This window comes from Lithobates pipiens, unplaced genomic scaffold, assembly GCF_037356315.1.
Source record: "Lithobates pipiens isolate NorthernLeopardFrog02 unplaced genomic scaffold, aLitPip1_a1.2 Scaffold_27, whole genome shotgun sequence".
Classification (NCBI taxonomy): Eukaryota; Metazoa; Chordata; class Amphibia; order Anura; family Ranidae; genus Lithobates; species Lithobates pipiens.
In genome coordinates this window covers 31110728-31174271 of record NW_027507788.1, presented here as the reverse complement: position 1 = coordinate 31174271, position 63544 = coordinate 31110728, and the positions used below count along the sequence as shown (strand labels likewise).

At 43.8% G+C, this 63544-nt stretch overlaps 1 protein-coding gene across 1 annotated transcript; it reads right to left on the bottom strand.

Moving 5' to 3' along the window:
• Positions 1 to 13374: 13374 nt before the first annotated feature.
• Positions 13375 to 29285, bottom strand: LOC143932935 (uncharacterized). The gene is made up of 5 exons (XM_077455870.1): positions 29234 to 29285; positions 26479 to 26595; positions 19416 to 19562; positions 16026 to 16175; positions 13375 to 13526 (listed from the first exon to the last, which is right to left on the bottom strand). Exons 1-5 carry the CDS (start codon positions 29283 to 29285, stop codon positions 13375 to 13377), a joined length of 618 nt encoding a protein of 205 aa, XP_077311996.1.
• Positions 29286 to 63544: the final 34259 nt, after the last annotated feature.

The window sequence follows — 63544 nt, the reverse complement described above, 5'->3', positions numbered from 1 at the left end:
TTGGACATTCCCCCTAACCTATAAATACACCCGATCCGGTGGCCATTTTACATTCTTTCTTCTGTCACTGTAGGGAAAGGATCCTGTGTGGAGTAGGGACAGAGAAAACGCTAGCTATTTGGTACACAAAAGTTCTTTTCAGGACTGGTATAGGTGTTAGGTCAGCAGCCTGAGTTTCTTTTGTCAGTTTAGATAAAGGGACAGAGCGCTGTATGCTGCTATTTTAGGGACAGCTCAGCCAGATTAGTCTTTCTTCATCATCATCATCATCATCATCATTAGCTGTTACTATCAGGTCCACAAAAGAGCTGTTCCAGCTAATCGTTCCAGCCTACTCTTTTTTGCCAATTTGTATAGGGACAGGCAGGAAGCAGTGTGTCAGGCAGTGAGGATAATTTTAAAGACTTGCTGTTACTATTAGTTCCACAAAGGTTCTTTTCAGGACTGGTATCAGTGGTACGGTAATAGGCTTGTACACGTATAATATTCTTTCTTCCAAATATAGAAAGAATATTATACTTGACTGCTGCCCTTCTGCTGCAGTCTGCTAATCATTCACAACTCACTTGTTCCACAAAGCTCTTTATCAGGACTGGTAACTTGGTCTGTCTAGGGTGCTACGGTACATAGGCTTGGGTGCGGTACAGTCTGCTGTTCTGTAAGGACCGCTATCGGTCCACAATACATAGGGTTGCCGTGCACTACTGCTGACCGCTGCCCTATACTGCAGCAGTCCTTCAGCGGTATAGGGACTGACGCACAGTCTGCTAAACACTAATACACAACCTGCTTGGTCCACAAAAGTTCTTATAAGGACTGGTAACTTGGTATAGGGTGCTACGGTACATAGGCCTGAGTGCAGTACAGTCTGCTGTTCTGTAAGGACCGCTATCGGTCCACAATACATAGGGTTGCCGTGCACTACTGCTGACCGCTGCCCTATACTGCAGCAGTCCTTCATTGGTATAGGGACTGACGTACAGTCTGCTAATCACTAACACACAACCTGCTTGGTCCACAAAAGTTCTTATAAGGACTGGTAACTTGGTATAGGGTGCTACGGTACATAGGCCTGAGTGCGTTACAGTCTGCTGTTCTGTAAGGACCGCTATCGGTCCACAATACATAGGGTTGCCGTGCACTACTGCTGACCGCTGCCCTATACTGCAGCAGTCCTTCAGCGGTATAGGGACTGACGCACAGTCTGCTAAACACTAACACACAACCTGCTTGGTCCACAAAAGTTTTTATAAGGACTGGTAACTTGGTATAGGGTGCTACGGTACATAGGCCTGAGTGCAGTACAGTCTGCTGTTCTGTAAGGACCGCTATCGGTCCACAATACATAGGGTTGCCGTGCACTACTGCTGACCGCTGCCCTATACTGCAGCAGTCCTTCATTGGTATAGGGACTGACGTACAGTCTGCTAATCACTAACACACAACCTGCTTGGTCCACAAAAGTTCTTATAAGGACTGGTAACTTGGTATAGGGTGCTACGGTACATAGGCCTGAGTGCGTTACAGTCTGCTGTTCTGTAAGGACCGCTATCGGTCCACAATACATAGGGTTGCCGTGCACTACTGCTGACCGCTGCCCTATACTGCAGCAGTCCTTCATTGGTATAGGGACTGACGTACAGTCTGCTAATCACTAACACACAACCTGCTTGGTCCACAAAAGTTCTTATAAGGACTGGTAACTTGGTATAGGGTGCTACGGTACATAGGCCTGAGTGCGTTACAGTCTGCTGTTCTGTAAGGACCGCTATCGGTCCACAATACATAGGGTTGCCGTGCACTACTGCTGACCGCTGCCCTATACTGCAGCAGTCCTTCAGCGGTATAGGGACTGACGCACAGTCTGCTAAACACTAACACACAACCTGCTTGGTCCACAAAAGTTTTTATAAGGACTGGTAACTTGGTATAGGGTGCTACGGTACATAGGCCTGAGTGCAGTACAGTCTGCTGTTCTGTAAGGACCGCTATCGGTCCACAATACATAGGGTTGCCGTGCACTACTGCTGACCGCTGCCCTATACTGCAGCAGTCCTTCATTGGTATAGGGACTGACGTACAGTCTGCTAATCACTAACACACAACCTGCTTGGTCCACAAAAGTTCTTATAAGGACTGGTAACTTGGTATAGGGTGCTACGGTACATAGGCCTGAGTGCGTTACAGTCTGCTGTTCTGTAAGGACCGCTATCGGTCCACAATACATAGGGTTGCCGTGCACTACTGCTGACCGCTGCCCTATACTGCAGCAGTCCTTCATTGGTATAGGGACTGACGTACAGTCTGCTAATCACTAACACACAACCTGCTTGGTCCACAAAAGTTCTTATAAGGACTGGTAACTTGGTATAGGGTGCTACGGTACATAGGCCTGAGTGCGTTACAGTCTGCTGTTCTGTAAGGACCGCTATCGGTCCACAATACATAGGGTTGCCGTGCACTACTGCTGAACGCTGCCCTATACTGCAGCAGTCCTTCATTGGTATAGGGACTGACGTACAGTCTGCTAATCACTAACACACAACCTGCTTGGTCCACAAAAGTTCTTATAAGGACTGGTAACTTGGTATAGGGTGCTACGGTACATAGGCCTGAGTGCGTTACAGTCTGCTGTTCTGTAAGGACCGCTATCGGTCCACAATACATAGGGTTGCCGTGCACTACTGCTGACCGCTGCCCTATACTGCAGCAGTCCTTCAGCGGTATAGGGACTGACGCACAGTCTGCTAAACACTAACACACAACCTGCTTGGTCCACAAAAGTTTTTATAAGGACTGGTAACTTGGTATAGGGTGCTACGGTACATAGGCCTGAGTGCAGTACAGTCTGCTGTTCTGTAAGGACCGCTATCGGTCCACAATACATAGGGTTGCCGTGCACTACTGCTGACCGCTGCCCTATACTGCAGCAGTCCTTCATTGGTATAGGGACTGACGTACAGTCTGCTAATCACTAACACACAACCTGCTTGGTCCACAAAAGTTCTTATAAGGACTGGTAACTTGGTATAGGGTGCTACGGTACATAGGCCTGAGTGCGTTACAGTCTGCTGTTCTGTAAGGACCGCTATCGGTCCACAATACATAGGGTTGCCGTGCACTACTGCTGACCGCTGCCCTATACTGCAGCAGTCCTTCATTGGTATAGGGACTGACGTACAGTCTGCTAATCACTAACACACAACCTGCTTGGTCCACAAAAGTTCTTATAAGGACTGGTAACTTGGTATAGGGTGCTACGGTACATAGGCCTGAGTGCGTTACAGTCTGCTGTTCTGTAAGGACCGCTATCGGTCCACAATACATAGGGTTGCCGTGCACTACTGCTGACCGCTGCCCTATACTGCAGCAGTCCTTCAGCGGTATAGGGACTGACGCACAGTCTGCTAAACACTAACACACAACCTGCTTGGTCCACAAAAGTTTTTATAAGGACTGGTAACTTGGTATAGGGTGCTACGGTACATAGGCCTGAGTGCAGTACAGTCTGCTGTTCTGTAAGGACCGCTATCGGTCCACAATACATAGGGTTGCCGTGCACTACTGCTGACCGCTGCCCTATACTGCAGCAGTCCTTCATTGGTATAGGGACTGACGTACAGTCTGCTAATCACTAACACACAACCTGCTTGGTCCACAAAAGTTCTTATAAGGACTGGTAACTTGGTATAGGGTGCTACGGTACATAGGCCTGAGTGCGTTACAGTCTGCTGTTCTGTAAGGACCGCTATCGGTCCACAATACATAGGGTTGCCGTGCACTACTGCTGACCGCTGCCCTATACTGCAGCAGTCCTTCATTGGTATAGGGACTGACGTACAGTCTGCTAATCACTAACACACAACCTGCTTGGTCCACAAAAGTTCTTATAAGGACTGGTAACTTGGTATAGGGTGCTACGGTACATAGGCCTGAGTGCGTTACAGTCTGCTGTTCTGTAAGGACCGCTATCGGTCCACAATACATAGGGTTGCCGTGCACTACTGCTGACCGCTGCCCTATACTGCAGCAGTCCTTCAGCGGTATAGGGACTGACGCACAGTCTGCTAAACACTAACACACAACCTGCTTGGTCCACAAAAGTTTTTATAAGGACTGGTAACTTGGTATAGGGTGCTACGGTACATAGGCCTGAGTGCAGTACAGTCTGCTGTTCTGTAAGGACCGCTATCGGTCCACAATACATAGGGTTGCCGTGCACTACTGCTGACCGCTGCCCTATACTGCAGCAGTCCTTCATTGGTATAGGGACTGACGTACAGTCTGCTAATCACTAACACACAACCTGCTTGGTCCACAAAAGTTCTTATAAGGACTGGTAACTTGGTATAGGGTGCTACGGTACATAGGCCTGAGTGCGTTACAGTCTGCTGTTCTGTAAGGACCGCTATCGGTCCACAATACATAGGGTTGCCGTGCACTACTGCTGACCGCTGCCCTATACTGCAGCAGTCCTTCATTGGTATAGGGACTGACGTACAGTCTGCTAATCACTAACACACAACCTGCTTGGTCCACAAAAGTTCTTATAAGGACTGGTAACTTGGTATAGGGTGCTACGGTACATAGGCCTGAGTGCGTTACAGTCTGCTGTTCTGTAAGGACCGCTATCGGTCCACAATACATAGGGTTGCCGTGCACTACTGCTGACCGCTGCCCTATACTGCAGCAGTCCTTCATTGGTATAGGGACTGACGTACAGTCTGCTAATCACTAACACACAACCTGCTTGTTCCACAAAAGTTCTTATAAGGACTGGTAACTTGGTATAGGGTGCTACGGTACATAGGCCTGAGTGCGTTACAGTCTGCTGTTCTGTAAGGACCGCTATCGGTCCACAATACATAGGGTTGCCGTGCACTACTGCTGACCGCTGCCCTATACTGCAGCAGTCCTTCATTGGTATAGGGACTGACGTACAGTCTGCTAATCACTAACACACAACCTGCTTGTTCCACAAAAGTTCTTATAAGGACTGGTAACTTGGTATAGGGTGCTACGGTACATAGGCTTGAGTGCGGTACAGTCTGCTGTTCTGTAAGGACCGCTATCGGTCCACAATAGATAGGGTTGACGTGCACCACTGCTGACCGCTGCCCTATACTGCAGCAGTCCTTCAGCGGTATAGGGACTGACGTACAGTCTGCTAAACACTAATACACAACCTGCTTGGTCCACAAAAGTTCTTATAAGGACTGGTAACTTGGTATAGGGTGCTACGGTACATAGGCTTGAGTGCGGTACAGTCTGCTGTTCTGTAAGGACCGCTATAGGTCCACAATAGATAGGGTTGACGTGCACCACTGCTGACCGCTGCCCTATACTGCAGCAGTCCTTCAGCGGTATAGGGACTGACGTACAGTCTGCTAAACACTAATACACAACCTGCTTGGTCCACAAAAGTTCTTATAAGGACTGGTAACTTGGTATAGGGTGCTACGGTACATAGGCTTGAGTGCGGTACAGTCTGCTGTTCTGTAAGGACCGCTATAGGTCCACAATAGATAGGGTTGACGTGCACCACTGCTGACCGCTCACCTATACTGCAGCAGTCCTTCAGCGGTATAGGGACTAAGAGTTTTGTCACAGGGTCATTTAAAAAATGACATGCAGAGGAAGAGGCAGGCCCTTCCGCAGGGGTGGTAGGGGTAGGGCAGGAGCAACAGGCTTGAGCCAAAGTGGGAAGTTGCAGAAGGTGCGTTCAATTACTTTAAAGGATGCACCAGACTTGGTTGAGTGGCTCGCTCAGCCTTACTCTTCTGCACCCTCCTCATCCTCTCGATCTGCACCCTCTTCTTCACTCTCTGCTATGTGCACCCCCAAAGACACTACCACCAACAACACGACCACCACCACCACCACCACATACCTTCCGCTTGAGTCACTGGAATTATTTTCCGATCCATATCAAGAGGACATTTCTGATGCGCAGCCACTCTTGGTATTGGATCAGGAAGAGGAGGTAGCAACAAGCGCTACTCAGCAGTCTGACGCCAGTACCCAGATCAGCCCAAGGAGGAGGTTGGTCCCCGGTGTTGCTGCCTACTCTACTTATAGCGGTGGGGAAGGTGACGTTGATGATGACGTGTCTAGTGATGTCACGTGGGTGCCCACAAGAGAGGAAGAGGAGGGGAGTTCAGAGGGAGATATGGACCAGCAGATAGGGAGGAGAAGCAGCAATGACTTACATTGCACAGCAGGGACAAAGCAGACTGCAAATGTATCAGGAGCGAGTCATCGACCATGTACGGTCACATCTGGCGCTCCCAGGACACCGGCACATGGCTCCGCAGTGTGGGCTTTTTTTAACGTGTCCGCTGCTGACAATAGCGTTGCCATCTGCAATCTTTGCAGTCAACGCGTTAGTCGCGGTAAGCCCAATACTCACCTAGGGACGACGGCCTTAAGAAGGCACATGAGCAGCCATCACCGAGCCCAGTGGGAGCAACGGAACACACAAAGCCACACTGCAGGCTCTCACCGTCCAGCCTCGTCTTCTACTTCTCCTTCTCCTCTCTCCTCACAATTGTCCTCCACTCCACCTTCCATCACGCCAAGCTCACATTTTTCTGCAAAAAGGCAGGCTTCCGTGGGCCTAATGTTTGAGCGTAAAAAAATGATGACGCCGGATAACCCTCTTGCCCAACGGTTGGCGGCTGGCTTGTCAGAACTCATAGCCCGCCAACTACTGCCATATAAACTGGTGGACTCGGAGGCCTTTCGCAAATTTGTGGCCATTGGAACACCACAATGGAAGGTCCCAGGAAGGAAGTATTTCTCAGAGAAGGGCATCCCAGAGCTATATGGCCATGTTCAGCGGCAAGTGAATGTATCTCTGGCACACAGTGTCGGTGCCAAGATACATCTGACCACAGACACGTGGTCTAGCAAACACGGGCAGGGAAGGTATATCAGTTTTACTGCCCACTGGGTGAACCTTCTGACGGCCGTCAAGCATGTAACCCGTGGCACCCGTGTAGATTTGGTTTTACCGCCACGGATTGCATGCAGGCCTGACTCTTCTTCTCCTCCTCCTACTCCATCCTCCTCCCTCTCCTCCTCAGCTGCCTCCTCCTTTTCCGCTGCTAGCGTCTCTTCCACTGCACCGCCCAAGCTCCCCAGAACCTATTCCACATGCCAGGTGAGACGTTGCCATGCCATGCTGCGTCTGTTGTGCCTGGAAGCAAAGAGCCACACTGGCCCGGCACTCCTTTCAGCTTTGCGTTCACAGGCAGATGAGTGGCTAACACCGCTCAATTTGACAGTTGGTAAAGTGGTGTGTGACAACGGTGCCAATCTGCTTAGCGCATTGAAACAGGGCAAAATCACGCACGTGCCGTGCATGGCACACGTCTTAAACTTGGTCGTGCAGCGATTCCTTGTCAAATACCCTGGGGTCCAGGACATCTTGCGGCAGGCAAGGAAAATCTCGGCCCATTTCAGAAGATCTTACACGGCCATGGCTCGCCTTGCTGACATTCAGCGGCGACACCATCTGCCGGTCAGACGTCTTATTTGCGATTGCCCGACGCGATGGAACTCAACCTTCTATATGCTTGATAGGCTGCTCCAGCAGAAACGTGCAGTTAACGTCTACCTGTATGAACTCTGCGAAAGAAACGGTTCTGGGGAGCTGGGTTTTTTTTCACCGCGCCAGTGGCTGCTCATGCGCGACACATGCAGACTTCTGCGGCCATTTGAGGAGATCACCAAACTGGTCAGTCGCAGCCATGGCGCCATCAGTGACATGGTACCTTATGCCTTCTTTCTGGAGCGTGCATTGCGTCGTGTCATTGATCAGGCTGTGGAGGAGCAGGAGCGGGAAGATGAGGAAGTCGCAATGCTGGATGAATTCCCAGGGGGGGCTACTCTATCTGAGACAAGTCAACAACAGGAGTCTGATGAGGAGTCAGAGGAGGATGGTGCCGGGGCGGATGAGCAGGAGCAAGAAGAGCATGCTTTAAACCTTTCTGGGATCCCTGTTGTGCGAGGATGGGGAGAGGAGAATGAAGAGGACGACATTATCCTGGATGATGAGCAGGAGCCAGGCCACCACACCGCTTCCACTTTAGTGCAAATGGGGGCCTTCATGCTCCAGTGTTTTAATAGGGACCCCCGTATAAAAAGCATGAGGGTCAAGGACCAGTACTGGGTGGCAACGTACTTAGACCCCCGGTACAAACACAAAATGGCGGAAATGTTACCGCCGTCGCAGAGGGCTGTCAGAATGCAGCACTTCCAGGCCTTGCTTCGAGAAATGCTGCATTCTGCTTTTGCGTGCGCTGGCAGAGGAGCAATTCCCACTCCCAGAGAAGGATTTGCGGGTACCAATCCAACAGCGCCTGCAAGAAGAGGCCGGTTTGAAGATGTGTTGGTGACTTCGGATATGAGGTCATTCTTTCAGCCGACCCATCGACAGGTGTCATCCGGATCCAGCATCAGGGAACGCCTAGACCGTCAGGTGTCCGACTACATTGGGTTAACGGCCGATGTGGACGCTCTGAGGAGTGATGAACCCCTAGACTACTGGGTGGGCAGGCTTGACCTCTGGCCAGAGCTTGCCCAATTTGCAATCGAACTGTTGGCTTGCCCCTCATCCAGTGTCCTGTCCGAAAGGACGTTCAGCGCAGCAGGGGGGATTGTGACCGATAAGCGTACTCGCCTAGCTCACCACAGTGTTAACTACCTCACATTTCTAAAAATGAATGAGGCATGGATCTCGGAGGAATTCAACACATGTGATCAGTAGACCATGTATATGTCTATAAACAATTTTTGGAATCAAGCACACAGACCTTCTTAATTCATTTGGCTCACTTCCCTGACCCAAAAAAGCACACCGTACTATATGCCCCTACCCTCCTCTTTGAAGAGGTTGAGCGGTGTCATATTTCTACTGGGGCTGCTTATTATGAGGGGTTCCCACCATCCCTGTGCTGTGCTGACTTCCTCCTGGGTGTTCTTATTATGAGGGGCTCCCACCATCCCTGTGCTGTGCTGACTTCCTCCTGGGGGTTCTTATTATGAGGGGATCACACCATCCCTGTGCTGTGCTGACTTCCTCCTGGGGCTGCTTACGGTGCTGCTGTCAGCGCTGTATGTCACGGAGCTGCTGTCAGCGCTGTATGTCACGGAGCTGCTGTCAGCGCTGTATGTCACGGAGCTGCTGTCAGCGCTGTATGTCACGGAGCTGCTGTCAGCGCTGTATGTCACGGAGCTGCTGTCAGCGCTGTATGTCACGGAGCTGCTGTCAGCGCTGTATGTCACGGAGCTGCTGTCAGCGCTGTATGTCACGGAGCTGCTGTCAGCGCTGTATGTCACGGAGCTGCTGTCAGCGCTGTATGTCACGGAGCTGCTGTCAGCGCTGTATGTCACGGAGCTGCTGTCAGCGCTGTATGTCACGGAGCTGCTGTCAGCGCTGTATGTCACGGTGCTGCTGTCAGCGCTGTATGTCACGGAGCTGCTGTCAGCGCTGTATGTCACGGAGCTGCTGTCAGCGCTGTATGTCACGGAGCTGCTGTCAGCGCTGTATGTCACGGAGCTGCTGTCAGCGCTGTATGTCACGGAGCTGCTGTCAGCGCTGTATGTCACGGTGCTGCTGTCAGCGCTGTATGTCACGGAGCTGCTGTCAGCGCTGTATGTCACGGAGCTGCTGTCAGCGCTGTATGTCACGGAGCTGCTGTCAGCGCTGTATGTCACGGAGCTGCTGTCAGCGCTGTATGTCACGGAGCTGCTGTCAGCGCTGTATGTCACGGTGCTGATGTCAGTGCTCTGTATTACGGTGCTGCTGTCAGTGCTCTGTATCTCCTGCACCCTCTTGTTTGCCTACCCTGGTCCCTGACCTTCCCTCTCCTCCATTGCCTTCATTAGCTCCATAGTCCTGAATTGTCAGAACAATTTCCCAAATAAAAAAAAAATGCTTGTAGTTATCGATCCCAAATTCACCTCATACATGTATTATGCTATTGTCCAGGTGGTGGGACTACGTGCTACCCCCTAATAATTACCCCGTGGCCGCAAATTCGACCTAAAGGTTTGCGAAATTCGCCTCCCATTGAAGTCAATGGAGCCCGCGGCGAACGGTCGTTTTCGCGAACGTTTGTGCCCGTTCGCGTTTCGCGTTCGCGAAACGTCCCGTCGGAAGTTCGTCCATCACTATTGATACATATGCATTTATGTTTCAGTTAACATTATTAATAAATACTGGGAGATCTTTGGTGACACACACCTCCTTCCCGGTCATGTCTGCTCCCCGTTTGTGCTCTGTTGCGTTGGCTTGTCCTCTGCCTCCTCAGCTCCCGAGCCGGACGCTCATTACTGGATACTCACTCTGGATATTCAGCATTTGGTAGTCTATTCCAGCCCTTGGTGAGTATAGGGCCATGCGTTTTGGACCCCCTTGACTAACTGTCACAATACCATCTCTGTGTTGATACTTATTTGGCTCATTATACCCCCTACAGATGTACTACACACGCATCTACCCCTGATGAAGCAAGCATGGTCTTGCAAAACGTGTTGAGAAACTTTTCATGCCTGTGTACTTTGCAATTTACATTTTATACCATGATACATGTAATGACATTTTTTACTGTATGTATCATTTCAGTGGCTTGGCTATGATTTATGTTGTTTATGTTTGCATGAAAATTTTAATACATTTTGAGATTGCATTTTTTCTGTCAATTAGCAGCACAGTGGTGTAGTGGTTAGCGCTCTCACCTAGCAGTAAAAAGGGTTGCTGGTTCAAATCCCAACCACAACACTACCTGCCTGGAGTTTGCATGTTCTCCCTGTGCCTGCGTGGGTTTCCTCCGGGTGCTCCGGTTTCCTCCCACACTCCAAAGACATGCAGATAGGTTAATTGGCTTCTGTCCAAAATTGGCCCTAGTATATGAATGAGGACCTTGGATTGTGGGCTCCTTGAGGGCAGGGGCCAATGTGAGTGTGCAATGTTCAGGGATAGGGGTAGACACTCACTCAGGTTGAACTGGATGGACTAGTGTCTTTATTCAACCTTACTAACTATGAAACTATGAATTGTTGGCTAACCGCATTCATCTCGTTTAAAGTCCCGGGCAATTTCTTTTTTTATGTAGAACAGCAGTTATAGCACTGATGAAGAGGAGTCTCTTATACAGATAAGTCTTTAGACCATTTCTAAATTTCTAGGTAAAATATTTTACACGTCCATTAGCCTTTGGATGTTATTGTGCTTTATTGCCTATGATTTAAAGAAAGTCTCAAACTATTTTGAAAAAAAATTGTTGACCATTGTTGGTAATGAATTCCAGTAGTAATATCACCTGGAGAACCACCCCACGCTCATCGCCATTATTGTGTCTCAGCAGTACATTCTGACTGCTAACAGGTTACCATATTTTATAATCACACAAACTTCCTGCTTCAACACCTTCTACCATCTCTTAAAACTCCATAACATTTTCTTAAAAAGGCAATACACAAAACTTAACAGATACACAACACTGGCCAGGACAGAAAGCCTGTAGAGTGGGGATTCCTTTCAACTCTGAATGCTACCTGTGAACTCATCTTTGTGAGTGTGTTTTCTTTATGCAGTGCTACCCCGTAGGAACCGCTATTAGTAACCCAGTTCCTTCCCAGAATTAGTACAGATGCAGCCAGGTAGCATTTCACATATTCTGCTCAATGAACCGCCTAGGGGATGTCTTTAAGGATTTTTTATTGCTAGGATGGGACGTAGGGTAATATGGGATACTTCAGCTTCACCAAATATAAGTGTGAGAACACTTTACTTCCCTAGGTCTCTCTCTGAGCATTCTATATGTAGAAACACATACAGATGGCAGAGACTGAGCCCCTTCAAGCATATTACTGGCTTGTCATCCGGAGGATACAGAACACAGTCATTAGACTCAGAAGTTATGGTCAGTACAATGTCACAGGATCACCGGATGTCTCCTTCCCATATCCACCGAAGACTCCACAGTGAACTCTCCAGACTAGGATACCAAGTGGGGAGAAAAAAGGAATTCTAAAAGATAGGCCCCCAGTTCTTTCACAGCTGGGACCTCAATGAATGGTTGCTGCAATCAGGATAGCTCCTACAGGTAAGTGTAGCCACCCCCAACCAGAGGGTTTGATTCCCTCCAACAGAGAGAAGATAGAGTCCTGCTGCTTTAAATCTCACACTATTTATAGGCTTCTCCACCCACCTTCTGGGCACACTCCCCCAAGGATTGGATGGGGCATATTAAACATTCAGGCTGAGATTTGCTGCGCTCAACCCTTTATAGTCCAGAAGCCTCTGGAATACATGGAAGAGCATTCAAACCTGCAGTCTATGAGATCCAGAGCAGCCTAAAACCATTAAAAACTCCTACACTGATTACAGAGGAGCCCCCCCAAAAAAGAACGTAATCTGCCTACCTACCTAGCAACCTAACTAGAAGGGTACTACAACTATTTTACTATTAAGTTTTATTCCAACATACTACACTATCAGCCCTTTTGCACTCATGCTAGCCTGCAGAATTCTTGGAATCATTTATGGCTGCCCAGAATTGAGGGGTGCTACATTATTTTTTAATCATAGTGTATTTTTTTTTTATTGTCTTGACCTAATAAATTGAAGTTTTACTGTAATGAAATGAGACACTGGAGACAATTTGGTTGCAGAGTAAAGCATATTTATGCCAAAGCTTATAGCTCAGGATAGTGTCCGGGTACAAAGCCTTGGCAGTTACAAGAAGGTGCACTTTTTTAGCAGTTGCAAGCATATAGCAAAGCTTTTCCTGTATATATAATAAACACATCAAAGACCTAAAGTGCACCAGCAGCTAATTAAAATTGAAGGTTCAATTAGGCTTTCATTTTCCCTAATCCATTGTTTACCAAAAATGATCTTTAACTCTTCCAGCTGGCTGGTTTCTTACTTTCTGGTTGGAGAAGCAATATTTCCAGTCACGATTATTGTGATTGTCCAACAGTTATCACATGATCGGGAGCCCATCTCCAGCTTCTGTCCATAAACAATGACCAAAAGCTGTTGGTGACAGTGGTTGTGTTGCCACTTAAATGTTGTGTTTTGTTGCCACATAAATGTGCATGGCAGCCTGACTTTAAGGGGTTAAAAAAGGATGTGCCAACATTTTGAAAGATAATAGGATGTAATACATTGGAAAACAACTGTCATCAAAGCTGTGAGCTACTGTAGTGGAGTTTATACAAGGCCAACAAGTGAATAAAGGAAGAAGAAGAGCAGAAGGTGGTGTCTGGTAAAACACAACATGTACATATATTTGTAACTGTTCCCCTAGCTGATTGGGGTTTATTTGAATGTGAATTGATGTCAATTTCCTGTAACATTTCCTATTCATGATTGGGCTGATGCTTGAGGTTCAAAACTTTGCAGCCCTTTGTTTTAACTCCAGAAACTTTTAAGCCAACTATTTGGCTGAAGTCGTACAAACAACCCATTTCCGACATGCATCCCTGTACTGAAAATTTGGTTTTAACACCATCTAAAAAAAAAAAAACAGCATTAGCATTATAAATATCTAATTAAACATTAACATTTAGCCTTTAAAGCTAAACCCCAGGATCCTACTGACTTCACATTTCCAGATCCCTCTCCTCAATCTTCATTGACCACTTCCTATCCAGCGTATGAACATAAAAGGCTGGACGGGATGCGTTGCGATGCACTTTTCATAGAGCATGCACCCTTCAGCCTGTTGATCAGTGTGTCCCCTGGTCACAGCAGATCCCATCACAACTGTGTCCTGGGGATCACATGGTCTTGTACCATGTGATTGTGGTGTCCAATCACACATTGTCTGCATTTTCCAAAAATCTTGTGGTAAAAAAACAAAGTCTTCAAAAGACTCCACATGCTTCTTAAAATGACCTTGGAGTATTTACTCTACAATTGTGGTCATTTTGTGGGTGTTTCTACTGTTTTGGTGCTACAGGGTCAGGAAAATAGATGCGTCATTTATCACCCTAGAAAGCTCTTTGGATTTTGGGCCCCTCTGTGTGCCTAGGCTGTGAAAAAGTCTCTCTCATTTGGTGTTGACACACTCGGGAAAAGTAGCAGAATGTGTTTTGGGGTGTATTTCTAAGTATGTCCATGCTATTTGCTAGAAATATATTGTTGTTTGTTAACTTTGTGTATAAAAATATATTTGTATTTTCTTTCCTAAATTTACCAAAAACATTTTCAAAAGACTCATTATGTCTTTCAGAAAATACTTTGAAGTGTTGGCTTTCCAAAATGGGGTCATTTTGTGGGTGTTTCCACTGTGCTGGTGCTCCAAGTCCTCCAAAAATGTGATCGTAGTCAGAAAATTAGTTGCGTAATTTATGCAGAATTTATGCCCCTGTAATCCTAAAGGTGCTCCTTGGATTTCAGACCTATCTGTGCTATGATAAAGTCTGTGGTATTCCCATGCTCAGGAGGCCTAGCAGAATGTGTTTCGGGGTGTAATTGCAAGTATGAGAAATGCAAATAGATTGTAAAAATGACAACTTTGTGAATAAAAATATTATTTAATTTCTTCATTTTCCAAAAAACTGTGACAAAAAATTATAACTTCAAAAAATTCACCATGCCTCTTACTAAATACCTTGGACTGTCTACTTTCCAAAAAGGGGTCATTTGGTGGGTATTTATACTGTTCTGGCATTTTAGGGCCTCAAGAAATGAGATACAGTAGGTCGACAGTACAGCAGGACTGAACAATTTTCAGTTTTCAGCGCTGTAACATTTTGAATGACAATTGCGCAGTCATGCAACAATGTACCCAAATGAAAGTCCTTTACTACTACACTGTTAGTAATGAAGGACTCTAAATAGGCATTTATCAGGTTGATTATGTGTTATTACTGTCTGCATTCTGCACACTCTAAAGAGCACATGTCTGCATTCTGCACATTGTAAATGGCATGTGTCTGCATTCTGCACACTATAAATAGCACATGGCTGCATTCTGCACATTTTAAATTGCGCATGGCTGCATTCTGTACATTGTAAATTGCACATGTCTGCATTATGCCCCCTGTAAATCACACATGTCTGCATTCTGCCCCCTGTAAATCACACATGTCTTCATTCTGCCCCCTGTAAATCACACATGTTTGCATTCTGCACATTGTAAATAGCACATGTCTGCATTCTGCACCCTGTAAATCACACATGTCTGCATTCTGCCCCCTGTAAATCACACATGTTTGCATTCTGCACATTGTAAATAGCACATGTCTGCATTCTGCACCCTGTAAATAGCACATGTCTGCATTCTGCACCCTGTAAATAGCACATTTCTGCATTCTGCACACTATAAATCCTGGTCACCTCTGAGGGAGCTGGCATGTTGCCTCTGTGTCTCTTCCGTGTTCGCGATTCTGGAGCTGTGAGTGGCCGGAGCCATGATGACGTCACTCCCGCGCATGTGTGGGAGTCCTCCGTTCCAGCAAGGAGCTATGATTTTTTGGCAGCATCCACTGGACCTTCAGAGCGCATGCATTGCTGACGTCAGCAGCTGCATGCAAGGGAAATATCTCCTAAACGGTACAGGTTTAGGAGATATTCATTTTACCTATAATAAGGCTTACTTGTAGGTAAAAATATGCAAGAGGAGGATACAACTGCTTTAAGTAAGTGTCCCTCTTCCTCTTCTCCCTCCATTGCGAGAGGAAGGGGAGGGCTCTGAAATCTAAACACTAGGGTGTTTACATTTGTTATTGTTGTTAATGACAATTAAGGTGATCACAAGGTACAGAGCCACTCTGATCGGTTCTGTATATTATGCTTGTAATCCGAGCTGTCACATCTAACAAAGTGTTTAGATACTTCCTTACCTTACATGTAATTCTCCCTACATCATCCAATCAGAACCAAGGGATGTGATTGCCTACTCAGTTTAGTTTCATGTTCCTTCTCATTTCATTTTAGCAAACAAAGGAAGCAAATAGCTTGAATCATATGCAAAAGCCCGCCCCCACAATGGAAGAAAACCTACCTGGTTTTTCGAGATATCCAGCGAAAAAGTTACAATGGTCAGTCTTGCTTCTGCAGATTGTAGTGGTAACAGGCTCACACACCTCCAAGGTATCATATGAAACACAAGCTGGACATTCAGGCCCATTGTAGTCATAGGTTTTATTTTTAACTATATGATAAAGGTGTAAAATATAATAATAAAAAAAAAATATTTCATTATGATACATAGGTAATATATTGCAGACTGTAATTGTGCAGGTTGCATTCATTTTCCTTTTTTCAAGCCTTTTTCCTTTTATCTTCCCTTGGTAATCCTTATGCCGCGTACACATGACCGGACTTTCCGGCAAACTAGGTCTGAAGGGATTAGTCTGTCGGACAATACGATTGTGGGTGGGCTAGTCCGATCGTTTAAAAAAAAAAAAAAAATCAGACGGACCTAGAAATAGAACATGTTTCAAATCTATCTGACGGACTCAATTCCGACGGACTAAAATCGGGAAAACTTTTCATCTGTGTGCTGGTCCGACGGACCAAATACCATGCAAGGGAAGCTATTGGCTACTGGCTATTGAACTTTCTTGTTTAGTCCCGTTTATGCCATCACGTTCAAAACGAATGGACTTATGAACGGACTTAGTCTGTTCGTGTGTGGCCAAGTCCGTTCGGAAAAAAGTCAGTCGGAACTCCGCCGAAAGTCTGTCGGGAAGACCGTCGGACCTAATCTGCCGGAAAGTCCAGTCGTGTGTATGCGGCATTAGAATTACATACTCCATGTCCTAAAGTCACTACACTCAAACCTCCACTGTATTTATGAAGGAAACTATTGTTGCCACCTAGGCAGGACTACAGACATGTCTGCCTTTGCCCATCTCCATCACATAGTGGATGAGGCATTAGCAGTTTACAGAAGAATGATGTACACCCACCTAGAAGTTGAATGAGCTGCTAGGTAAATTTAGTTGAATCCACTGCAATCAGGAGAGCAGGGGTTGATTAATTAGGGCTGTTCATAATCTTGCAGGCTGCTGCTCTGTTACTTCCCTCTGTCTTCTAGAGGATTCTAGAAGCATAATGAGGGGAAGAACAGAACAAGCAGCCTGAATATTTTTTAGGGACTACAGCCAATCCCTTGGGAGGTGTGCCCAGAAGGTTGTGAGAGAGAGCTCATAAATGGTCTAAGGCCTGAACAGTAGTAGTAGAATTCCTGGGTCCAGACCTGCTGGAGGAGACCCAGTGACCCCTGGGGAAGAACCCTAGAAGAATCCAATAGGAAGACACAGAGGTCCCAGCTAGGCCTACCTGAGGGGGGGGGGGGGGGCTAATTGCAAGTTTCAGTGCAGGGATCAATTTGGGTCTACTGAAGCTCGCTGGCAAGAGTCAGGAATAAGTTGGTGGGAAAGAGTCCAACTGTCATATGGTGGTGTGTAGTGTTAGGTGAACAAGTGAGGTTCGGGCTGAACTTTTGCTCACCTGTTTGCCCATTCGGTGAACACCCGAATTTGCGGGACGCTCAGTGGGTTGTTCACCCGCTGAGTGCCCCACAATGCACTGTATACTTCACAGTGCATTATAGGGGCCTAAGCGGATGAAGCCTTGCACCTGTCCGCCAATTAGGACACAGATCACTGTCATAGCCCCGATTGGTTAAATTGATGATAACTTTCTCAAATCACAGCTCAAATTCCCACCCTACACTATAAAAGGTTCCTTCCCATAGGAAGCATTTGCAGTGTGTTGGAGTGGAGATAGATAGGATAGATAGAGCAGGCCTCAGTTTGCTACTAGCGAGTTAGTGTGTTCACTTATTGTGACTATGAGTGTAGAGTGAGTGTTAGTGTTATGCAGTGTTTAACACAGCATTACATAACATTTAGTGCTGTATACAGTGCTATATATTCTCTTTTTTTTTGGAGAGAGCCTCCCGCCCCAAAGCATTCACCCCCCCATAATGAGGGCATGTGGCCTGGTATGGTCTGGAGGGGGGGTCGCTCACTTGTCCCCCCCCCCCCGTCCTGACCTGCCGGGCTGTGTGCTCGGATAAGGGTCTGGTATGAATTTTGGGGGGATTTTGCCATTTTTTTTGGTGTGGGGGTGTTTCCCTTAAAAGCCATACCAGACCAAAGTGTCTGGTATGGTCTTGGGGGGGACTCTATGCCATTTAAAAAAAAAATGTTGTGGGGTTCCTCCTCAAGATTCATACCAGACTCAAAGAGCCTGTTATTTTCGGATCAAAGTCAGATCCCGTTCATTGAAGTGGGATGGGAGTCGGACATGAAGTCGCAGGGCAAAGCCAGGTCCACAGTTGTGTTATACCAGTGTGAACCTGGCCTAAATGTCATTTTTTTTCTTTATAAATGTCAGTTTTGTAAAGTACATATGTGCCACTTTACAGGCAGACTAAGGGGACCCCCAGGTACTATATTTAAAGGAATTTTTAATTTTTATTGTTTCACTTTAAGCACAAAGCAAAGTCCATAAACATAAACATATGGATGAGCGAGTTTGCGGTGGAGTAACTTCACTGGCCTGCACAAGTCCTCAATCCGATGGAACACCTTTAGGATAAAGTAGAGCGGAGAGTGCGAGCCAGACCTTCTCCTAAAACATCAGTACCTGACCTCACAAATGCGCTTCTGGAAGAATGCTCAAACATTCCCATAGACACACTCCTAAACCTTGAGGGCAGCCTTCCCAGAAGAGTTGAAGCTGTTAAAGCAGAAAAGGGTGGGCCAACACAATATTGCAAGACTGGCATGCCATTAAAGTTCATGTGCATGCAAAGGCAGATGTCCCAATACTTTTGGTAATGTGGTGTATGTGGAGTTGGACATTTTGGTAGAGGCAGTGCTTTGCTTCCTCATGTAAGAGCTATCCCCTTCCTTTCCTCCCTCAATGACTGGTGATCTGTGGACTGTTATAGGAATATTCAAGGAGCAACACCTATCCACAGAATGAATGAAGAAGAAGCGGGCAAATCTTAGCACTGTAGGTCCTCAGGTACAGCTTTCTCTCCAGCAAAGACAACAGTGAGCAACATAGTAGTGACATTAAATCACACTCCAAATATCCTAAAGCCAGCAGTCAGAGGCAGCAATGCCTTAGATCTCGCACTGCAGATGTATAGCTAATCGGATGAAGTCACAGGAGCGCCTTGGCACAGGAAGTGTACTGTTCATTTTTAGGATAAAACGAAAAGTTAAATGTGGTTAGCCACAATTAACATTTCAGGATGTTCCTTATAAAATAACAAATCTTCATTTTTTTTTTGTTTTTATCCACTTTTTTGGAACATGAAGCATGTATGAGTTAGACATTGATGAATGTAAAATAAATTTCATTGTTTCAAACTGTGACCACTTTGGGCAGAGGTATCAAACACGAAACACGCACAATAAATTATACTCACTCATATGACCACCATTGTTGCAAAGATCTCCATCACAGCAATCAATTGACAGTTCAAAGTAAACGTCTTCATTAACATAGGCATACATGCTATGATTGCATTTCATATTCAGAGAGCAGCGTTTCTGAATGGAGTAGTAGGTGTGATCTGTAAGCAAATATTATTTTAAATATCAATTTTTTTAACATTATACAATTCAAAGCCAAAATACAGGAAAATTTAAAAAAAAACACAAATAATGCAGTTCTGTATTCATTAAAAGATCATTAAATATGTATTATTTGTATAATGCAAGCAGTGTAAGTACCTGAGTTTGACTTGGTATTGGCCAGTTAGAGCTTCGAAAAATGGAAGAAAAGCAGCACAAGAAGCAAAATCACCAATGGGGTCATGTGCTGACAATGAGAATGCGACAATGAGCATAGGAGGGGAAATCAGAGTGACAGAAATGAGCCTATGAATAAAAAGTTTACCAACACTCCATCACAGGATGGTACCGTGGGGGTCTTAAAGGTATAGCAGTGCACGTCCTACATATCCGTTTTCTTTATGTGCTTTTTGATTTAGAAATGAGCCTATAACTGTTCTCCTTCTTCTTCACTGCCCAGTCACAGGCTAGGGGCCCATGATGGGGTTGAATGATGGCCAAAAAAACAAATACTGCTGGTGACAGCTCCAGATTGAAGGTGACAATCGCAGCAATAGCTGATTTTTAGTTTACCTTTAATGGGCTAAAGTCATTTTTATTGGCTTCAATTTCTGCTTTTAAAAACAGCAGGTTCGTGAAGGGAGCAGTACAGATTCTCTCTGGAGATGAGAAGTGTTTTAATTACAATTTATAACAAGGGTAGGCAACCTTAAAGACGGCATGAAGAAAAACCTGGAAAAGTCTACTAATGTCACTGTAAAAATACAGTATAAATGTACCTTAAACTTTGCATTCACTCTCACTTTCATCATGGAAGCACATCCAGTATTGCAAGTTGATTTTCTTGACTAGTTTCAGGCCTGGTTATCTGCTCTGATTTCTGGCCAGCACAAGTAGTATATAGGGCAGCATCTAGGACTCAGTAGTAGGTACAGTAGCATACAGAGGTATGTATGCAGGGCAGTGTACAGAGATCAGTAGGATGTAGGGCAGCGTACAGAGATCATTAGGATGTGGGGCAGTGTACAGAGGTCAGTAGGATGTAGGGCAGTGTACAGAGGTTAGTAGTAGGTACGGTAGTGTACAGAGCTCAATAGTAGGTAGGGCAGTGTACAGAGGTCATTAGGATGTAGAGCAGTATACAGAGGTCAGTAGGATGTAGGGCAGTGTACATAGGTCAGTAGTATCCAGGGCAGTGTACAGAGGTCAGTAGGATGTAGGGCAGTGTACAGAGGTCAGTAGGATGTAGGGTAGTGTACAGAGGTCAATAGGTTGTAGGGCAGTGTACAGAGCTCAGTAGTAGGTAGGGCAGTGTACAGAGGTCATTTGTAGGTAGGGCAGTGTACAGAGATCAGTAGGATGTAAGGCAGTGTACAGAGGTCAGTAGAATGTGGGGCAGTGTACAGAGGTCAGTAGGATGTAGGGCAGTGTACATAGCTCAGTAGTAGGTAGGGCAGTGTACAGAGCTCAGTAGTATGTAGGGCAGTGTACAGAGCTCAGTAGTAGGTAGGGCAGTGTACAGAGGTCAATAGTATGCATGGCAGTGTACGGAGGTCAGTAGTATGCGTGGCAGTGTACAGAGGTCAGTAGGATGTAGGGCAATGTACAGAGCTCAGTAGGATGTAGGGCAGTGTACAGAGGTCAATAGGATGTAGGGCAGGGTACATAGCTCAGTAGTAGGTAGGGCAGTGTGCAGAGCTCAGTAGTAGGTAGGGCAGTGTACAGAGGTCAATAGTATGCAGGGCAGTGTACAGAGGTCAGTAGTATGCGTGGCAGTGTACAGAGGTCAGTAAGATGTAGGGCAGTGTACAGAGGTCAGTAGGATGTAGGCCAATGTACAGAGCTCAGTAGGATGTAGGGCAGTGTACAGAGTGCAGTAGTAGGTAGGGCAGTGTACAGAGCTCAGTAGTGGGTAGGGCAGTGTACAGAGGTCAATAGTATGCAGGCAGTGTACAGAGGTCATTAGTATGCGGGGCAGTGTACAGAGGTCAGTAGGATGTAGGGCAGTGTACAGAGGTCAGGATGTAGGTAGGGCATTGAACGGAGCTCAGTAGTAGGTAGGGCAGTGTACAGAGGTCAGTACTATGTAGGGCAGTGTACAGAAATCAGTAGGATGTAGGGCAGTGTACAAAGATCAGTAGGATGTAGGGCAGTGTACAGAGATCAGTAGATGTAGGGCAATGTACAAAGATCAGTAGGATTTAGGACAGTGTACTAAGATCAGTAGGATGTGGGGCAGTGTACAGAGGTCAGTATGATGTAGAGCAGTGTACAGAGGTCAGTAGTATGCAGGGCAGTGTAAAGAGATCAGTAGGATGTAGGGTAGTGTCCCGAGATCAGTTGGATGTAGGGCAGTGTACAAAGATCAGTAGGATTTGGGGCAGTGTACAGAGGTCAGTAGGATGTAGGGCAGTGTACAGAGGTGAGTAGCAGGTAGGGCAGTGTATAGAGTTCAGTAGTATGCAGGGCAGTGTACAGAGGTCAGTAGTATGCAGGGCAGTGTACAGAGGTCAGTAGGATGTAGGGCAGTGTACAGAGCTCAGAAGTAGGTATGACAGTGTACAGAGGTCAGTAGGATGTAGGGCAGTGTACAGAGCTCAGGAGTATGTAGGGCAGTGTACAGAGGTCAGTAGAATGTAGGGCAGTGTACAGAGGTCAGTAGGATGTAGGGCAGTGTACAGAGCTCAGGAGTATGTAGGGCAGTGTACAGAGGTCAGTAGGATGTAGGGCAGTGTACAGAGCTCAGGAGTATGTAGGGCAGTGTTCAGAAGTCAGTAGCATGTAAGGAAGTGTACAGAGGTCAGGAGTATGTAGGGCAATGTACAGATGTCAGTAGTAGGTAGATTAGTGTACAGAGGTATATCCAACAGGGGTGTTGCGAAGTCAATAGATGGATTGACTTGGATACAATCAGACTGTCCATAAATGATTAGAATCTTGGCCGCCCCCCTGCAGAACAGGCCCAAATTCAAACCATCTATGACCATCCTAAATCTCTTTTCTTCACACCGATGTTCCTATAGCGCCTACCCAATATCATTAATATAAATAAATGATGACCAGGATGAGAAGAATCATTCTCTATCTTCTCTGCTCTACAAAGGCAATGGGACTTTTAGGTCTCAACCAGGAAGAGAAGTTTGACAAATCTCTGTGGTAATAATAACGGTTTGAAGAGCGGTCTTGTCAGCCATTGAGCAGTTGGTGCCACACTGAAGTACAATATGCTTCTACACTCTCAATTGATGAACAATAGATGTTTACCAATAATTTCTCTTCCAATCCACTTTTCTTGAGCAGTCTCAGGAAAAATAGATGTTGCTGAGATGTTTATTGACTACAATACATTTTCAGAGAAAAGGAACCTGAAGGCAAATACCCTCTCCACACATTCACCACCCATATATATTTGGGTTAGAGTGGTTGTAAACCCTTACATATACCCAGTGAAGTGACAAAAGAAAGCTATATTTGTGTGGGAAAAAAAAATGAAAAATATGGGTATACTGTTGCATGACTGCACAATTTTAATTCAAAATGTGACAGCACAGAAAGCTGAAAACTGGCCTGGGCAGGAAAGGGGTAAAAGTGCCGGTAGTTCAAGTGATTCTAAAGTTTCACTTTTTTTTACCTTAATGCAATCTATGCATTAAGGTAAAAAACCTTCTTAGCTGTAGGAGCCCCCCAGCCCCCCCCCCCTATTTTTATTTTACCTGAGCCCGATCTGATCCATTGATCCAGCTCCCGTGAATCAACTCCAGTGACATGGGAGTGGGGGAGGGACAGAGGCCCGCTATCTGTGTAACTGGATGCAGCAGCGGGGCTCTTGAGAGCCCACACGAGTGGCCTCATGGGAATTGGTTTCCTATTGGGGGACCAGAGAAGAGGAGGATCGCTCTCACTCTCTCATACTGGTCAATGGAAGTTCAACATGGCACCTCATGATAAAGAACTCTCTGAGGATCTGAAAAAAAGAATTGTTGCTCTACATAAAGATGGCCTAGGCTATAAGAAGATTTCCAAGATCCTGAAACTGAGCTGCATTACGGTGGTCAAGACCATACAGCAGTTTAACAGGACAGGTTCCAATCAGAACAGGCCTCACCATGGTCTACCAAAGGAGTTGAGTGCATGTGCTCAGCGTCATATCCAGAGGTTGTCTTTGGGAAATAGACATATGAGTGCTGCCAGCATTTCTGCAGAGGTTGAAGGGGTGGGGGGTCAGCCTGTCAGTGCCCAGACTGTACGCCGCACACTGCATTAAATTTGTCTGTATGGCTGTCATCCCAGAAGGAAGCCTCTTCTAAAGATGATGCACAAGGAAGCCCACAAACAGTTTGCTGAATTTAAGCAGACTAAGGATATGGATTACTGGAACCATGTCCTGTGGTCTGATGAGACCAAGAAAAACGTATTTGGTTCAGATGGTGTCAAGCATGTGTGGCGGCAACCAGGTGAGGAGTACAAAGACAAGTGTGTCTTGCCTACAGTCAAGCATGGTGGTGGGAGTGTCATGGTCTGGGGCTGCATGAGTGCTGCCGGCACTGGGGAAATACAGTTCATTGAGGGAACCATGAATGCCAACATGTACTGTGACATACTGAAGCAGAGCATGATCCCCTCCCTTCGGAGACTGGGTCGCAGGGCAGTATTCCAACATGATAACGACCCCAAACACACCTCCAAGATGAACACTGCCTTGCTAAAGAAGCTGAGGGTAAAGGTGATGGACTGGCCAAGCGTGTCTCCAGACCTAAACCCTATTGAGCATCTGTTGGGGAAGAGGACTCCTGTGAAGCTCTGGTGAACCCCATGCTCAAAAGGGTTAAGGCAGTGGTGGAAAATAATGGTGGCCACACAAAATATTGACACTTTGGGCCCAATTTGGACATTTTCACTTAGAGATGTACTCATTTTTGCTGCCAGCAGTTTAAACATTAATGGCTGTGTGTTGAGTTATTTTATGGGGACAGCAAATTTACACTGTTATACAAGCTGTACACTCACTACTTTACATTGTAGACAAGTGTCATTTCTTCAGTGTTGGCACATGAAACGATATAATAAAATATTTACAAAAATGTGAGGGTGTACTTACTTTTGTGAGATACTGTATATGGACCTAACTGTATACAGTATGAATAACTCAATCTTGAAAAGGTGATATAGATAGATAATATATGATAAACAAAATATATAGACACATGGTAGTAAATAATATCTCCAAACACATATAACTGCACAGTAGCTGACAAGTGTCCAAGTGCTATAATTCCAATAGAGTGCTCCGTTCGTCACCATTCATTAACAGACAAATTAATGCTTACATCAACTAAATTTAAAAGTATGTATTATGCATGTGATGGTTTTATTCTTTGTTCTCACATTTCATTAATATAGGAACTGCGCAACACTATGGAAGTATGGAAGAGCCCTGGGGCAAACAAAAAAAAAAAAAATACAGAATTACGTTTTTGAAAAAAAAAAATTTCTGAATTCTGAGTTTCAAAGTCAGAATTCTGACTGACTTTGAAACTCAGAATTCTGACTTTGAAACTCAGAATTCTGACTTTGAAACTCAGAATTCTGACTTTGAAACTCAGAATTCTGACGTTTGATCTCAAAATTCTGACTTTTAAAACTCAGAATAATGACTTTTAATCTCAAAATTCTGATTTTTAATCTCAGAATTCTGACTTTGAAACTCAGAATTCTGACTTTTAATCTCAAAAGTTTTTTACATTTACAATTCTGACTTTGAAAGTCAGAATTCTGAGATTCCAAGTCAGAATTCTGAGTTTCAAACTTAGAATTCTGAATTTTTTTTTTTTTTCAAAAACGTAATTCTGTATTCTAATTTTTTTTTTTTTTTTGATGGCCCCAGGGCTCTTCCATACTTCCATACATACAACACCACCCACATTTAACATTAAAAAAAAATCTTTGTGCCAGAAACATAATTCTAGAGCCAATTCAGAAAATAAAATTGTACTTTTGATGAGCTATAAACCAAATATTTCCCACAGAAAAGAAATTTCGATTACATCCGTGTTAGTGGAAGCCTGACTGTGTTTTAATTTGCTGATTGTGACTATTGCCACGTACACGTGATCGGAGTTTTAGTCGGAAATATGTTGAATGGTGTTTCTGACGGAATTACGCTCAAGCTTGGTTTGCATACACAGTTCTGTCACACAAAAGTTCTCTGAATTTTCGACCGTCAAGAATGCAGCAACATACAACACTACAATGACGTTTAATGTTTCCGAGCATGCGTTTTCCGTCTGCTCTCAATCTTTTGCTGGCGGATATTCCTCCAGCAAAAGTCTGATGGAGCGTACACAAGGTCGGAATTTTGACCAAAAGCTCTCATCGGACTTTTGCTGGCGGGATTTCCGATCGTGTGTATGGGGCTTAAATCAAACTGGTTTGAAAATGTTCCATCCAGTTTAGTTGACAGCGAGTGTCATTTCTGCACATTGTAAGCACAGCCACCAGTGGTAAATGGTTTGTCACAAAAAAACAAGGTCGGAATTTTGACCAAAAGCTCTCATCGGACTTTTGCTGGCGGGATTTCCGATCGTGTGTATGGGGCTTAAATCAAACTGGTTTGAAAATGTTCCATCCAGTTTAGTTGACAGCGAGTGTCATTTCTGCACATTGTAAGCACAGCCACCAGTGGTAAATGGTTTGTCACAAAAAAACAACAGACTAGCTCGATCACCAGGAAAAAAAGACTAGATAAGGAACATCAATGAGTATTTGAAGTTGGCTTTATGTTAGAATTTTTACAAAAACATTTTTTAGGAGGCTACATGGATTCTAAATGTTATTATTTGCAGGTGATTTAATACATTCATTACAATTATTTTTTTTTTTTACACATCTACAGAAGGATGGAAGATGGTCACTTACTGATTCCAGCATTTGAAGAGACAGTCATACAAGAGCTGCCATCTGGGCATTCAACTTCTTCACCCTTGCAAAATTTAGCATTAGCTTGACGGCACTCATAGCATTTTATGTTTTCAACTAAAAAAAAATAAAAACATGAAAAAATGTTTAATAAAAATAATCAGTTCTAATCAATCAGTTAAACCCATGTTTTGGCCTTTCTGTAGTACAGGGTACTGCTACATGTTATCCTGCCCATTGATGTAAACCAGGGGTCTCAAACTGGTGGCCCTCCAGCTGTTGCAGAACTACAATTCCCATGAGGCATTGCAAGCCTGACAGTTACAAGTGTGACTCCCATAGGCAGAGGCGTGATGAGACTTGAAGTTTCACAACAGCAGGAGGGCTGCCAGTTTGAGACCCCTGCTGTAAACCATCCAGTGGACAATCTGCTATATGGTAACACATCAATGCATGTAAACCCTAAATCTATCATTCAGTATCTTTAGCATCACACCTCAGTGTATACACACAATTTTTGTGAATCTGTTTTACCATGGGATCCTGTCAGTCACAACACTTTGGCTGAAGCCCTAAGCTACCATTCCCAACTAGAAGCAGCATTGGGAGTCTGCTGTGCTTTGGCTGTTGGGATGCCTATGTAATACATTTGATAGGTAGCCCAATGGCAAAATGACGTACCACCCATGGCAAGCTGAAAATGCTACTGCTAGCAATGCCACTTGTTAAGCTGCAACTGTAAGCCCTTGTACACATGGTCGGACATTCTGACAACCAAATCCGTTGGATTTTGTCCGACGGATTTTGTCCGAAACTGTTGCATACACACGGTCGGACAAAGTTGTCGGAAAATCCGATTGTACATAACGTGATGACGTTATTTCGTTACAATGGGACTACGTTCAGGCTAGTAGCCAATAGCTTTGGTCTAGGAATTTGATCTGAGCATGCATGGCACTTTGTGCGTCGGAGTAGGCTACACATGATCGGAGTATGTCTGATTGGAGCATTTTGTCGGCAAATTTTACCAGCAAGTTGGAAAAGTTGGTCCGTCGGACATTCCGACGGAAACAGTCCGATGGAGACCACACATAGTCGGAATATCCGTCAAAACAGTCCGATAGGACACATTCCATTAGAATCTCCGACCGTGTGTACAAGGGCTGAGGGCTGTTGCTGGCGGGATCTTCAGATAAGACTTTTTCAACAGAGTTACAAAAACAGCATTTGCTCAAGAAAACTGTATAAAGAAAGGCATAATGTCCAACTATTTAAAAAAAAAAAATGATCTGGGGTTTTCATACATATTTCTTTGTAGCTTTGTATAGGGCTGGGAAATGTTAAATCCTATACTAAATTAGTATTGTAATCTGTGTCTCCACTGGGGAGCTTTACCCCCTTGCTTGCCCTGGAGACCATTGTCACTGGCATGGAAAGCGAGGGAAAATCCAAAATTATGGAGTCAGGAGAGCAAGTGTTAAGGGGAAATCTTCCAATAGAGACAAATGTTCTATTGACAACCAGTGTTGCCAACCGCCAGTATTTTTACTGGCAGCCAGTAAGGAATGGGCACTTTTCTCCTGCCAGTAAATGCCAGTGAAAGAAAAAGGTTGCCAGTAAATAACATGGCTGTGAGGCTTGGCTAAAACCATCCAATTGCTTGCTACAGTGTGTTCAGACTGTGCCGGCAGTGTGTCACATGAAGTCATGATGCAAGGGACCGGAGAAGCCCGGAGCCTCATGTGCAGGTCTGCAGAACTTGAGGAAGGCAAGCCGGGAGTGGACTGAAGGGACCACCTTGCATGGAGAGAGATGGTCACTGTGACTCTCCATGCCAGGAGGGGAGGTGTCATGTTGGTGAGGTGCCATCATCATCTGTGCTGCTGCGCACTGCTGTCAGTATCACTGTGAGAGTCAATTTCATGTGTGTGTGCCGCCCATTCTAATTTCTTGCCCTCTCAATTCCTGCCCCTGATCTACTTATTTACTATATCCAAAATAAAATAAGAAATATATTTTTGCCTTAATGTCTACCTTAAATCACGTTTCTAATTGCATATTGTACTTGTTTGTAGCCTAAATAATGAAATGTGCACTTAAAACTGTAATTTTGTAACTTTTAGATATGCAAGTAAAAACTTGACAGTGCCAGTACATTTTGGGTGTTGTGTCAGTAAATTTTAATCTGGTAGATTGGCAACACTGTTGACAACTGTCCCCAGCAGGACACAGACAGCAAAAAATAACTTAATAGGGGTTTTAACCCTTCCCTAGTGTATCCAAAACTACAAAAAGTCTAATCATGGCAATAAATATATACATATATATGGTCCATGGGGGGTCTGAGATGGCTTAAAATACCACAGTCAATAGCTATCTCTGTCAGTTGTTTGGAATAAAGCCAGCCATATATGGATTGAAATGTGGCCAGTTCAGCAGGAACCAGTGGAGATGTATCAATCTATGTATGTTCAAGGTGGTAGTACAGAAGTTGAACGGGAGACCGCCCTGTTGGAAAATGTCCTCTATAGCCGCTGGTCAATGTATTCTGGCAGTGGGGAAGTATCCTCAGCTGTCAGAATTCGATTTAGTGGGTTGGATTCCCCCATCCACCTCAAATGTGTGGATGGGGGAATTGAGTAATTTTTTTTATTGTTCAACTTGCTGGTTGAATGAAAAAAAAAAAAAAGATTAATTTATGGGCTGCCTAAGCGTAATATAGGTTTGTATTATGTAAGTTCCATAGGCTACTTACCTGTAGAAAGACCAAAGCAGAAAATTAACACGATAACGGCAACCGTCTTCATTTTTATTGTTTCTAAATGTCTTGGATGTTGGTGATCTTCCGATGCTCCTCAAGATGACTTATGTTCTCCTCAAATGCTGGTATATATTTAATGTTCAAAAATTATTTTTTAAATACATTTTGTGGGGGTGTTTGTTTCATAAATTATTGCAGAACAGTAATTAATAAATGCAAATATTTAAAAATAATATTTGCATTGAATTTGGATCAAGCCCAACAATCTGGATCCAGGAATGGGTGAACGCCCAATAAAGTACACATGACGTTGCTTAGCCCTAAAGATGAAAACATTTTGTGGATTTCTATTTTTTTTTTTAAGTTACAGTACTCTTTATTATTTTTTCAAAGGCATTTTTTTTTACAAAATCTGTATATATATCCTTTACATTTCCTTATATACATACATCCTGTGCTCCAACTAGGACTTCCATTCAATCTCACAACTATTGATAACTAATCATTTACCAATCCTGATTACATTGGCTTGTTGCCATTCACCTTTTATCATCTTCACTTATAATATCCATAGTCACCCCCCATCCGGTTCTTTATTAACTATTTACTTTCCATTCTTATCCACAGTTACATACACATTACTCCATACATCCCATATCCATTGATAGTTTTGTATCCCTTCCTCTATGCTATTACATTATCTTTTCATAGGGTAACATTTGAATAACTGTTTTCATCCATTGATTTACTGAAGGTGGTGCCACCTGCATTCACATTACCGCAACTTGCTTCCGCGCCAAGATAAATGTTTCTTGCAGTAAGATTTTAGTGTATCTAGGCCAGTGATAGCTAACTTTGGCACCCCAGATGTTTTGAAAGTACTCCCATGATGCTCAATTACACTGCAAAAGGGCATGAGCATCATGGGAAATGTAGTTCTAAAAAGGTTTTATTTTTAATAAAGGAATTTTTCAAAAGTGTGTTTGTCTTATTTAACTATTTTTTACACTTTCTTTGTGAAATGGTAGGGGTAATTTGGACCCCCTTACCATTTCAAACAGGGTGGGGCCAGGATCTGGGGATCCCCTTGTTAAAGGGGGCTTCCAGATTCTGATAAGCCCCCCCACCCGCAGACCCCCACAACCACCGGCCAGGGTTGTGGGGATGAGGCCCTTGTCCCCATCAACATGGGGACATGGTGCTTTGAGGGGTCACAGACCCCCAAAGCATCCTCCCTATGTTGAGGGCATGTGGCCTGGTATGGTTCAGGAGGGGGGGGGCGCTCTCTCGTCCCCCCCTCTTTTCCTTCGGCCTGCCAGGTTGCGTGCTCGGATAAAGGGTCTGGTATGGATTTTTAGGGGGGCCCCCACATCAATTTTTTTTTAAATTTGACACAGGGTTCTCCTTAATATCCATACCAGACCTAAAGGGCCTGGTAATTGAATTTGGGGGAACCCCACATTTTTTTTTAATCAATGACATTCAATGACTGTTCTCTGTATTACGGGAGCCAACAATTCATTATAGCCGCAAGTGATTTTAAAGAACTTTTTTTTCTGCAGAAATGACACTTTGTGCAGGGACAGTTCTAAGCACATGAAACATACACCCCTTCACAGGCATACTATAGACACCCCCCATGTACGAAATTTAAAGGAATATTACACTTTTATTGTTTCACTTTAATCATTATTAAAATCACTGCTCCCGAAAAAACAGCCGTTTTTAAAACTTTTTTTTGCATTGATCCATGTCCCCTGGGGCAGGACCCGGGTCCCCAAACACTTTTTAGGACAGTAACTTGCATATTAGCCCTTAAAATTAGCACTTTAGATTTTGAACGTTCGAGTCCCATAGACTTTAATAGGGTTCTAAAGTTCACATGAAGTTTAGGTCTGTTCGCAGGTTCTGGTGCGAACCGAACAGGAGGGTGTTCGGCTCATCCTTACTTACATCTACCATTAGCGCAGATACATTTTGTAAACTGGGAATTCAATGTATTAAATATTGATTTAGGTTTTATTACTGATGCATGTGAAATCACTTACAGACATTTGGGTAGTATTATAATTTTAATCAGATTTATTCTCCTCAATATTGATAACGGCATTTTAGACCATATCCCCAATTTATCTTTAACATTATACTGCGGCAGGTTGGCACAATCCCGTGAGCCATCGTAGCTATACGTTGGCTCCTTTAAGAGGGACAGCAGGCGCACACTCGCCACCAGAGGTGTGCACACGCGCCCACTGCACTGCAGGGGTGCAATCGTGGGCACGAGCAGCAGAACAGGGACATGTGTGTGTAAACACACGAATTCCTGTTCTGCGCTGTGAGGAGAGACAAATTGTGAGTTCCTAATAGCTATTTTTATTGTATTTATTTTACTGCATTTATTTAATTTTATATTTACATATATTAGAGTGTTGGATCTATTTTTTGATTATGATATACAGTATCTCACAAAAGTGAGTACACCCCTCACATTTTTGTAACTATTTTATTATATCTTTCATGTGACAACACTGAAGAAATGCCACTGCTACAATGTAAAGTAGTGTGTATAGCTTGTATAAGCCCTTGTACACACGGTCGGACATTCCAACAGAAAATGTCAGATCGGACCGTGTTGTCAGATAATCCAACCGTGTGTGGGCTTCATTGGACTTTTTCCGTCGGAATGTCCGACCAACAAAGTTTGAGAGCTGGATATAAAAATTTTCCGACAACATGATCCGATCGGACTTTGTCTGATCGTTTGTAGAGAATTCCGTTTGGACAAAGTGCCACGCATGCTCAGATCAAATTCCTAGACCAAAGCTATTGGCTACTAGCTTGAACGTAGTCCCGTTGTAACTAAATAACAACATCACGTTACGAACGATCGGATTTTCCGACAACTTTGTCCGACCGTGTGTATGAAACACCAGTTTCGGACAAAATCCGACGGATTTTGTTGTCGGAATGTCCGACTGTGTGTACAAGGGCTAGCAGTGTAAATTTGCCCTCAAAATAACTCACACAGCCATTAATGTCTAAACTGCGGGCAACAAAAGTGAGTACACCCCTAAGTGAAAATGTCCAAATTGTGCCCAAAGTGTCAATATTTTGTGTGGCCACCACTATTTTCCAGCACTGCCTTAACCCTCATGGACATGGAGGTCACCAGAGCTTTACAGGTTGCAACTGCAGTCCTCTTCTGCTCCTCCATGACGACATCACAGAGCTGGTGGATGTTAGAGACCTTGTGCTCCTCCACCTTCCATTTGAGGATGCCTCACAGATGCTCAATAGGGTTTAGATCTGGAGACATGCTTGGCTAGTCCATCACCTTTACCCTCAGCTTCTTTAGGTGTGTTTGCTGTTTATCTTGTTACAGGGCAATTATTGCTGTTAGCCATTCCGAGAGGACCTGGTTATTGTAGGGATCAGGCTGTTTGGTTATGCAGGAGAAACTGAGGGTGGTAACTTTTAGAAGCCTGAGACAAGGTGAGTTTTGGGCAACATGGGTTAGTTTCAGCTGCTACTGGCCAAATGATAGCTGTGGCAACATTACTGGATGAATATTAAGCTTGGGTAAACCTTGGGTGTCACTTGTTCCACCTAAAGTTATTTTTTTACTCTGCCTCAGGAGGAACGTCACAATATTTGACTACTAACAATTATTTACACATGAAGATCCTCTGAAAGAACCAAAGAGTGCCAAAGAGATGCACAAGAACAACTTAAACAGGCAAGCCTCCTAAAACTCCTTGTTGATAGATGCTTAGAAGAATAATGGTCAAAAGTTAACCACTGCCCCCACCTATTTTCATATTCTGTTTAGCCTTATTTAGTAATATACAGTAAGTAAATTTTTTTGATAGTAAAGGGATGCGTGTAAAAGACTTTATATAATATATTGTCTAGATAGATGATAAACATAGCTGCTATAGAACATGCCTAGGTCTCATTTACAAGTACAGGGAAAGGGGTAGTAAAAACAGGCAGCTGATCAGTAGTTTTACCACCCTACATGATTGGCCACCTAAAACCCAACATGGTGGCCCCTTGGGTTTGTACATGTTGCAATATTACACAGAATGTTGTGTTTGGCAGATGATGATGCTTGCCAAATTCATCCAGTGAAGACAATGGGACTGTGCTGCCACAGTGTGCCAACTGCTTGGTGCACAATTGCAGCTTGGTATTGCAAAGAAAATGAATAGGCATTTAGGAGGTTGCAATAACACCTCTCAAATGTGCTCTGAAAAGCAGTGTCAGCCATACATGTTGTCTAGCATTGCCCCTAAAAGAGTCAGAATTTGTTTTGTCTTGATATGTATTAAACATTTTACTTATTATAAAGAGGTCTGCCATCACATGCTGTATGCTTACCAAATGTCACAGGGTGCATTGTGGTTGTTGTCTTCTAGATGCACTTGGGCTAAATACTGAGTTTTTGCCTGATTATTTGGCTTCTTTGTAATAACAAGTGCCTTCAGACAATGTGATATTTTATTGGGGTTGTGTATGTAGACAATTATTGGCTGCTTCATGTCCCCAGAAAGAGAAGATGGAGGGAAAAACTGTTATGGTGGACACACTCATGACATGTTCTGGTAACTTCGACTAGCTTTCAATCACAAAAACCATGGATGGATAAATGTAGACAAAAATCAACACCCTAGATCATTTAACAATATTGACAGAAACTTGATGCCAAAAGGAAACAAAAGGAAGGCCACGGTGGAAATCGGGCAGCTGATGGAAACCAGAATGGAACGCAGATGGCATCGGGCTGGAACTGACCTCAGTGGGGGAGCATGGTGCCGTGGATGATGGGTGCACATTTGTCCACTTATCATGTTCCTATATGGACTTGTATGAACTTATACAGAGACTTTGTTTTTAATAATCCTCCAGCACCATTTGACTGTTTGTTACAGAAATCTTGATGGCAGATTGTGGTCATATTTGTGATCAAAACCTGTACATTTCTCCATAATTTTGGTCGCGCAAACAACATTTTTGTGGTAATTTTGGAAGCTTTTCATTACCTATCCTGTTGTCAGGAGATGTCAGTCTTCATCAAGCCTTCCAGCCTTCATAACGGTTCCCCTTAACTGCTCAAGCCCTAAAGAAGGGGAAGAGTTTTTTTTTGTCCTTGAAACATTGGCTGTGTTTGATGCTCTTAACGATTTAATGTTTCAAAACGTCCTTCAAGTGAGATGCACACAGCCACTTGTTTAAAAATAGTGAATGATTGAAATAATGGGTAGCAGAATGCTGTGGTTTGAAAAAAAATGGAAAGATTTCAGAAGAGGCAAATAGTTGCCAAGAGTATGGTCCCAAAACCAGTTACAGTAGTTTATTTCTCTGTGACTTGTGCGTGCTTTCCAACACACAATTGACCCATACTAATTCCATAGAAGAAAGGCAACATCTATGCCGTTCTATATACTTAATATTGGAAAAAATGAGGAACAGTCAGCAAAAATAACAACCAAGGTGCTAACAGTTATAGACGAATCAATAAAAAGACAAAGTTAAAGGCACGTCCAGAAAGTGCATTCCATTCAGAGAAAGTCTAATCATAGTGCTCTTCCAACACAGTTGGATTGATAGAGGAGATGCAATAAGGCATAATCTTAGAAAATAAAAAAATTGGGGAAGAAATGGAGAGCTCAGAGCTGTTATAATATGTTATAATATGTTGTGGCAGAGTGTTTCCCTGCCAGGGTCTAGAAGGAGGTTGTGACCCAGAATTCTCCGTTTCAATATATTTTTATTTTGCATCAAGAACAAGAAACAAAGTCAATGTGGAGAAGTGCAGACAGTCTGAAACATAAAAATGCCAAGCCAGTTTACAATCAAACAGAGCAATATAAAGTGATCCAGGAGCCAATACAAAATACAGATGATATAGATTACACATTTATGCTCCTGTGGAGGTCATTTGCCCCTAATAGACCGGAGCTAACTGAATTATTTGAGCAAAATCCCAGTCCGAAAAAAAAAAGGGTAAAAAATGGCCAAGGAAGGAGGGAGGGATCTCCGCCACCCCATAAGGGCTCTTTGCTGTGGCCGAGGACCCCTATCCCCCTGCCAAGAATAAAGACAGAGAGGACCAGGAGCATGCTCACCAGAGGTGTTGAACTATGTAAATGAACCAAAATATGTAACCACAATATGTTGCATAACTAAAACGCAAAAATTAACCAGGGATGAATGGAACAACATCCCGAACGGGCTCAGAAGCCCAGTGCATCTAGTTGAAAACATGTAACCCAGGTTCCCGTGAACCGAGAATAATATACTGGGACCTACATTGCAATGCAGGGACAGATCCTGAGACCAGCATGCTTGGCCCTGCTCTGCACTGAAGCATCCACTACAGACCGTCTCTCACTAGGCTACATTGAAGAAGGCGAATAATGAAAATAAAAAGAGAGAAGAAGAAGAGAGAGGAAGGAAGAGAAAAGGAAGGCAAAAGGGAGTGGCATCTTCTAGCAGGAGTCGCTTGGGGGGTAACAAAGCTGAAATCAGGGTCTAAATCCGGGATCATTTATGTGGACAGAGAAACTCCCACGAAGCGTGCCCATGGGTCCCAAGTGGCCCTGAATTTGTCCGAGCGGTCCAGGAGTACGCTTGCCGTCTTTTCCTGTAACATGATCCAGGAAATTTTTCTTTTGGCCAGTACAGTGGAAACAGATGGCTGCTTCCAGGCTTTGGCAAGAGTAAGCTTGGCTCCTAATAAAATAAAAGTGATGAGGCGTTGCGTATTCCTGGAGGCTCCCTCTGTAGGGAAATTAAGGAGTGCCACCAGAGGAGACATCTGAACCGGTATGGCGGAGAATTTGGAGATCCAGGTAAAGATTCTATACCAGAACTGCCGTATTCTAGGGCATGTCCACCAAGTGTGGATCATGTCACCTCATAGGCCGCATCCCCTGAAGCACAGTGGGGAAGAGGAAGGGAACATCTTTGCCAATTTAGAAGGGACTAGGTACCATCTCGTTAGCACCTTGACACCAGCTTCCATCAGACTTGGGTTAAGGATACCTCTGAAGGATTTAAGAAACAGCCCATGCCATAGATCGAGGTTCCAGGATTGGTTGAGGTCCTCTTCCCAAGCCAACATGTAAGAAGTCTTGGATTGTGTGGAAGATAGTGCTTTATAGGTGACTGAAATCCCCCCCCCCTCTGCTCACTTGACTGACCGCACCATGTTTCATAAGACGTCACCTGGGGACCACTGGGAAGGGACTTGCATTTTTTATGTAAGAAATTTGAAATCTGAGTGAATCGGAATATTTCAGTGGGGGGCATATCAAGTTTGCTGATGCAATAGGCTTTAGAGATAGGGCCCACTGGTCTGAGGAAATGTCCTATTCTATATAGCCCCTTGTCTAGCCACCATTGAAAGGCTTTAATGTCCTGGCCCGGGGGGAAGTCTGGGTTATGGAAAATGTGAGATAAAGGTTTTAATTGGGAAATTAGGGAGCAATTATGTTTAAGTCCATCCCATACTGCAAAGGAGTGTGAGAGAGTTGGGGAGAGGATAGGAGGTCTCTTTTTTTTATGGCTCCACATAAGGAAGTCCAGCGTGTGCCTAGGTACCGCCTGTCTCTCTATCTGTATCCAATCTGGCTGTTCCCATCTAGAATAGATAGCTGACACTTGTGCCAACTGTGCTGCTTGATAGTATAGGCGTAAGTTTGGGAGGCCCATACCGCCTTCCGATTTGGATCTGAACAATATGGATTTAGAGAACCTATGTCCTCCCTTACCCCAGACAAATTTGATAACTTTAGCTTGAAAGCGTTGCAAGCGCACCCTATCTACCGGGATGGGAAGAGCTCTGAAATAGTACAGGATGCGAGGGAGCAGCGTCATCTTTATGGCATTGATTCTACCTAGCCAGGATAGGGACAGCCCAGTCCACCCGTGTAGGTCTTCCTCCAACTTGTGGAATAACGGAGGGTAATTGGCTTGATAGAGGAGATCGATCCTGGGGGTTAATTTAATCCCCAGGTACGATATCGAAGAGTCACTCCAGGTGAACTTGAAGCTGTCCCTGAGCCTTTCTATGAGTGAGTCAGAGATAACATTGAGAGCTTGAGATTTATGATAATTAACCCTGAGGCCTGAAATTGATCCAAAATCATCGAGGAGTTTACAAATATTGGGTAACGAGGTCAGGGGGGAAGAGACGAACATCAGGATGTCGTCCGCAAATAAAGCACATTTGTGCTGACTAGGACCGCAATGAATACCCTGAATATTTGTGTTATGCCTAATGGCTATGGCCAAAGATTCTATTGCTATTGCAAAAATTAAAGGGGATAGCGGACATCCCTGTCTGGTACCTCTGGATATGGGGAAAGATTCCGAATAAAATCCCTGCAGACGTACCTGGGCCGTTGGGGATGAGTACAGGGCGCGCAAGACATTGAGAAAAGAATCTCCAAATCCCCAACGTTGTAAGGTGGTGAAAATATATGACCAGTGCACAGAGTCAAACGCTTTTTGGAGATCTAAAGACAAGAGGCATCCCTGTCTGGTAGATTTCCCGTCCCAATTGGAATTAAGAAGCGATATGATGTCTATGGCCCTGCGAGTTTGATCCGGGCCTTGTCTTCCCGGAATGAAACCCACTTGGTCCTTGTGTATGTATAAGCTAATGAAGGAAGCCAGACGATCTGCAAGGATCTTGGTCAGAATCTTCAAGTCATTGTTGATAAGAGAGATTGGTCTATAATTTCCGACCGAACTAGCGTCTTTGTTGGGCTTAGGAAAAACCGTGATGTAAGCCTCATTGAGAGAGGGATCTAAACTCCCCCCCCTTCGGAGAGTGTTGAAAAAACGGGCCATGTACGGGGCAAGCGTAGTGGCAAACACTTTATAGTAGGGTGTTGAAAACCCATCCGGGCCAGGGGCCGAATGTATTTTCAAATTTTTAATCACCGCGCACACCTCATCTGCCGATATGGGCGATTCCATCCTAGATTTGTGTCTGTCTTCTAATGAGGGGATCGGGAGGGTATCAAGAAATTTGTTAATCTCTGCAGGGGATGGGCTATGAGTACTACTGTACAATGATGTGTAAAAGTCATGGAATTCGTGCATAATGCGCTGGGGGTTCTGGGACATGGAGCCGCCTTGGACTCTGATTTTGGGGAGTGCCGGGGATCGGAATTTAGGTGTCAATCTCTTGGCCAACATAGAACCAATATTATCACCCTGATAGTAGAATCTGGCACTATTCCAGCGCAGCCATTTTTCGGCTTTGGTGGTTAGGGCCAAGTTCAAAGCCACTCTAGCAGCATCTAGTTTGGGAATAGGGACAGAACTTGGGTTCTTTTTATGTTGTTTGGCTAATTTGGTGTACTCCTTGTCCAGATTTTCAATATTAGCTTTGTTGGTTTTGTTGATTTGAGAAGAGAGTTGTATAAGTTGACCCCTAATTACCGCCTTATGGGCAGCCCATAGGCAACTAGCATCAATGTCAGGTGTATCATTCGTGGCAAAGTATTGAAGGATATTTCGTTCAATTTCCTGAGCTCTAGCGGGATCACTCAAAATAGACTCATTAAGTCTCCAGCGTCTACACGGCCTGTGGCTAGCAGGACGAGAGAGGGACAAAACTACCATTGAGTGATCCGACCAGACCACCTCTTTAATACTAGCCCTAGTAGCCAGAGGAATAGATGCGGATTCAACAAGAATGTGGTCTATCCGGGAGAAGGAGCCGTGAGGGTTAGAATAGTGTGTGAAGTCTCTTAGAGTCGGATTCACTTCTCTCCAGATGTCAACCAAACCTCACTGAAAAAGCAGCTTGGCTATACGTAGGCTCTGATTAGTGGGTCTGGTCAGGCGTTTGCCAGGAGGGCGCGATTTGTCTAAACCCTGGTCAAATGCGGTATTGGAGTCCCCACCGAAAACTACAGTACCCTCCAGTAATGGTGATAAAGTGGAAAGCATACAGTTAAAAAAGGCTAGCTGGCCCTTGTTGGGAGCATAGTATGATACTAACGAGTACAATTTTCCATCAAGATCACCCACTAACAACAAGAACCTACCCTCCGCATCCTTGAATTCAGATTTCAGTGTAAATTTGCAGCGTTTAGAAATAAAGATGCCCACTCCCCTAGTTTTATCCTCTGCATTGGCCAGGTAAAATAGGGGAAATTTAGAATGTATAAAGGAGGGGTTAATTTTTTTAGGGAAGTGTGTTTCCTGAAGCAGAGCTACATCTACCCCATGTTTGGATAGATACTGAAATACTTTGCGACGTTTAAGGGGAGAGTTCAGTCCCTGGGAACTGTGGGAAATTATTTTGAGTTGAGGTAGTGGAGGCAAGGGCGAATCAGCCATTGAGCAGAGAGGGAGGACCACCAGAGAAATCAAAAGCACTTACCCCAAAGAATCCACTGAACCCAATCCACTCTACATACCATGGAAGTAGCCCCTGAGGGGGGTAAGTGTTCAGACGAAATGACCCTCCAGCGACTCCTGCAACGATAATGGAAGAATAAATACAGAAGGAAAGAAGAAAAGAGAGAAGGAAAAATAGAAAGGCGGGTGACAAGAGAGCCAACCGTAGAGTGGAGGGGACAGAGCCCTCCACATGCGACAACAAAACATACACACAAACCGTCCCGTCAAAAAACAGGGACATGGTTTGTCTAGTTACTAGGACCAATACGCCCCAGTAAGCCAGACAAATGGGGGGTACATGAGCACCGCCGCAGCAGGCAGGCCCCGACAATTATGGAAAACCATAAAACATACAAAAATAAGCTTATAATTGGCACCCACATAACCAAGGCTCCCGTGCCTCCACTATTGTCAATAAGATGGGATGAGCTAAAATGGAGGGGGGAGGACCGAGAGCCCGTCATGTAGCAAGAAATGTGAAAAAAACCTACAGATGAAAAACGTAAGTAATATGCATGAACAGAATTACATATAACACCTGAAACTAAGAGTAGTTGAAAGTCCCGGACATGTGGCAGGTGGAAGGGTAAAAATAAACAAAAATAAAAATCACCGGCCGCAAGGGGGGGCAAGGAGAGGGTCAACTAATGAGACCCCAGGTGACAGCAAGGGAGAGAAATACAAGGACCAAACTCAATCCCTCACCCCCCCCCCCCAAAAAAAAACATGAGAAGGAAATGAGACGTGGGGAGTAACAATGGGAAGTCCCAAGGGGGGTCACACAGCCCGGTTACTCTCCAATGTTCGCCACCTAACCACTGTGGATGAGAGTAGCATTAGTGGACAGAGGAAAGGGTCAGGACCCAAGGCACAAGTGGGGTTGCAGTCACTCCCAGGGAGCATCTGAGAGGTTACAAAGTACAAGAGTATCTTGTGGATGGAGCTCTCAGGGGGGACCAGTTTCCTTGGATTTCTTGGATCGTACAGTCTCCCACACTGGGGGCAGGGGGCTGGTGGGTAGTTGTCTCTTGGCAGACTGTAGTGTGTTTCCTTGAGGAGTGGGATTTGGAGTCTGGCTGATGAGGCCTAGCTGCAGCAGGAGTTTTTCCCCTTCATGCAGGGAACCAAAGGTGTAAGCTTTGCCTCTCCACACAAATTTGAGCTGGAATGGAAAGAGCCACCAATACTTGATTTCTTTTTCCATCAGGACTTGAAGCAGAGGTTTCAAGGTTCTCCTCTTTTGGATAGTAGACGGGGATAAGTCAGCGAAGATCTGCAGATGATGTCCTTGAAAAATGATCTTCGGTAAGGATCTCGATTTGCGCATTATTTCCTCTTTGACCGAATAGAAGTGGGGTTTGACCACGATGTCTCGGGGGAGCCCATCTGCTCTGGGAGGTCTAAGGGCTCTGTGAGCCCTGTCCAATTCCAGTCGGTGGTTCGGGATATCCAGAATTAGGGTTTTGATGAGGGAAGAAACCGCTTCTGGAACATCTTTGAAGGATTCAGGGAGTCCCCTGACCCGAAAATTGTACCTTCGATTTCTATTTTCGAGATCGTCTATTTTAGCTTGTGCAGTCTCCAATTGCTCTTGTAGAGTCTGTATGCAGGCCGTATTCTGATTGGTCCTGGTAATAGTGGTTTCCAGGTTAGACTCGACTATTTCAATGCGGGAGCCTATATGTTGAAGGTCAGCCTTGATATCGCTGGTAATCTTGTGTGCCGTTATATTCAGGAGATCAGCAAACTTAGCAAAAAGTTCAGACACATTCATGTTGTGAGATAGGCCGAGGCCTCAGACTGTAGTGAGGGATGAGACTGAGGTGGGCCAGCCTCCATAGGTGAGAGACCCATGTCTGCCAGGGTATGCTCCAGGAGGGATGCTGTAGAAGCAGGAGAGGTAGCTCCCAGGGGAGGGAAGTCAGCTAAGGGGTCCGGTGCCAGTAAGGACGGGGAAGCCGCTGAATGTAGGCTAGGCGAGCGCACGGGGCCTGGGCAGCGCGGATCCGCCGCCATCTTGGCCGATTCTGACAGGGACACAGCGGCTTCAAATGCGGGCTTCAGATTCCTCCTTACCGCTCCCGCGTACATCGGGGGTGTCCCCGGGGCTTCCGCTTGCCTTGTGGATGCTTTCCAGGCGATTATCGCTGCAGAGGGTGCCGGATAAGAGGCCGGAGCTGCTGCGGTGGGACGGAGCTCTCAGACTAAACGTCCATCTTAGGAGCCTCCGCGCATGCGCCCCCGTGACTCAGAATTCTCAACCACACGGGTTGAGGGGCTCCAGGGAGCTTGTAACATGAACAGGAAACTGACCTTTCAGTTTCCTCAGTGTTTTGTAAAGTCCACTTTGGGAAATTTAGGGGGACTCTTCAGAAACCTGGTAAGTATCTGTGAGTGTGTGGTGAGGAGCTCTTGGTACTGATGGACATTGGTGGGTTATAAAAATTAGTTTATAAATTATAATTGTGTAGGTATCTAGCCAACACATTGTGTGTGATTAAAGATCCCCCATCTTCATGGCTAACATATAGAGAAAAGTACCAAAAATAAATAAATACCGGTACATACATAAATAAAATAAATAGTAAATAGTAGATAATACAAATAATGGTCACATGTAAATTGCAGTGGTAGCACTTACATACGAATACGATTGACAGAAATAAGTTCTTATGAAGTAGACAATTATTACCTAAAGGTAATATTAAATCTCATTACTGTAAATCCATAGTATGATTGTTTCAAAATAGTGAATAGTGAATGTCAAGTGCATGGGGAAGGATGGTGTTAATATCAAAATGGAGGAGAACTTGTAGAACAGAGCTGTGCATTGGTGAAATCAAGGTGGTCTTCATAGTATGTTGTACAATACTGTAATGTATATGTCACTGTAAAAAAATAATTTTAAAACCGATGCAGAACTGGCATGGTGGCTACTGGGTTTTAGGTTTTTGTGCCTCAAGTATTTCACTGCCAAAGACATGTCCTGCAGCCATGGCATTGAAATTTTAAATCAAGCTTGCAGCTGCTTTATTATAGAAGCGATTTGGGGTGGTGGTGGGTACTTCTAAACTCAAGTTTGAAAATGACTTATTGAGCTATTGCTAGACTTGCCAGACTTGCCAGACACAAGTTTGTTGCACAATTGCAGCAAGTCCACATTGCATGACTCCAGTTCAACATTCTTTGCAAATATTCTGCAAGTCTGCTGCAAGTTCTGGTTCAGTTATGTTGTGCATTAGTCATCCCACCACAGAGGTCGCTGTGGTTGAATTTTCATGCTGTAGACATGCAGAGCTCTTGTTGTAGACCCACCACTGCAACGTTGCTCTTGCTAGAGACTTGCCAGGCAAATTTGCTACAGATTGGAAAATTGTCAACTAGAACTTGTGCTTTAAGTGCTCTGCAAGTGTACAAATTGCCAATAAAAATGTGCAGCACGTTAAAAGCCTTACAATTCAACAATGCCACAAAGTTATCCTTGCTAGCTGGGTATATAATTAATCCAGAAGCACCAGTGGACCCTAGTCAATTCTGTCACAGCCAGTTTGTGAACATAATAAGGTTAAGTTCAAAATCTACTCAAGGTGGTACAGGACCCCAGATAAACTTCACAAATACCATCCCAATGTTTCTCCACTTTGTTGGAGATGTAATATAGCTGATAGCTCACTATTCCACATCTGGTGGGATTGCCCTCTGATACAACACTTCTGGAAAAAAGTACACCACTTCACCAACAAAATAACAACTTGCTCTCCAGACTACAACCTGGAACAATTTCTCCTTCACCACAAATCCCTACTCCAGTCGGCCTATAAAAGGTCCTTAACTCTTTACCTTATTAACACAGCTAAAATGTGCATATCCCTACACTGGAAGGACAACATCCCCCCCCAGTATTTCTCCATCACAGTAACTAACAAACTAACCTAGTTTACCAGGCCAGAAAGACATCAACAAAATTCTGCAGCACCTGGGCATGTTAGCTACATTTTGCAGATTTATCAATACAGCTAAAATGTGCATACCCCAACACTGGAAGAACAACACCCCCCTAGTATTTCAGAATGGCTCCAACGCATAGAGAGGATTGCTGAAATGGAGAACCAAGTTCACCAGGCCAGAAAGACATCTACAAAATTCTGCAAAACCTGGGTACATTTTGCAGACTCAGCAGAATTCCACAGATTGTTAAAACGCACAATAGAACTTGACCTAAGGGCAAAAAGGCATCAATGGGAGGAGCCCCCCCTTCTCTCTTCTTCGTATTCTCTTAGTTTCTCTGGATTGGCTTTTCCAAAGGTACCCTTGTACACTCCCTACATGCAGCCTTCATCTGAGGAAATTTCATATGACTCCAGATATAACCACAAATATACCCATCCAATAACACGTCAACAAAATCAGCAGCACACCAAAACATACTTTAGTACATTGTCACAATCTGCACTGTGCTGCAATACAATTGTGTTGAGAAGATGCATTTGGTGCTATGTCCAATGAATTTCACTGCAGTGTACCAATGCAGATTCTGAACATGTTACCAAAGTGCATAGGTGGCAATGGACCATTTTGGTTTTTGTTTTCAATGCTAGATGCTCACAGTAATGAAAAGTAACACACCAATATTTATTTTTAAACCTTTTACATAAGGTGACTCATATTTCAAATGTATTGCTCCTTTCTCTTCTGTATGCACTGTGTGTCTAGTAAAATATCATAGCAGATCAAAATACGTGAACTTTTTTATTTTCCACAGATGGGGTTCAATACAACGTCTCAGCACAAGGATGCAGTAGCCCTTTGGCTTGTACCTATGACTACACTGAAGTGGCCAGTCTGAAAGACATTAATGCCATAGAGAACGTGTGCTATATGCCAAAGGATGTTCCTCCATCGTAGGGAATAAAACCACAATACAGAACCACAGAATTGTTCACACTATTCAAATCTAGTTCACTTTAAAATTAGCAATGATTGTGCATTGATTATTGAAATTATAGTAATTAAGACACACTTAACAAATCTTAAAAATATCCCTAAATGATCATTAGATATAAATCAAGATGTGATTCAAAAGGAGTTCCAAGACTTAACGTGCAGTACTGGGTTCAATTCTTGCCAGAGATTCTATTTAGCTTAAGGCATCATGGACAGTGGATGTTTAGCCCCGATATGTGAGGCTTCAGGCTTTATCTGTGGGTGGAAAATACAGGAGCATCATCCAGTCGGCATGTCGGGCATTTGTCCCTGAGTGCCTACTGACCTAAATATAAGTACCACTCGAAGCATGATGCAACCCTGTCAATTGGTAATGACTAAGTGCAGGTGAAGTGTGTGAAACATGTCTAACCAGCATTCTGATGCCTGTAATTTTTGGGATGTCCAAATAAAGAGGATTTTGATCTATAGTGGTGTGCGGTCATCTATTCTAAATTCATTGTGTGAGGAGGCGAGCTGAGGTGAGCACCTGCTGGATAATTAGGCTTCCTTATCTCACCTGGTGCGGCGGGTTTTCTTTTTTCCACAGCCCTGTCCAGCTACAGCAGCAGTCAGCCTTAATTCTGTAAACTACTAATACCATCAGCCTTAATGTAATGAGGAATACCAAATGTAGACATGTATGAAGTCCAGTCTGAGTGCCAACGATGGCTGCCTCTATAGACACAGTGGGGGAAAAGATTGTTGCTTAAGACAGAAAGTCTATTTTTGCAGGTTTACCAAGAGAATGTTTTTTTTTTCAAAAGAAAACAAGTGCAGTCACCACATCTAAGGACTGGCACACTGCACTATATTATGTTTTTGTTTTTGAGTTTAGATGTACTTCAAGTTTGATATATTCATATGAGTTCCATGCATTAATTCATAGTGCAATTCATAAATACTATATAACTTAATATAATATAAGTTACATTGTATATATAGCCTTAACTTGTATGTTTTTGATTTGAATAGAGTGGGTAAGGGTAAAAACATCTATCAGGTTATTATTTTCTGTCTGTGGCCCACAAGGATGATTTCCCTTTCTTTCCTGTCCTAGAGATGCAACAGTAAATTTGATTAAATCTTACCAAATTGAGAGTTGTCACCAACATTTGCCCCCCATTGGATGATTTGCCCTCACCTCTTGCTCTGGTAACAGGTCTAACATTTTGGATGTTCCATCATGTTCTGCACTTGGACAAAGAGAGAAGAAAATCTCCCCAGCAGATGTGCAGTTGAGGGGGAAAAAAAACGGACAGGGTCGAACTGTTTTCCAATCTATAAAAAAGTACAAAAGAACAAATTTGCCTTTACATACACTTTAAATGAATAATATGTGATATTAGTGCCCCATGTAAAGCTTAGCTGGCAATAAGTTTCAAACATTCTGAAACTGAAAGAAAAAAATGAAATAAGTAAAATGCTGATATACATTATCATCAATTCATATTAAGCCCCAAAGGCTTCTACTGTATGAATTTACTGTATGATTGCTACCTAAGACAATGATGATTTTCAAATGACGTTCAATAAATATAGCTCATGCAAAAAAGTGTTGTTGTTTTCCTAGTGCTTATATATTTATGGAATTATGATATCTGTGATTGTGCATAATTCCTATAAAAAGGAAGAACTCTAAAGTGGGAAATGGAAATCTCCACTCTCTCCGTCCCTACAAGACCTGACCATGATTCTAAACAACCATTTTAAAATAGAATACCTGTTTTCCAAAGACAGACTCTCTACCAAATTTTTTTGCAGAAACTGGGAACCTTGTATTAAAGACCTTAGAAGCATAACTCTGGAATGATACAATAAACCCTAAGTACTGTAGGACTGCCCACCTCTATATGCATCCATATTTATGTAGGTCTTCTATACTCCACCAGCAACAATGTATCTAAAGAACTACTAATTGATAGAATTGAACAAAGAGTGACATTAGTCCGCTAGTGCTGGTTTAAGTTTCGTCTAAAGCCTTGTACACACGATCGGATTGTTGGCCAACAAAACTGTGCAGTTTTGTCTGAAGGGTGTTGGCCCAAACTTGTCTTGCATACACACGGCCACACGATTGTTGGCCAACAATTATGAATGTAGTGGCATACTATGTTGTTTTTCAGCTCTTTAGCACCACCCTTTGGGCTCCTTCTGCTAATTTTGTGTTAGTAGAAGTTTAGTGAGTGTTGATTCGCACTTTTCATTGCGCACTTTTAATTTCACGCTATCCAGTTCATTTCTGAATGGCCATTCGTTAACCAGCCATGTTGCTGAATCGGAGGAGATAACGTGTTATGTATTATTGGCCTTGGAGTTATTGCTTTGACATTATTTTTTTAGTTTAATAATGATTTGATTTGGTATATTTTCTATATTTTTGGATGCATACAATGCATTTTTTGGTTAAGTTATATTGGCAGATAGCATGTCTAATTTTATTTGCTTTCTTTTTTTAATGAACAATAAAAAAAAATTGTGTAGAATAATACTTGGCTATGTGTTTTACTTCAAATGACAGTTTGGGAGTCGGCAGTTACATTTAAAAAAAATACGCTGTAAAATTGACAAGGGACACCAACATAGTTGTATCTTTGATCTTAAAAACTACGCGATAATGGTGCTGTGGTAACTTGCTACAAAGAAAAAAAGCATAATAATATTCTTGATATCACTAGCAAAAAAAGCCTTGGAAAATATGTTTGCAATAACTCCATCAGTATCACCAGCAAAGCAGCTTCATTATTATCCCATTAAAGAAGAAGAGAATTTTGCGCTGCATTTTGAGATTTCATAATTTGCCATTTCCGTTACGAACGCTAGCTTACAAGACGACCGCTTCTGCTTCGTCTCTGCTTCTGAGCAGGCGTGTTTGTACTTTGGACTTTTGTTCGACGGACTTGTGTAAACACGACTGGAAAATCCAACAACACACATCTGGTGGCGGAAAATTTGAAAACCTGCTAGCGAACATTTGTTGATGGAAAGTCCGACAACAATTGTCCGACGGTCGGATTTTCTGCCAATGGCCTGATATCGAACATTTCCTGTTGGAAAATCAGATCGTGTGTAGGAGGCATAAGTCTTACATATAGGAACTATTTTGATACCCATAAGTTTGTAACCCATTAATAGCTGTAGAGACATATGCTTGTTGGTTTTCTCAGTAATATGCTTTATATTCTTCGATCTGTTTTGAGAATGTAACTTCTCTTCTTTTTTTTTATCTCTTCGAAAATGAATAAAGAAACACTCTATATTCACATGCCCTTTTCACAATTACGTATGAAGCAAATTCTATTCAAACATAAAAATGGTATGAGAAAGGGCGTCAATTGATGTCAATTTCAAAAACATTAGTCAACAATTTTATTAAACAATGAGTTATTAAATGATGAATAATTCATTTGTTCAATTAAAAAAACTCTTTAATTTTATATAAAAACTATATAGATTACATTTTAAAAATAAATTCTGCAATATAACTTTTCTTTCCAGCACAATGGGCCAGAGAACAATCCATTTTAACACCCCTCAATGACTTCCAGGCCACTTGGGTGGAGAACAGAGGAAGAAAAGGGGCACATTTTTGATTTAAATCTAAAATGATCCTCTGCCACCATAAAGTTAAAAAATGTATCAAATGGAACATGAATTCCTGTCGTTAAGTCAACTAAAATGAATATGAACAACTAAGCCTTATAAGCCTATATATATATATATATATATATATATATATATATATATATATATATATATATATATATATATCCTGGCCCACCTCAAGTCAGCACATACTGGGTTAACACCTCCTTTGGAGCCTCAAATGACCACATGTTCCAAGCTGAATACAAGATAGCCCCTCCCCCAACTAACACAAGTAAAGGCGCAACTCACTGGTAATAAATAATACATTTCATCAAAAACCTTTTTATAGGCACAAACACGGTTTATATTAAAATAAAATGGGAGGGGGAAGGAGGAGGGGAAAAAGGGAGGGAAAATAACTAAAAATATATCTAACTCGATATATACACTGTGTCAAAAGTCCATACAAGAGTCCACAGTCGGTAACTGCAGGGAAGGAGAGATGACCATAAGTAAACCACATGCAGGGCTGCCTCCGATGGGGAACTGAAACCAGGTTCCCAAAGGTTCTAAGAAAAAGCAAGGAGAGGGGCGCCTCTGGGTGTAGATTTATCACACAATTTTATTTTATAAATTATAAATGCACAGGCAACTCACATTTTGTGTAATCATCATAAGCATGTAAGTTTAAGAATCATCCATCAAGGGGAGATCTTCAGTTTTTTCGTCAGGAAAGAGGAAGAGTTAAACTAAGGGCAAAGACATTGCATATATAACATTTACAAAATATCCAAAACTCTGTACACGCATATAGAGTTTTGAATAGAATATTCTATTCAACAAGAGAAAAAAAAAATAAGGTAAAAAAACACTTCCCCTCTTAACATACATATTATAAAAGCTGAATTTGCTCCGACCCCCAGTTGAGGGCCCCAACCTCCTTAGCTATTCATGTTCCTAATATCTCTCAGAGCTCCAATCAATCATTATACCCCTAATTAAAAAAAGAATGGGGTGGGAATGAGAAGAACCAAAATTTTATTGTGCGTTTCTTTCCCCTCTCCTCTCCTTTGAAAAAGACCTCTATGGGCCTAATTACCATCACATGCAAAAATAAATGATGAATTGATCCACAAATTCATTGTGCATTTGTTAGTGTTAGGAAAAAAAAACTATGCAAAAAGGCCTCTAGGGGCCACTTTGCTACCACGTGCCTGTTTGCATTGACTAATACCAAAAAAATGGATGTGATTATTTATTAATAAAAGTTATTACTTCTCTTCTCTCTCTCTTCCCCCATCCGCTTACACGGATTACATTGTCTCACCATATTTAATAGGTAATTATTATACCCACTTATTATACCCATATTATACTACTATTGTACCCACTCTCTTTAACACATTTAAATATATAACAACATCATCTCTCTTACTTCAAACCACTCATCCCATTACCCTATGACTTTTTCTTTTCTTTTTCCCTCTTTTTAAGGTAATGTCGGAGCATGCATGTACCCATACGCACATACTACCCATATGCACACACCTACATCTATACCAAAAAAAAAAGGGGGAAAGCAAAAAAAAAAGAACAACAACATCATCTAACTATATAACAAATTCAGGAAGCATTTATGCAGAGAACATTGGGAGCAAGTGGCCCTTTATACATACCTAAATCATATGGCTTGTTCAATCTCAATCTCTGGAGAGTGTAATTCCCATCCTACCCATGTATTTTTAAACTTGTCCTGTTGGTCTTTGACCGCATATAACCATCATCCGGCTTCCATTATTGAATTATTCTCCCTTTTCCATTCCAACGGAGTAGAGCATAAAGAATGTTTCCAGGACCTTGGTATTAATAATTTGGCTGCATTCAATAAATGCGTGGTAATATTTTTTATAGGACTTAACGGATAATGGCGCCTCATGAGATAAAAAATATATGGGAGTAAATTCAATGGGACTAGGGGACAGCCTTTTGACCCATGGAGCAATCGTCTTCCAGAATGGTTTAATCTTAGGGCATGTCCACCATAGGTGGAGAAATGTGTCCTTCTGTCCACACCCCCTCCAGCAGCGGGCATCAGATGTTGGGTATCTAGTGAAAATGGCAAGCACTGAAGCTGCGCCCCTGTCAAAACATTTGAAACCCATAGATAACCTTAACAAAAAAAACAGCTAACAAAACGACAAGTCAAGTTCTATTTACTTAATCTTTCAATTAACAAATTATGGATTGACACTACATAAAAATTACAACTGCACCTTCCTTACTTTCACTGATGCAAACTGGTCTATGATGTGCTCAAAGTCATTTTTGTTTCTTCTCTTTCTACACTCAGTATACACACACACACACACACAGATACAAAAATGACTGATGATGCCAACACACTGGCACACTCATTAAAATACATTGGTGCACACAGTAACTCATACAAAAACAATGACATACATAATCGTTAGCATACTGCAGACATGATACAGGAGATGGTCAGAGACTGCAGACATGATACAGGAGATGGTCAGATTTTGGACATACTACAGGAGCTCAAAGACTGCAGTTTCTGGCTTACTAACAGTCTTTTTTCCAAGCACAATTAGTAAGACAATAAATGGTTAAAAAGTCTGTGAAGATCCAAGCCTGACCAGCCTAAATCCTGAAAGGCAATATAAAAAACAAACAAATCAGGCAGAGCACACAGGACTCTGGCATTAAGAGCTCTCTGGAAACAGCTGCAAATCATTAAGAATAGTGTCACACTCTTGCAGTGTCTTCCAAAATCATTGGTGTGCTCACCCGTCCTGTGTGCAGGGCCGTCTTTAAGGCAGGGCAAAAGGGGCAGCTGCCCTGGCCCTGTCATTGTTGTGGGGCCCAAAACAGATGCCTCATACTTACTAACTATCCAGGTTTAAATTCCCTTGTCCCTTGAAGTTTTAGTCCCTTGCTGTGTCCCAATATCTCAGTGTGAAGTGCTGGTCCTAATGCTGCCCAGCTCTGCCCTGTTGTTGTGTACAGATGACTCACCTGCAGACCCTGTGTTTACAGGTAAATAACCGGCATTCATGTGTAAATAGCGGCTGCAATACTCAGTAAATAGCTGTGGCATTGATATGTAAATAAAGGCGTATCATGCTTCCCTGCAGTGAGGAGATGATGTGCTGTAACCTCTAGCAACTAATCAGTGAGTCGCAATTCGTGCTGTAACCTCTAGCAACCAGTCAGTAAGCAGGAATGATATGTTGTAACTGCTGGCAACCAATCACAATTTCTGCCTGATCTAATAAAATCAGTTTACTGTAAGTTCAGCTGCCATTTATTGTATGTCTCAGAGCAGGTGGAGAGTAAAATTGCCTGGGGGGGGCCAAGAAAATGTTTGCCCAGGGCCCAATCAATATTAAAGATGGCCCTGCCTGTGTGCAGTGTAAATAGAGAAAGAGAAGTGGTATCACCTTATCTATGACCTCCCTCCCTCCCCCAGTCAGCCTGTATCACTCACCCATTCTGCTTGATGGTGTCCTTCAGTGCAGCCCAGGCCGCTGCATCCCTCCTCCTCCTGGGCATGGTGCCGAGGCTCCCGGAGAGCGGATGACAGACACCTCCGAGCTCTGCGCCCTCAGGACTGAGGGAATCAACATCATCGGCAGCATGCAGCAGTCGGCGACCATCTCTCTTGTCATGTGACGGCAGTCAGCAGTCAGGCAGAGCCTTCTGTACCCCGGGCACTCATTGGCTAGGACACCCCTGCTATCTCCTTAGCTAGTAGCTTGCTGCTACATCCCTTCCAGCATTATGTGTGGGAGTGGTGCTGAGCGACAGCAGAGCAGCTAAAGTTTTTTTAGGGGGGGATCAGACACCTTAGCCCAGTTTGTCCCTGCCCAAAAACGATTTTTCAGGAAACTACCCGGGATGGCCACAGATCCAAAACCCAGGAATGTCCAAATAAAATTGTGACTGTTGCTGGCAAGTATATGGTAAGGGCCTTGCTGCCTGGCCACTCACGAGCGCCCTCTTCCCATGGCGCCCATGGCACTTTCCATAACTGTCATACCCTGGATATGCCACTGCTTCCACTACACGTTCATCATCTAACAGTGACTCGTTCAACCGCCAGGACAAGTTATGGGAGCATGGTCTGAGATAGTTATAGATTCGATGGTACATAAGCAAACATTCTTCAAATAAAATTGGTCTACAAAAAATAGATCAAGACGAGAATATGTACCATGCGTTTTAGAATAGTAGATGTAGTCCTTTACCCCCATGTGCGTTACCTGTCAGCTGTCCACCAAGTGGAGAGAACGCAACAGTTACTTTACATGTTTTAATGCTCTAAAAGATAGTGGGGTTTTACCCATTGAGGTATCCATACTCGGGTCTAATGTGAGGTTAAAATTTCCTCCCAGAATCAGGAAACCCTCCCTAAATTTTTCCAACATCCTCAGGGTTCTAGCAAGGAAATTAAACGTACCTGTATTAGGTGTGTAAATCGAGGTGAACGTATAACACTGACCGTGCAACATGCCTTTAACGAAAATAAAGTGTCTTCTCAAGGTCAAATTGCGAGGACATAAGGAGCAGTGAGCAAGACTTTCTAAAGGCTATTGTCACCCCCTTGCCCTTGCGATATGAGATTCTGTGTGGAACCACTGATTAAAAGGGTATGGTGGAAACTAGGGGCCGACCCTGTCACGAAGTGCGTCTCCTGCAAAAAGACCACATCTACGCAATTCGTAAAAGAGATGACCCCTCTTATGGGGTGAACACAAACCCCTCACGTTTTAGGATACAATCTTTAATAAGGCAGCCATTACTTAATTTCCAACTGATTATTCATGTGCCGCTGTTTCCGATTTGTTCTCTGCTATGCAGGAAAATGCAATAAACACAAATCATTCGTAACCTCTACTTTAGCATATATTAATTCTTTTGAAAAGCATGGCATGTGTTATTCCAACTGCGTTTCCAAAAAAAAAAAAAGAAAGAATTGCAAAAATGTAGGTAGTTCCTGTATGGGTCAGTCTTTGCCTGCCCGGATGGTTCCTTCACTGATCTTTAGTAGGGGCTTGCTGCCAGCGTTCAGGAGCTGTAAGGAAAATCTGGACTTAGCCATTCTCCAATCCAAAAAATCAGTTGGGGAAGATCCAATGATTCCACAAACAACTGTAAGTCATCCCTAGTCCTGAGGGTTGCCATTTTGCCATTCCTGGAAGCCTTTAAGCGTGAAGCTTCCAGTAGAGGTCGTACAGCTCGATGCTGCAAGAGAGTCCAGCGTGATAGCTCAGCATATAAGGACAGGTATGATCCATCAAAGACAATATCGGGTTTGTTACGTGCAATTTTCATAATATTTTCTTTTACTGAAAAAATTTACATATAATGTCTCTTGGCCTTTCTGTATTTTGAGTGACATAAGATGGAATTCAGTGGACCCGATCTATTTCGATAAAATCAGGTGAAGAGTCCCCCATAATCTGACAAAATAACTCCTGAACTGTTCAGCGCAACTCAGACGTCAGGGTCGTTTCAGGTAGGCCCCTTATGCGGATATTTTTACCTTCCCAAGGACGGCCAATCTGATAGGCCGAAATACTTAGAGGTTGAGTCACTTTATCGTGACACACTTCCCCCCACACATTCAATCCAGAAATCAAGCCAGCAGCTGTATGAACTAACAAGGCGGATTTCACAGATTTATTTATACCTGCTGTTCACTCCGGGTGCTAGGACATTAGGCTCTCATACATGTGAGTTTAATACCTTTATAGTTTTTGGAATAAAAAGCTCTTTATCAACGGTACTGTGCAATGAGGCTTTTTCTATTATATCTATTTATTTGAGGAACATTCACCGCTGCCAATCATTGGTCCAGAGGATATCCATAGGGGTCGCCCCACGCGCGCATTTGATCTAACTAGTGATAGTTGGTCCACTCCCAGGGGTGAGTTCACATCTATTAGGGGGGCACCCTATTTAAAGCACTTAAGAAGCACTTCACTAGCACGAGCACCTTTTTTTCACTGGGGACTGTTTGATTCATTTTATAAATTTTTACCAGTATATCATTTATTACCTGTATGTCATTTTTTTGGCATTTAGCGCAGTATACTTTTTATCATTTATCAATTGTTCACACCAATTTCACACTGCAGCTACTTTAATTATGTGGTAAAGCAATTCATTCTATTTATCCATATTAACACATACATGAGGTTTTTTTCACTTACTTTCATCCTTTGGCGCTGTGGTTCATTTTCATATTTTTTAACAAAAGTAGAATGTTGCATTGTTTCTGTAGGGAACACATCTGGAAAGTGGAAAAACATTGAGAATGCATCAAAAACACTCATGCAGAAACACATCTGGAACACAGAAATTTGTGGTAATTTGGCCATTAGGTTTGTACAGAATCTATGCAGAAGTGCAAAACCAAGCTCACTTCTGCATAGAAGCCACTGAGCTTCCAGGTTTTATTACCAAAGCTTAATTGAACAAGCTGGGGTTAGAAGCTCATTGGTTTCTATGCAGAAGTGAACCTGATTTTGCACTTTCCAGCTTTAGTATATAAACCCAATTGTGTACTTAAAAGTGAAGTATGCCTGTACAGTGACAGATTTTGCCCGCCAACCAGCAATAACTTCACTATATAAACTTAGTCTGCCTGTAAAGTGGTGCATCTGTACCATGTATAGAACCTGTTGCAGCAAAACTGAAATTTCTAAAGGAAAAAACAAGTCAAATCACATTTAAAATGACTCGCGGTTGCAATTGCCGTCACCTGGCAAAGGAGCGTGGAGTCCCCCCCAAAATCCTGAACTGTACCAGGTCGCATGACCTCAACATGGGGGGAGGTGGGTGCTTTGGGGCTCCCCACCCCAAAGCACCTTATTCTCATGTTGATGGGGGCAAGGGCCACATCCCCACACCCGTGGCCGGTGGTTTTGGGGGTCTGCGGGAACAGGGCTTATCAGAATCTGGAAGCCCCTTTACATTGGGGACCCCATATCCCTGCCCCTCACATGTGAATGAGTATATAGTACCCCTACCCATTCACCAACAAAGTGTCAAAAAGTAATAAAAACACAGAGACAGTTTTTGACAATTCCTTTATTAAAAAATAAAAAAACTGTGTCCACCAATGTAAACCCATTGTCAATCATGTTGCCCGCTGCACCCGTAAATAAATAAAAACGCTCCTGCCTGCATGAACATGTGGCTCCTGTCCCCTAGACAGACCAGCTGAAGCACTGATTGGCAAATTTTAGCATGACTATTTGAATAGCCCCTTGGACACTTTACTTAGAGGGCACTGGTGGTTCATAGGACAATTCAGCAGAAGAGGGCATGGAGGAGGAAGAGAGGGTGGAGCTGACAGATCTCACATTATCACCACCAGCTATATAGGGGCATGGTGACAAAATCAGCTGCAGCACCAAGCCCTATCCTGCATTCCTCCTAGTTGCAAGCAGTTACCCAGTGTGCTGTGAACAAAATATATCGTACCTGACCATGTTTACCTTGCCCAACTTTGCCAAAACATTGCCTTCCACATGATGCTATAGAGCTGGAATGGCCTTATGTGCAAAGAAATATTGACTGGGAACCTGCCATTGTGGTACAGCACATTTTGAAAATTTACAGAAGGGGGAAGAATCCACCAGATGGAAAGACAGGAATTGTAAAGCCAGCAATTTGGACAACCTAGAAGTTAGATGCTGAGGATGTGGGTGTCAGGGAGGGTATTTTTTATTCGCTGCAGCAGCTGGGGCAATTTGCCTGCTATGATCTATAGCCGGTGGTGTGCTACTGGCAAATGTGTTGCAAGGACCTGTGACACCCTCTATGTCTAAGCCTCTTGGGTGGGGTGAAACCTGTCAGAGGACATGGCCTGTGGAGTGGTGCAAGGCTGAGGTCAGTTTATACATGTTAACCACATAGACTGGATAGGGTTGAGTGGCAATTTTTTTCAAGTACTACTGGATGGTGATATTTTTTGTCAGCACCCCATTCCTGAGTACCAGCAGGACTATTTATACTTCCTTATTTGCTTAGAGCAACTCTACATGTATTAGCACATCACCTGTGATACCCTTTGATATACCATCATCCCTGTCAGTGGAGACTGCTGAGAGGTCAAGAGATATCGTGGGGGTAGACATGAAAAGTGAAGTGTGAGGAAGAGAAAAATTGTTTCTCTTTTGTGTGGCTTTCAGGTGTTCTTGCCAATGGGCTTAGTGGTGGGAGATTAAATACCTTTGCAAGTATGTGGTACCCAATTGACTGGTGTTTTTGCCACGCTTAATGTGCTTGCGGCAGAGACTGCAAATTGCAACAATGTGATCAGCTGAACCTGTGCTAAAAAAGGCCCAGACGGTTGAGCTGTGGGAAGTGGGCCGGGAGATACCAGCTCCACAATCTAATGTGATAGGGTGGCTGCTCTGTACTGCTCCACAGTGGCTGCATCTGGTGGACATACTGTATCATTGGGGTTGTGCCTGTCCCTCATTTTCCTCCTCTGCTCTCTCCAGCACCCAAGTTGAATCAGTGACCTCATCATTATCATCCCCTCCATCTTCATTATCATTTGAGCCAACATAGCAATACACTGTGGCTGGGGGAACATGACTGCCAACTAGTTGTTTATCAGTGTTCGTCCCTCTCTGTAGGCTCATGTTACTCCCTTCCTCAACCTAAGAGTCAGAACCAACATGAGAATTAAGTAATAGCTGTGCATCCTCAAGAAGTAAGTGGCTGATGCGGTGTTCAAATAATTCAGTTGACTCCTACATGCATGATGCTGGGGCTTTGGCAGGAGTAGCTTTGGACAAGAAGGCAGCTGCAGTGTACTGTGCAATAGTGTCAGCTTGGGTGATAGAGAATGAGAAGGATGAGGATTGTTTAGTAAGCCAGTCCACCACCTCCTCCTCTGAATGCTGTGGCTGGATAGCACGGGCAACATCAATGTAAAAAAAAAAATGGGTAGCCACGCTCACACCCATTGTGCATCTGCGTTCGCACTTTTACTTTGCTAGCAATTTGTTCGTTTTTAAACGTTATTTGTATTTTCGGGTGACTCGGTGGAGTCATTTTTAGCGCTCAAGTAGTCGGTTGAAATAAATCCTGTTCAAACTGTATTACACGATCTGGCGCTTTTTGTTTCTTTTGGTGATACGTCGCTTTGAGGCCTATGAGTGGATCCGAGCGGATTGGAAGATCACGTTACATCCGAATGATTGGGTCGTTTTCCACAACATTTATACAGTTTTGTTTGTTTAATTTTTATTAAGCCACATTCATATCTAGTGGCCAAGCGCTGCACTTTATTTCTTTAAAAAAAAAATGAAAAGTCACTTATAGGAAAAATCCAGAGAATAGCAACCATTTCACAGCTGGATTTTTCAACCCCCAGGAGAGACCTCCTCTCATTAGGCCTAGCACCCGGTAGGGTGTTAAGCAAAGTTTCTGCCACAGACTTGAGCGTAGAATATTTGAGAACGTTTCTGCCACAGACTTGAGCATTACTGAGGGACAGAGACAAATTTAAAGAGCTATCATACGGTACCAGTATCTCTCAGCCGTTCCGGCGATACCGTATGAGTGTAGGTCCATGTAGTGTCCGTCAACTAAGCCTCCAGGCTCCTTCAGAAAAGCCAGCCTTGCTCACGGCCTCCTCCTGAAGAGTCCTCCCCTGGATGCTTCTCCAGTTGTTGGGCCTCTCCCTTAGATGAGACGGCACCTGACCACCTTTGGATCAATAGGCCCCCGAAATCCATTCAGGCCTGTCCCTGCAGTTGCATTGCTTCGGGCTAGCCAGCCCTGCTTCCCTGTTCATAGCTGACTTGTTTTATTTCATAGTATTTACTTGCGCCAATTATCTAGTGTTTGCCTGTGTGAGTCTTATCAGTTTCAGCTATTTGATGCTCTTAACGATTAAATTTTTCCAAAAGTCCTTCAAGTCAGATAAACCAGGCACTCATCCATGTGTTTAAAAATGGGGAATGATTGAAATAATGGGTAGCAGAATGCTGTGGTTTTAAATATAATGGAAAGCTTTCAGAAGAGGAAAATAGTTGCCAAGAGTATGGCCAATATATACACCATTGATCCCAAAACCAGTTACATTTCTATTATGTCCTGACGAAGTCACCAATATCAATTCAGTACATTTTTGTTTATACTACGTGATTATAGACATAGGTACCGGGTATGCTGCCTTAAGGCACTTTTAGGCCATATTACTGCTCTACATACTATCTATTGTTTACATATGCTTCTTGATTGATGCATTTTTACATATACCTTGATATCATCATAAACATATTTTGTGCCGAATAGATGTACATGTATATATATATATATATATATATATATATATATATATATATATATATATATATATATATATATATATATATATATATATATATATATATGAATTTACTCTGTATCATATATTGTTATGAATTAAATTAAATACTTTTTTTTACCTTTACCTCCGCACGTCAGCCGCTTCATTTTAAAATCCCAACCTCCTTTCAAATTTGCTACAGTCGTTTATTTCTCTTGTGTGTGTGTGCTATCCAATTGACCCATACTAATTCCATAGAAGAAAAGCAATATCTATGCTCCTCTATAAGCTTAATGTTGGAAATAATGAGGAACAGTCAGCAAAAATAACAACCAAGGTGCTGACAGTTATAGACAAGTCAGTAACAAGACAAATGTAAAGGCACGTCCAGATAGTGCATTCCATTCAGTGAAAGTCTAATCATAGTGCTCTGCCAACTCAGTTGGATTGATAGAGGAGATGCAATAAGGCACATTCTTAGAAAATAAAAACATGAGGAAGAAATGGAGTGCTCAGAGCTGTTATAATATGTTATAATATATCTACATAAAACATAAGTTGGAACCAAAAGACCTTCATGATTGGTGATAACAAATAATACATAGCCCTTGTACACACGGTCGGAGATTCCGATGGAATGTGTCCGATCGGACCGTTCTGACGGATTTTCCGACTGTGTGTGGTCTACATCGGACTGTTTCCGTCGGAGTATCCGACGGACCAAGTTTTCCAACTTGTTGGTAAAATTTTCCGACAAAATGCTCCGATCGGACATACTCCGATCATGTGTAGAGAATTCCGATCGGACAAAGTGCCACGCATGCTCAGATCAAATTCCTACACCAAAGCTATTGGCTACTAGCGTGAACGTAGTCCCGTCATAACAAAATAACGTCATCACGTCGGATTTTCCGACAACTTAGTCCGACCGTGTGTATACAACAGTTTCGGACAAAATCAGTCGGACAAAATCCGATGGATTTGGTTGTCGTAATCTCTGACCGTGTGAACAAAGGCATAGAGGTAAGCAGCATCATAAACATTTAGGACAGGGATATGCAATTAGCAGACCTCCAGCTGTTGCAAAACTACAAGTCCCATCATGCCTCTGCCTCTGGGGTCATGCTTGTAGCTGTCAGAGTCTTGCTATGCCTCATGGGACTTGTAGTTCTCGAACAGCTGGAGGTCCACTAATTGCATATCCCTGTCCTAAATGTTTATGATGCTGCTTACCTCTATTTAGGAGAACAAATGTTAAAGATGACCTTGATTTGTGTTGACAACCTGCGGTCATTACTTAAGAAAACATGGACAACGTTCCCCAAGCTGCATTGGGACTGTAACAATCTACCTATGGGTGTGCTTACCTATCCACAGATGGTGGGCTAGTTGTTCTCCTACCTCTTTTAAATTTCCATGGAATGTTTTTGTTTGCTGTATCTACAAAATTCCCTGGAAATCTTTCCAAGAATGTTCATTGGGGAGGAGGGAGAAATATAACACTTTGACAGGATCTCACATTCACAATGGCCTTGCAAAAACTTGACATACTCCCATAAAGAGTGAGCCAGGTAAATAGAATTCTTTTTTTAATTCAGCTCTAGAAGCTTTTAATTCTTTTTAGCAGGACTGATGTCTTCAGTTCCACACCAAAGTTCTCTTAGCAAAAAACAAAAAGGCAGGGGGGACACTTTGCTATCTGCTGTGGGGTGCTGAAGGAGAAAAAACTTACATATTTACAAACTTTTATAACAGAAATAACGAAAACAAAACCTTTTTTTAATTTTCTGTTGTTTTTTTATTCGTAGCGCAAATAATAAAAAACCCCAGTGGTGATCAAATACCAGCAAAGGAAAGCTCTATTTGTGGGGGGGGGGGGGGAGATGGGCTAAAAATTTAATATGGGTACAGCGGCATATGACTGCGCAATTATCATTCAAAGTGAAACAGCGCTGAAAGCTGAAAATTGGCCTGGGCAAGAAAGTGGGAGGAGTCAAGTGCCCGGTATTGAAGAGGTATTGAATATTTGCTGAGTTTTAAGCTAATAGAATAGACTCAAATATTTGTGTTCCATTTTTAATTGTTTCTTCTTTCTGCGAAAAAAGGTCTACAGAATGTACTGATACTTCTCTGTATGAAGGCTCCTTAAGCCGCGTACACACGTAGCCGTCTGTCCGACTAACTTAGTCTGGCGGACGTCCGCCAGACTGTCCGTCGGAATTTCCGAACGGGCTACTTGCCCACACACGGCACTTTTTCAGCAGACTAATACGGCGTACTAAGTCCGCCGTACTTTCGAAATGAACGGACTCGCCCACACACGCAGAGGAAAGTCCGCTCATTTCGAGTGCGTCTCCAGGTAGGCGGGGCCCGCGAAGGAGACGTCGCTGGCCCCGCCACCTGGTATGGACTTAAAGGGGAACCCCCAACGCAGAAAAAAATCGGCGTGGGGTTCCCCCCCCAAGTCCACAACAGACCCTTGTCCGAGCACGCTACCCGGCCGGCCAGGAAAGGGGGGCGAGCGAGCGCCCCCCCCCCCCCCCCCCCTCCTGAGCCGTACCAGGCCTCAACATGGGGGGTGCCTTGGGGAAGGGGGGGGCCGCGCGGCCCCCCCACCCCAAAGCACCTTGTCCCCATGTTGATGAGGACAAGGGCCTCTTCCCGACAACCCTGGCCGTTGGTTGTCGGGGTCTACGGGCGGGGGCTTATCGGAATCCGGGAGCCCCCTTTAATAAGGGGGCCCCGGATACCGGCCCCCCACCCTATGTGAATGAGTATGGGGTACAATGTACCCCTACCCATTCACCTGTAAAATAAAAGTACAAATAAAAACACAACACACAAGATAAAATACTTTATTGCACAGCTCCGGGGGTCTTCTGTCTTCGGGGGTCTTCTCGCCGGACTCCTCCGCTATCTTCTTGTAGCTCTTTTGCTAGCGGAGGAGTCCGGCTTTCTTCCTCGCCGCCGGCCTCTTCTCCCGACTTCGGGGGTCTTGTCCCCCTCTTCGGTTCTTCTGCCGGGCCACCGCGCCTTCTTATAGCTCTTTTACAGGTGGTGGCCCGGTCTTCTGTCGAAGCCGCCTTCCGTTTTTCTTCTTCTTCTTCTTCTTCTCCTTCTTCTCCAGGAGATGTTGACTCGACGATCTCTCCGGCCGCAATGCCAGGGACGCCCTGCGCTGCCACTTATATAGGGACAAGGGGCGTTGTCACATGGCTTTATGTCACATGGGTTGATGTCACATGGGGACTGTGACATCGTAAGGGGGCGGGGTCACCATGTGACACCAACCTATGTGACATAAAGCCATGTGACACCGCCCCTTGTCCCTATATAAGTGGCCGCACAGCGCGTCCCTGGCATTCCGGCCGGAGAGATCGTCGAGTCAACATCTCCAGGAGAAGAAGGAGAAGAAGAAGAAGAAGAAGAACGGAAGGCGGCGGCGACAGAAGACCGGGCCACCGCCTGTAAAAGAGCTATAAGAAGGTGCGGTGGCCCGGCAGAAGAACCGAAGAGGGGGACAAGACCCCTGAAGTCGGGAGAAGAGGCCGGCGGCGAGGAAGAAAGCCGGACTCCTCCGCTAGCAAAAGAGCTACAAGAAGATAGCGGAGGAGTCCGGCGAGAAGACCCCCGAAGACGGAAGACCCCCGGAGCTGTGCAATAAAGTATTTTATCTCGTGTGTTGTGTTTTTTTTGTACTTTATTTTACAGGTGAATGGGTAGGGGTACATTGTACCCCATACTCATTCACATAGGGTGGGGGGCCGGTATCCGGGGGCCCCCTTATTAAAGGGGGCTCCCGGATTCCGATAAGCCCCCCGCCCGCAGACCCTGACAACCAACGGCCAGGGTTGTCGGGAAGAGGCCCTTGTCCTCATCAACATGGGGAGAAGGTGCTTTGGGGTGGGGGGGCCGCGCGGCCCCCCTTCCCCAAGGCACCCCCCCATGTTGAGGGCACGCGGCCTGGTACGGCTCAGGAGGGCGGGAGCGCTCGCTCGCCCCCCCTTTCCTGGCTGGCCGGGTAGCGTGCTCGGACAAGGGTCTGTTGTGGACTTTGGGGGACCCCCACGCCGATTTTTTTCGGCGTTGGGGTTCCCCTTTAAGTCCATACCAGGCGGCGGGGCCCGCGACGTCTCCTTCGCGGGCCCCGCCTACCTGGAGACCTGCTCGAAATGAGCGGACTTTCCTCCGGGCGGGAAAAGTCCGCTCATTTCAAAAGTACGGCGGACTGGCACACACACGGCCGGATTGTCCGCCGAAATGCGAGTACAGCGGGCAGATTGATGTGCAACACGGCATTCTAAGTCCGCCGTACTTTCGGGTCAAAAAAGTATGCCGGAGGCTACACACGGGGGGATTGTTTGGCGGACTTGAGTTTGCCGGACTTTTCCACCGGATGTTTGATCGTGTGTACGCGGCATTATGTGATACTAGGATACGTTTTAGTTCTCTTTTCAGTAGCACAACTAGGACAGACACGATAACAGCCTATCCTTAGAGAAAACACCCTTTTTTTGGCTTTAGGGCTTATCAAATAAACTTGGTGCAATTATTTTCCTTTAAATATTTTGCTAGCAAATTATGTGTCAACATAAGCTTTAGAGTGTGTGTATTTACTGTCTATTACTAATGTGTAACAATACCATAAAACCATAAAATAGCATATAAATATCAGCAGTTATGTAGAATTTTAATCATCATAGACATTTTAATGTCACCTATGAATTGAGAAACAACAAGAAATGGAATCAGCTATCCTCGTCAAATTTCTTCTCTTCTTATTTGTGCAGGCAATAGGTAAGAATTAAAATGAAGCTTTATATATATATATATATCTCTATATATATACATCTATCTATCTATCTATCTATCTATCTATCTATCTATCTATCTATCTATCTATCTATCTATCTATCTATCTATCTATCTATCTATCTATATATATATCTATA

Bases quoted from the DNA above. Each gene is read 5' to 3' on its own strand.
- LOC143932935 (XM_077455870.1), bottom strand. From the start codon at position 29,285: ATGAAGACGGTTGCCGTTATCGTGTTAATTTTCTGCTTTGGTCTTTCT. The intron at 19,563-26,478 runs GTAAGTGACCAT...ATTTGCTTACAG, and splicing joins CTCTTCAAATGCTGGAATCA to ATCACACCTACTACTCCATT. The intron at 13,527-16,025 runs GTAGGTTTTCTT...TTTTTTTTTTAG, and splicing joins TGGATATCTCGAAAAACCAG to ATGGTGTTAAAACCAAATTT.